Below are 63536 nucleotides of genomic sequence, written 5' to 3'. Positions count from 1 at the left end.
TCCTGGTGGGAGCCGAGCAAGGTCTGCAGGCTCCGCTGTGCTTGTGATTCTTTCCCCGACTGGTTTTAGTCACAGGTGCTTGCATTGCTAGGGTCACTGGATGGAGAAATATCTATTGAGGGTGCCCTTTGACGCACGTGTGTGTGATGCCTCTGATTGTATTTGTACTTCTGTGTATCATCAAGTCCAAAGTATCCCTGCTCCTACTTGAGAAGTGCACTCGGAGGGGGGTGGGTAGGGGACAGTGAGGATGCAAGGGAGGGGGGGCGGCTGTCCATACATTTCCTGTGCTGGTCCGGAATGCATTAGTTCATGCTCTCAATAGTTACTTGCCACTTCCCTGGGTCTGGGGGTGCCCCAGCATCCTGCGGGCTCAGCTTATACAAACAGGGCCAGAAGGGTGAGAGTAGAGGGTTTGGGTAAGAGCTAAAGAGAGAACTCCTGGGCGGGGGGGCACCTGGCTGGCTCAGTTGGAAGAGCGTGTTACTCTTGACCCCTGGTCTTGAGTTCAAGCCCCAGCTTAGGTGTAGAGCTTAGTTAAGACAAAACAAAACAAAACAAAAACCAACCACACTTGGAAGCAAGGGAGGAGAGAAAGATGCATTTTGGCTGAGATTCAAAATCATCACCCCGGGGTGGAGGGTGTAATGATTTAGCTTTGGTTATCCATTTACCACAGTCCGCCAGCAAGCAAGAGGGGAAAAGCAGAGGTAAGTGGGTCAAAGGACTGCAAGCAGCAAAGGGGGGAGGAGAGGGAAATCAGACAGGCCAGAAAATTGTAAAGGTCAGTGATGCAATCTTGCAACAGCCTGTCGAAGTTCGGCTGAGCCCTGTGGAGAGGGACAGGGAAAGGGACGGTTTCAAAGATCAAATGTTTGAGTCCTTGCCAATTTTAACAGTAATCTTTTTGGGGGGCGCTGAGGCAGTTTTCCCAGATAATTCAGTTAAAAAAGACAGCCATTACAACTACCCTTTGTCTTGGCTTTTAGCTGTTAAGGTAGTAAGATCCGTGCGTGCACGCCGATTGGGCAAGTTAACCAGCTTTTGCAAAATTCTGCCTTTTGGTCTGCACCCAAACAGTCAAGGTGATACAGGACCAAATCGGGGTGTCTCCTAGAGGATGGTGTCCCCCGCTCATTGTTCTTTTAATGCTGTCAGACAGGAAATTTCTGCAACAAGGGACCAAGCTGAGATTAATATCACTCTTGGCATTTTCTTTGAATCTTCCTTATGATCGTGGAGAAGTCTCTAATACCTGGCAGAAATGATATGTGAGCCTTCTCCAGGGGTGTGAGTGTGCCAAACACTGTGGCTTCTGGAAGGGTATGTGATGTGAACCTCACTATCAGGGCTTTCACCTCGTTCCTTCTCTGAAGGTGAGTCAGACCAGCTTGGGACCCAAAACTCTGAAATTGACCTCATCATAGGCATTTCCGGTATTTCTATAACTCAAAGACGCAAACCACATGTCTTCCAAGGTCACCAGATCGCAATTTATCTGGGGTTCCCCTTTTTGTGATTTGCTGGGGTAGAGCACATCACTCCCTTGGGTGAGTTCCCCTCTTTCCCTCTTCAGTAATCTGACTTTGACCCTCAGACCCTACCATCTTGCTGGTCAGGGTTGGGCAGACTGGGGAGCAGGGGGTATGCATTGGGGTTGCCAGTGCAACTGGTGTTTCTGGTTTAGGGGGTAGCTGAGGCTGAGTAGGAGATGGTGGGAACAGAAGGCTGAGGAATCTGGGGTCAACTTATATTTAGGAATTTCTGATAGCTCCTCTGTCTACGTGGGGAAAGAGAACCCAACTTCTAGGGTAGGGGTTTAGTAGGGCTTGGGAACTAGGCACATGCTTTAACTGTGCTGATGTCACTTTAGAGATGGGAAGCCTTGTGTTGCATCACACAGGCCAGACCAGCGGTAGGGCGATCAGCCATTTCAGTGTGTCTAGGGCTGGGGGGTTTCCCTGAGTGCAAGACTTACAGGGCTGAAAATGGGACAGCTTTGGGCAAACTGGGATAGTTGGTCCCCCTACCCTTGAATCTATCCCTAACATTTAATTGTGCCATTTCTAGGAAGGTAGGAAAGGCCAGTTTAAAATTTATTTATTTTGCTTTCCAAATCCTTTTCTCCCAAACTTTAAATTAAAACAGATACCCAGAGCCATCTGCAGAAAAAACAATCACAGAGGGGCAGCAGGTGGTATTAGAGGTGAGCGAAGAAGAGAGATAGGGCTGTCCCCACAACAGTGCCTTGGAGTTTGAAGGAACAGTGGATAGAGGCCTTTTAGATGATTGGTTGTTTATGAGCCTCAATTATTAGTATTGTTATTTTATTTACAGCTCCTTGCCGCCTACTAAAGTCAATGCCCACCCCTGGTATTATAGGAGGCTGGAGGGAGAGGATCATCCATCATAGGAGATAGGATAAAATCATTTGTAAATCTTACACTCCTTTTTATTTTATTTTTTTAATTTTTTGATTTTCTGAATCCTTTATTTTAAAATATTTTGCTCCATTTCTTTCTTTTTTTTTTGCATATTTTTTATCCTTTTTTTTTTTTTTTTTAAATCCAGTCCTTGAGTTACTTTCATTTCATGTACACTAGTTTTGGAGAGGTTCTTATCTCTCAAATATCAATGGATGATTTTTAAATCTACATGTCTAACCTTTGAGGGAGGGTTAGTAGATTAGAGTTCTAGAGCCTAGACATTTCTGTGGGGGTCTCCTGCTTTTATTACAGGCTTAACACGCTTTAAATAAGACTGCCCATATTCTCTGTACTCTTGCAAACTAAGTCACCTTCTCCATAGCCCTATTGCTAGGGAGTGGCATCTCCATTTTACTTCTTTTCTGGGCTTGAAATACTCTGGCATTTCCTTAGAGAGGCCTTTCCTGACTGTGCTATCTCACCATTCCCTACTCAGTGCCCTGCTTTATTTTTCTTCATAGCACTTAGCCAGCCCCTGACTTTATATTGATGTAACTGTTGCTTTGGTTTTGTGTTGTCTTCCATGATCACTGGAGGTGGATAAGCTTTGGGAGGGCTGGCACTGTGTTTTGTTTTTCACTGTGTCCCCATAGCCCTGTATGATCCTTGGCATATAGTAGATCCTTAATAGGTAACCATGGGATTAATAAATGTCTTCCCCATTGGACTGGTGGGGACTATGTTTATTAAGTTTGTGCAGTCAGACGTTTAGTGGATTCTCAAAAAAGCCATCAGGTTTTCCCCTTCCCTTCCCTTCCCTTCCCTTCCCCTCCCCTCCCCTCCCTTCCCTTCCCTTCCCTTCCCTTCCCTTCCCTTCCCTTCCCTTCCCTTCCCTACCCTTCCCCTCCCTTCCCTTCTTATTCTCTAGGTAGGCTCTGTGTCTATTATGGAGCTTGAACTCCTGACCCCAAGATCAAGAGTTGCACACCGTACCAACTGCACCAGCCAGGAGTCCCATTGTTTTTGTTTTTTGACAGTTTTCTTTTCTCTTTTGTTGTTTTCTCCTCCTCCTCCTTCTTTTTTTTTTTTTTTTTGCCTTTAGTCTTCTCCTCTGTAATCTATCTCAAACACTACCACCAAATAAATCTTCCTAAAATTAAATTTTTATTCTAAATTGCCTGTTTAAAGCCTGGATCATTTCTTATTGCCTACATGGACTCCTGGGTTCTGCACATTGGATTTTAGTTGATTGGTATTCTTGGAATCTGAGACTTCTATGATCTGCTCTTCCCTACTCATTTGACTTTGTATTCCATTCCAGCAAGAGCCCTGTGCTCCAGAGATGGGTTTCTCATGGCCAGAGAAATGGTCCATTCTCATTGTGGCTACCTCACCTTTGCTTATAATCGTCTTCCTCCCTGAAATGCTGTTCTCTTCCCACTCTGTCTTCCTTCCTTCAATTCATCTGCTCCAAGAAGCCAGCAGCACACCCTGCTCTCTCTTTTCTTTGAATTTCAGCTGCTTCTGTGGCTCGTCCTGCACAGATTGGCACTGCACCGTGTACTGTTCTATACAACTGTCTCGTTGTTCCCTGTGGGCTTGCCCTGTCTCTATGAAAGACCAGATCTTTGTACCTCTCATGGTGCTAATGTGTAAGAGGGCCTTAATCAATACTAGTTACATTGACCTGAAAGTCAGTATTGAGATAGAGATTGCAAAATGACGAGACTCTCTTGGGTGGTTATTTTAGGCACTGTGGCTCGTCCTTGGCTCAGAGCCTTGGGGTTAAAATTGCTCAAGACCTGGCAGCTTGGCTTGGTTCCTTCCACTCTGGCTTCCTCACCTTTCACTTGCACTCCCAACTTAGTGTCTGACATTGCAGCGATTGGCTTACTCTGGAGCACTCCTCCCGCCTGCTCCTGGGACCTCAGGGCCTTGACAAATGAATACCGATGAACAGCCTGCTCGGAGACATTTTACTTTAGTCCCTCATGGCTTCTGGCCAAGCAGAGCCACTATCTGCTGGACCATGCAAGATGTGCTGGGAGCAGCAGCACCCTACTGCCCACGTCCCACTTCTGAATCGCACTACTCTACTTTCTAAGTTTGAGTCAGCAGGGAGTCTTCCCCAAGCTCAAATACCAGCTAGACTTAAGGGTATAGGGCTCTGGAGTCAGACAGACTTGGGTTCATTCAAGACCTGGCTCTTTTTACCGGGCTCTGACCTTGGACAGGTGGACTTAACTTCTCTAGTCATATCTCCTTGTCTGTAAAATGAGGGTAATGATCACACCTTTTTTTTTTTTTTAAAGATTTTATTTATTTATTTATTCATGAGAGACATAGAGAGAGAGAGAGGCAAAGACACAGGCAGAAAGAGAAGCCAGGATCCCGGGATCACGACTTGAGCCTAAGGCAGATGCTCAACCACTGAGCTACCCAGGCGTCCCAATCACATCTATTAAGTGAGGTGTGGTGAAGCCTGAATGAGGCGGAGCCCTGGAAAGGGCTTAGCAGTCTGGCACAAATGAAAGCAATCAATACATGTTATTGATTCAATCATTATTCTGTTGTCTTTGCTGCTCACGTCAGCAATTCTTGTGGTTCTTTGTCCCCATGAAGGTCATTCACATTCTTTAGGTGACATCTAGGCAACAATAAGGTCCAAAAACATTTGTTGAAGCCGTGTATCTGATACTGTGTTAAGTATAGTTAAAGAAAGAAGAATACCACATTGTTTTTGTCCTCGTGAAGCTCAGAGTCAAGGAGAGGATTCAGAGATTAAGGACGTTATTACAATATACTAGAATAAGCACAATAATAGAACTATATACCGGGTAAACCAATAGAGTAGAATGAGCAATATATTGACTGGTTCAGTTCGGGGAAGAGAAGGTCAAGGAAGGCCCAAGAGTGGATGATGCCTGAGCAGCTGAGGGTATTAAAGGATGGATGATGATGTTCACTAGGTGACTCTGGGAGGGAGTGGGGCCTCAGGGTTGGGGGAGGCCTGCAGTGAGAGACAGCTGCATATAAAAAAGGATAGGATGCCTGAGAATACACTGCATGGTCAAAGAGAAGTTAGATGAGATTGGGGTCAGGGCATAAAGGATGGGTTTTGGGAAATAGCAGGAACTGAGGAGGAAGCAGTAGGCAGGAGCCATAATGAACAATTATGTAGATGATCACCTATGTATGTGATATCTAGGAACTATTGGCCACTTCCCTCTTCTAGAAAGACATTCTTGGCTTCTATGTCATCATATTCTAATTTTCCTTCTATTCTATTCTGGATACTCTTTAGGTTTTTTTTTCCCCCTCACTTTTGCCCCCCCCCCCTTTTTTTTAGGTAGACTCCATACCCAGCGTGGAGCCCAAAGTGGGGCTTGAACTCATGACCCTGAGATCAAGACTTGAGCTGAGATCAAGAGTTTGACACTTAACTGACTGAGCCATTCAGGTGCCCCAATCCTTTTACCTTTTATATGATCTTTAAATATCAGCAGTTCTCAAGACTCAGTCCTGGAACCTCTTTTTAAACTCTACATGCTCTCTTTAGGTGATTTAGTTTACTTGCAAGGTTTCTGTTATGCCTCTGTGTAGATGACGTATACATCTGAGCCCTAGACTCTTGTACCTTCCTGCCCAAGCTACATCTTGACTTGGATATCTTGCAGCTATCAAACTTTCCATGTCTGAAGCCAAATTCAGTATTTCCACCCCCAAAACTTCTACCATCATCTTGCTTTGTCTAGATTTTACCACCTATCTGGTACCTCAGGTCCTAAGCCTGAGAGCCATCCCTTTCTCCTCTTTCTCTGTCACCTCTCATATATAATCACCAAGACTTGTCATTCTGCCTCTTAAATATATCTTGACTTTATTTGCTTTCTATCCCCCTTGCTATCTTCCAAGTCTAAGCCCTCATCATCTCACCTGGAGTATTTTTAAAAAATTTTTTATTTATTTATGATAGGCACACAGTGAGAGAGAGAGAGGCAGAGACACAGGCAGAGGGAGAAGCAGGCTCCATGCACCGGGAGCCTGACGTGGGATTCGACCCCGGATCTCCAGGATTGCACCCTGGGCCAAAGGCAGGCGCTAAACCACTGCGCCACCCAGGGATCCCTCACCTGGAGTATTTCTATGGTCTCACAACTGGTCTCTCTGCCTTGGGTCTTGACCTAGTCAATCCAATCAATCTAATCCAATCCAGTCTAATCCAGTCCAATCCAATCCAATCTAATGTAATCTTAAAAAAAAAAAAAAAAAGAAAAGCAAACCTTATTATGTCATTCTTCTCTTTAAAGCCCTTCAATGGATCCCCATGTTTGTTGCCCTTTGGATAATGCCCTGGATTCTTAGCATGGCGTATTAGTTCACCCATGAGCTTGTCCTTGTCTGGTTTTGCAATTTCATTGTATATCCCTCAACCCTTGCTCTCTAGGTGCCAGCCATGCAGTTCTGTTCTTTCACAATTTTAGATCCTTTCCCATGTTCTTCTCTCCACCTGGAACAATTTCATCCTTTCCCTTGATCTTATGAACTCATACTCATCCTTTAAGTGTCACTGTCCTCTCGCTGCCCCAGGGAGGCCTTGCTTGATGCTTAGGTGAGGGGAGCTCTCTGTGCTGCACGTTCCCATAGCCATCTTTCCCTTTCACAACTAAATTGTGTGTCTCTATTTACAGACTCTAAGCTCTGTGAGGACAGGGACTATCTCTGTCTTGGTCAGTGTTCTCAGAGCTAGCACAATGTGTAGTCTATGGAGTTATTGAATCATAGCTATCAATTTGCCTTATATTGAATTGGTTATCCTCTTGGTGGTGGGACAAACTGATGAATTTCAGGCAGCGGAACAGTTCGATAATGTTGGCCTTTTAAGTGGATTGCTATTGGCAGAGTGAAGAATGCATGAGTGGAGCAGGACTAGAGGTAGTTGAGTAGGATGTAGTTAGAATAATTCAGGTAGTGAGGGACTGGGCTAAGAGAAGCAATGCGGGTAGAGGTAGACAGATTTGAATGGTGCACCATAGGTAAAGCTGAAAGGCTTAATGGTACAGAAGAGAAAAGGAGTCAGAGATGACCCCAGGTTTGGAGAGGAAAGAGGGAACACATTTGGGGAGGAAGAGAATGAGTTCCATTTTGGATATTTTGAGTGCGGGCTATTTATGAGACATGTAGGCAAAGGTGGTCAAAGGTGGTCATTAAGCAGTTGTATATGAATCATGACTCTGGAGCTCTGGAGAGAGATTGAGTTGTGAGTTGAGGATTTGAGAGGTTTCAGTGAGTTGGAGGTGGCTGAGATCTTGGGAATGGGGGTGATAACCCATGAAGAAATAGAGAGAAGAGAGAAAGGATGGATATATGGGGGCTGAGGAAACACTGATGCTTGCCTGAGGCTGGTGGTAAGGCAGAGCAATAGGTCTTATTTCCTAAATCATCTTGCAGAGTAGTTCACTTCTCAGAATATTAATCATAAAATCTGATTTTCTTCCTTCACATCCAGAATCTAGGCCAGGAGCCCTCTTGGAATAAAGGACTCTTTTCTAATGTACTACGTAGAATTTTAAGAGGGCTTCTGATGTACAAGCCCTACAAAACCCCCAGGATTAGTGAATATGATGGGATAGTCACTCCCATGATTAGGTTATATTATATGGACAGCTGATTTAAAATAAAATTAAAAATTCAGTTCAACAGTCACTTGAGCCACATTTCAAGCAGTCAATAGCCACAAGTGGCTAGTGGCTTCCATATTGGACAGTGCATATATAGAACATTGCCATTGTTGCAGAAAGTTCTATAGGAGAACACTGGGTCTCAGTCCATGGAACTGTAGGAAATCATCTGGGAAATGGTTCTCAGTTCTGGCTATAGATACTGCCTGAATTCTTTGTTCTCCCTCATTACTAAAACTGTTTATTAACAGTTGTCTACAATCACTGTATCCATTTCTTCATCAACCATTCACTCTTTTGACCCATGTGCATCTGGCTTGCATTACCACTACCCCACCAAAATCTAACAGGATGTTTATTGAATGAACCAGATTTTTATCATTCAAAAGATAAAAACTATTTCTTCCTTCTAGAAACTCCTCTTTGCATCAGGGACACTGCACTCTCCTGTTCTTTAATGTACTCCTTAGTTTCTTCTTTCCAGATTTCCTTCATTACATCTTTCTCTTCTGTTGGTCAGTGATCCTCAACCTTGAACACACATTAGAATCACTGGGGTGCTTTTAAAGTTTCTGAAGACCAGGTTAGATCAATTAAATCAGAAATCTCTCCAAGTAGGACTCAAAGACCAGTAAGGTTTTAAACTCTAAAGGTGATTCTATGGTGCAGCCACAGTTTGAATTACTGCTCTTAATGTTGGGAGTATTCTAGGATCCTACTCTGACCCATCTTCTCCAGCTAACATTATTTCCCTAGGTCAGTGGTTCTTAGCTCTGGATCCACTTTATTTTTATTTTTATTTTTTTTTTAAGATTTTATTTATTTACTCATGAGACACACACACACACACACAGAGAGAGAGAGAGAGAGAGAGGCAGGCAGGCAGAGAGGCAGAGACACAGGCAGAGGGAGAAGCAGGCTCCATGCAGGGAGCCCGATGTGGGACTCGATCCCGGGTCTCCAGGATCAGGCCCTGGGGTGAAGGCAGTGCTAAACCGCTGAGCCACCCGGGCTGCCCTGGATACACTTTAAAATCATCCTGAGATCTTTTAAAAGCTCTCATTTGCCTGGGAGTTGCCCAAGATGGATGGACTCTAATTCCTGGGAGTGATTCTAGTATCTCGTGTGGGGCTGGAGTAAGACTTTAGAGGTCCAAAGCCGTGAAAAGATTGAGTTTTCTACTCTGCACATATAAATAAAAGTAACAACAATGTTAAATCTTAAAATATCTATAGGAAGATGTCTGGTCTTCTAATTTTGCCTAAGGTGTTTATTTCCATATCTTAAAAGAATTAGATATAAAAATTTTCCAAAAAAAATTTGGTACCTCTACTTTGCTGGTACCTTAAATACACGTTTAGCTGGCTTAGGAAGTCTAGCCCTAAATCTCATGCTATAGTCACCTCCTTAAAGAGACTTCTCTTGTCCATTCTTTTTTTTCTTCCCTCTTTGAAGATTTTATTTATTTATTTGATAGGGAGAGAAAGAGAGAGAGAGAGAGAGAGCACAAGCAGGGAGAAGGGCAGAGGGAGAGGGAGAAACTCAGTTACTCAGTTCCAGGACCCTGGGATCGTGACTTGAGCTAAAAGCAGATGTTTAACTGAGTGAGCCACCCAGGCACCCCTTATCCATCCTTTCTATTTTTTAAAGAATTTATTATTATTATTTATTTGTTCATGAGAGACATGGAGAGAGAGGCAGAGACATAGGCAGAGGGAGAAGCAGGCTCACTGCGAGGAGCCCACTGCGGAATTTGATTCCAGGACCCTGGGATCATAACCCAAGCCGAAGGCAGACGCTCAACCACTGAGCCACCCAGGTGCCCCCCATCCAAACTTTCGCATCTATAATATCATCCCATTAAAAATATTTCATAAAAAGTGTTGAAATTTGTAATTGTCAGATTTAGCTTTGGATTTACCTGTTTATTGTTTACCTCATCCATGAAGGCAAGGTCCCATCTGTGTTTTTTGCTGCTGTCTTCTATGATCTCATCTAGCACAATGTCTGGTACAAAAGAAGTGTTCAATAAACATTTCCAGAATGAATGAATGAGTGCAGGTTGATGTATGGCAAGTAGCAGTGAGAGGATGAATCCCAAGGCAGATAGGCCCCCTTGGGTTGTTACCCTATAGAAGGCTGTCTTCATGGGGTAGGATGGGAGAAGTGAGTTCATGGAGGAAGTGAGTTCATGGTTACAAGGAGGAAGGCTCTTGGCTCCAGCAACCTGGTCAAGGCTTAGAACAGCAGGTATGTGCCATGATGTTGGATGGATGCCAGCTAGTAAATAATTTTAAGTTGTAATTTCTCAGTGTCATCTCCAAATTTTCAGTAAAATGTCTTAAACTCAACAGCTGTGTGTTTTGTTCTTTGGGAAATGGAGAAAGGATTGTGTGTTTCTATTTGGAGCATGGTGCTCGAAAGAAAGCTAAGAGTGTCTGAGGAAAAACAGCAACTACAATGAAATTAGTATCATCTGCTAGCATCTCCTTTGAGTTGTCAGCATCATGGTTATTTGGATAGTAGAGGAAAGGGTGGTTTGGATAGCTAAAAAGTTGAGGTCACTTTGGTTACATAATTAATAAGTTATTTGGTAATTATGTATTCAGTGTCTGTGTCCCATGAGACAATGGTCTCCCTCTGGACAGTGATGCCGTCTGACTTGTTTACTACTGGTCACTGGATGCCTGGCTCCGTGGGTGCTCAGTAAATTCTTGTTTGTGAATGAATAGTTCTGGGTGTTTATGTTTCTGGGTCAAAAGTCAGAAGGGTCTGCTGACACGTGAAGAAAAGGCCAGGCTCTGAGGACCAGGACCAGTAGAAGCTGGGGGTGGCGGGGGCTTCTGTACAGCCCGATTTGTTGGGAGGATTCAGATCCAAGCTCAGGCCCCCAGGACAGCTGGAGGGATAACAGGACAGTCTTGATCCCTCGGCAGTGGACTTAGAGAAACAACTATTCTGAGATCCTGTTAGGTTGTGGAGAGGGGTTTCTTCATGTCTTAGGCTTGGTGCTTGTTGGCCCAGGGCTGGAATGGGCCTAAAGTGACCGGCGGGACACGTTATCTTAGGCAGCACAAGGATAGGCAGGAACTCAGGCACTGACAGACCTTTGGCTGCATGTGTTCCCTGATTCTCTGTGAGTGACCAAGAACCCTTAGAAATGCTTAGGAAGGGGCAGCTGGGTGGCTCAGCGGTTTAGTGCTTCAGCCTAGGGTGTGATCCTGGAGACCCGGGATCGAGTCCTGCCTCGGCCTCCCTGCATGAAGCCTGCTTCTCCCTCTGCCTGTGTCTCTGCCTCTCTCTCTCTCTCTCTCTGTGTGTGTGTGTCTCTCATGAATAAATAAATAAAATCCTTTAAAAAAATGTTTAGGAGGGGTTGCCTGGGTGGCTCAGTGGTTGAGCATCTGCCTTTGGTGCAAGGCGTGATCCCGGGGTCCTGGGATTGAGTCCCGCATCAGGCTCCTTACAGCGAGCCTGCTTCTCCCTCTGCCTGTGTCTCTGCCTCTCTCTGTGTGTCTCAAGAATAAATTAATTAATTAAAAAAATGTTTAGGAGGCCTTGTGAACTAAGACCCTCTTTCCATTTGTGCCCTCCTTTCCCCTGGAGCCACTTTATTCCTTTCATCACTCTGCAAGTTCTAAAAGCTGGGCCTTGTACACCTTGAGTGCCTAGGTCCATGGCCTGACCACAGAAGTATTTCAGTGCCCCAAAACAGAAATACTGACATTTTAATCCCTGGCCTCTCTGTCCCTATGTACCAGCCACGGTGGATGGAAAAGGAAGCCTAACCTTGAGAGTCTGTTGATCAGTGGATCAACTCACCATGAATTTTCCCAGGTTCCAGTTCTCAGGAGAAAAAAAAAATATTGATTTTTCTGGGTGATTTTCTCTTTCTGTTGTCTTGAAAGGGAGTTATGCAGTCATATTCATGGCATATTTTTCAACCCTTTTTGATAGGGTTTTCCCTTGCCCCATGGATCCGTACTAATAAGCCAATATTTATTTATTGAGCACCTGCTATGTGCAAACAGAGGGCTATGTATTCATTAGGGGATAAAAAGAGTGACCAAGGGTGGTTTCTGCTCTCAAGGAGTTTACAATCCAAGCCTGGGGACAAATCACAAAATAACTAAAAGTTGAATAGCCATAAATATGTAAATATGACATAGAAGCGATTTGCAAACAGAACAGAACTCATTGTTTCTTGAATTGTCTCAGGTCTGCTGCTGCAATTTGGGTGAACTGCAATTTCAGTGAATAGCAGAGAAGTCACCGATCCAGGAACCTGATCTGAGTCTTGGATTTAGAATTCATCTAAGTACACAAGAGGTGTAGACAGCAGTGTAGACAGGCAGAGCTGGATGAATTGAGCCTAAGTGTGGTCAAGGGAATGGAATGGCTGGATCGGAGCACTGTATGAAGGGGGGCTGTGTGAGATAGGGTCAGATGTGCAGCTTTTTCAACAGGACCCTGAGAGCCTAGCCTGGCTGTGGATTTAGGGTTTTAATCTGGAGATGATGGAAAGCATACAGGTCAAAGTGCATGCCAAATCCAACTCAGCAAATGAAGCACGAGGCCAATGCTAACAGGATGAAATGTACCTTGGGAAAAAGTGCAATGGCATGTGTGTGCATCTGTGTGTGTATGTGTGTGTGTGAACACGCACCTCTTAAGACGAGCATGAATTCAAGATGGGGACAGCCTGTTTTAACAGTATTTGACTTGAAACAGATAGAGGTGTTAATATATCTATAAGCTCAGTATGGGTCGTTGGTGTGATTTGGCTGGGAAAGCCTCCTGCACTTCAGGCTTCAGCAGCAGGAGGGGAGTCTCCAGAACAGAAGTTGTCCTGGCATCCTACTTGCTTTCCCCAAATCCTCGAAGAGGACTACTTTGATAAGATGGCCAATATTCATATAGGGGCTTCCTGAGTTCTTTCCTGTGGGAGGGTCCTTTCCTCATGTGCAATTTCCATTCAGGTTTTTCTAGGACCCAGAGCCAACTTCACTCCCGCAGAGCACTGCACAGAGTTTATTCATGCAGAGTTTACTGAGCCGCCTGAGGGGACACGGTCAAACCTCATCTGCGAGAAGTAGTATTGATGCACCACCAGGTGAGCAAGCGTTTGTCTGGGATGAAACGGTGTTCTGAGACGTGGAACTTTCAAAGCTAAAACAAGGAGAATCCTGGAAATCTACAGTGGTTGGTCACCCTACAATATACCAGAACCTTCTCTGTGAAGATTCATCCCCACACCCAATTGGTTTTTGTCTTAGAAACTGGAGCAACCTGCCTGTCTCATAGATATTTACCCGCTAGGTACAACTTGCAGAGATCTCATGGTCTGTGTTCCTAAGGTTTTCCAAGGGGGCAAGCTTGTGATGCTTCAGGTTTTGCAAATGTAAAATATTCACAAGGCCCTTTTTTCTATTACTTTCCTTGTCATCGTCTACAAACTGTCCCATGTGACTTTCCCTTTTCATGAGAAACAGATTCCCTTAATCTTGGGAGGACCAGATATTATAATGGAAAGAGAATGGATTTTTGGAAGCTTAAAGATCTGCTGGTGGATTCTGGTTTCACCATCTACCAGTTGTAGTAGATGCTGTGTATTCACCAAGTTCTACTGCCTTTTCCTCTTCTGGGCACTTTGGGAGATCAGTTAGGCCCCCTCTGAAGAGCTCTGGCCAATAGGGGGTAAGCCGAATGACTTGTCACTTTAGAGCTGAAGCGTGGAACATGACAGGGTGTCTCCGTGCTCCTCTATCCTTGCCCTCATGACCATTAAGGCCACGTGTCCTTGTTGGTGTGACTACAGGATGGCAGAAATCACCTCTCCCCTCACCCTTGTCTCTCATCTTAGTTTGCAAGAGCGACAAATGAATGTTTGTTTGTTTAGCTGCTGAGATTTTGCGGTTAGTTAATGACTGCAGCATAACCTGACTCAAACACTAGTTCTGTGTCTTCCTCACCTTGGGGTACCCTAATAAAATACCATGGATTGGGTGGCTTAAGCAATAGGCACTTATTTCTCGTGGTTCTAGGAGGCTCGGAGGCCAAGTTCAAGGTGCTGGTGAGAGCTGGCTTCCTGGCTTCAGACAGGTGGCTCCTTGTTCTCTGTGGAGGCAGAGCCCTGGTGTCTCTTCCTCTTCTTCTTCTTCTTCTTCTTTTTTTTTTTTTTTAAGATTTTATTTATTTATTCATGAGATACAGAGAGAGAGAGAGAGAGAGAGAGAGAGGCAGAGACACAGGCAGAGGGAGAAGCAGGCTCCATGCAGGGAGCCCGACACAGGACTCGATCCCAGGTCTCCAGAATCATGCCCTGGGCCGAAGGTGGCTCTGAACGGCTGAGCCACCTGGGCGGCCCTCTTCCTCTTCTTATAAAGGCGCTAATCCCGTTATGGTGACTCTACCCACATGAGCTCATCTAAACCTAATAACTTCTCAAAGGCCCTCCATCTCCTCATACCATCACACTGGGGTTAGGGTTTCAGCCTATGAGTCTGGGGGGCACATATTCAGTCCGTAACACCTTGTAAGCTTGTCTAGCTAGCTAATAATGCTGAGGCTATAAAAAAGGGATATAATATCTCTTTCAAAGGACTATCTTATAGGGCTGCATAATGAGATACTGTAGATGTGGTGTTTAGAATGGTTCGTCATACTTAGCAAGAGCAGAACAATATTTTGTTCCCTTCTGTTCTATCAGGGAAATAGATGTTTCTTTCTGGAGTAATACTTAACCAAGGGAGTAAGTACAACCTCTCATGTCCAGGGAAACATGCACAGAGTCTCCAGATGATGCAGGTCGGCCCGTCTCTGTACTGTTGTTTGGCTCTTGGTCTTTCACCTGGAGTGGTCTTTGATCAAGGGACCCTGCCCAGAAAATGCCACCGTGATGTAAGACATTGGACACCAGGACTCCACCTCCCCCCACCATGTTCACCTCTAAGCATCATATTTTAGGAGAATTGTTGACAGGTGTGGGTACTTCTAGAGGAAGGTGAGCAGGTTAAGAAAAGCCTGGAAGTCATGGGGATGGATGAACAACCTACTACAAGTAAGGTTAACAGATTTAGCAAATAAAAATAGGAGAAGCCCAGTAACATTGGAATTTCAGATAAACAAGGGATCCTATTTTAGTATAAGTTGCCTCACGTGATCTTTGGGGTCTCCTTATACTAACAAGGTATCTCTTGTTTATCTGAGATTCAAATTTAACTGGGTCCTCTGTATTTTATCTGACAGTGCTAGCTACTGCCAGACAGGGCTTTACCATTCTAAATAAGATCCCTGAAAGGGCCAGGAGAACTATGAACTAAATATTCAAATGTTCCAGTTGGCTTTTGTTGACTAATATGGGGAAGTGAGCACCTTGTGGTTTGAGAGGGAAGGGGATAGGGATATGGATGTAGCTGGCTTCATGCCTGGAATCAACCCCAGGCTACCAGGATTACTGAGGACAGTGCACACATATCAGATAGAGATGCAACATCACAGTTAGGAACACAAATGTGTGTTTATACTTGGATACCCGGAGCTGCTGGGTATGCAGATTTCTGAGTGAGCAAGGGGGAAGTTTAGAATTAGGTGTGTTATTCTGGGAGAACTGCACGGGAGAGGCAAATTTGGGTGAGGGTGGGAATTTTGGTTATCCTCCCTTCCTCCTTCCCCTCAAAATATAGATAAATGAGAACTGATTTGCCCTAACTGATCTTTCTTTTGATTTGCCCTAAGACATACGAGCAGGAGGATAAGGTGCTGCTGGTTACTTAGTGCTTTCTCTGCCCTCCCTCTCTGTTAGTCTGTCCTTCCTTACGCATTTATTAGTAAACACATTCATTGAGGAACTATGCAAAGGGATTTCTTGACATAAGACATCTAATAGCTCCAAAGAGCAGTATTTCTTAAGAAGGGGAAACCGCATCTTACAAAATCGATGATGATCTAGATAACTTTTAGTGAACTCCCTGGCAGTCTGTGGGTATAGTGGAAGGGGTTCAGGGCACAGAAGGGAGCAGAGAGAGGATGGATTAATAACTTGTAGAGGAACAAAAATTACCATCCTTCCCCTGACACTTTTAGCTTTAGGTTTACTGATTATCTAGCAAAATATGCTCGTTATGGAAGACAAGGGCACGCAGAGAAATAGAGACAGGAAATGTTCGTGTGGTGGGTATTTTCTCCCTGTCTTCTCTCTGAGTATTAGTTTTCTCTACAGTTAAGTGGCTTTTATGCACATTTTTTTCCTAATCCCCCCCCCCAATTTAACAGTATCCCATAAACACCTCCCTCTTCATCAGTATTAAATGTCTTATCAATATTTCAGATCAGAAGAGGGTCAGTTTTGACTCATGTTTTCAGGGGGAAGGAATGAGATTGGGTAAAGACTCATCACCTTGTCTGCTAAGATATTGACTGGATGTTAATCTGTGTTAGCCAAGGCCCCAGGAAAAGAAGGTGCCTTTTATCTAGAGCCCTCAGACTTGCTGGACAGACTTGCTGGACAAGTCGCTCTGAGTTAAGAACAAAACTTCTGTCCAGATTTACTTAGACTCCTATTTATTTTTTATTTATTTATTTTTTTTAGACTCCTATTTTTATCAGGTGTTGGACTCTGGTTTTACTAGATCTTGATGGCCATAAAACAATAGGTTTATTTTGCTTACACCTGTTCCTCTGCCCTCTGTCCTCTATTTTAAACACTCCCCACACTCTATCCCGTGTCCTTCCCTGTCCAGGAATGCTGGAAGCATTGCCCTGCTCTTGGGAACTTAGCTTTGTTGGCCTCCAGAGTGTCCCCTCACCCCTTCTCTTCCAGGTCATGGCTTCTGAGGAGTTTGCAGCCCCTAAGGAATAGAGTGGATTGCACAAAGTCTTCTCAGGTTGGGACCTGGGGCCTCCATGGATGGCTCACTACCTGGTAAGTGAGCTATGAAATATCTGGATGGGAGTGATATTTGTGTTTTGATAAGAACAACTGCAGATTTTGCTGATCAGAGGCCTTGACACTTGCATGTGATGCATACGTGAGTATAGATACACTTTACAGAGGACACAACTAGCCAGGCCAGACATTTGCATTGTTTCTTGGAATCTTTACAAGGATCCGTGAATTAGATGGCTAATATTCCCACTGGAGGCAAGTAGCTGTGGTTGTCCAAAGGCATGCATCTGGTGGGTGCAGGACCAAGACTTTTGCCGTTACCTCTCGCTCGGAGGTCCGAACGAGATGTCTGTCCGAGATGGACAGCAGAGCATTCTGGAGGGGACTTCGGAGGAGATTTAAAAACATTGGATGTCCCAGCCGCTCTGTAAGCCAATTAAATCTTTGAGTGGGGCCTGGCTTAAGTATATGATTTTGTAAGTTCTGCAAGTTATTCTAAGGGACAGCCGTGGTTAAGAACCAATAAAATCCAACACCTTTATTTATAAATGATGAAAATGAGACTCATCGAGGGGCTTGCCCTAGTTTCCACTTTTATTGAGTAGCAGAGCTGGAGCTGGGTCTAGGATTTCCTAGATATTCATGTCCATACGTGGACCCGAAGTGACCACAAGTACTGCAGGGAGATGCTGATTAAAAACCCTTAGGTGAGGTTGATTCCAGGCATGCAGCCAGAAACATCTGTATTCCCTTCCCCCTCAAACCACAAGGTGCTCACTTCCCCATACTCAGTCAACAAATGTGAATTTGAACATTTGGATATTTAGTTTGTTGTTCTACTGGCCCTTTCAGGGATCTTTTTTTTAAAAATATTTTATGTATTTATTCATGAGAGACACACAGAGAGAGATTGAGGCAGAGACACAGGCAGAGGGAGAAGCAGGCTCCATGCAGGGAGCCCAATGTGGGACTTGATCCCGGGACCCCGGGATCACGACCTGAGCCAAAGGCAGATGCTTAACCTCTGAACCTCCCAGGCGTCCCAAGGATCTTATTTAGAATGGTAAAGTCCTGTTTGGCAGCCCTCTGCTAGCTCGGGAGGCAGATCTGATGCAAATACCCATGTCCCTCCCAGCCATTCCTCAGTGTCTCCCCAGATGCTTCTGACCTGCCATGTGGCTGCATGTTGCCCCCTTGAGGCATACATCCCTCCTCCTCTCAGGCTGTGCCATGGCCGCATGGCCAGCTTGACATGGTGTCTCTGTGGCCAAAGGTCACAGAGGTTGGACTTAGGTCTTGAGACTCTAATGCCCCGAGGGCAGAGGTAGAGGTGGTTGGGGTGGAGGAGGGTGCATGATCCTGAGCTGGCGTGTCTGCTGGAGGAAGGTCAGGAATCTGGGGGGGACAGTAAAGGTGGTAAAAATGTCCACACATTCTTCCCTCTTCTCTGGGAAGCCAGCCTACAAGGGACCAGCCATGGGCCAGTGTCCTGCTCCAGCAAGCTGCCGGCTACACTGGGCTGCACCCCTCAGGAGGGCAGGGGTGGGGCATTTGGGGGTGTGCCCTGGGAGGTAGAACAGAAGGAGCTGAGGCTTCGGAGGTGACCCGGGAGCCTGACCCCAGGGTAGGAGACTCCCCCTTCCCGTGGTAAGGCGGAAGTTGTGTCATCCTGTTGGAGACACTTTGTTTAATCTTGTTAGGTCACCGTGATGTTTGTCCGGCTACCTTCTGTTTCCATTCCTTATAGGGTGCTTCCGTCCTGAGAGCCACATCCTGTCAGATGCCAAGGAAACCCTGCCTGCATGTACCTGAGGCTCTGAGGTGGGGCCTTTGGAGGCCACCCCCCCCCATGTCTGCCCACACAACAGAGGCTGTCCATCTGAAAAACAAACAAGAAGGCACCCAGTGGTGCCTCTTCTGGATGTTCCTACAGAATCAATGTCTTCCCAGGAGTCCTCAGCTAACACCAGTCAGTCCTCCAAGAGCTGGAGCAAGAGAGCTCCAAGAGGCATTTTCAGGTATCGGGCCTTGATTAGGTTTGGGAGGCATGGAGTTAGTTCACCGTCTGGTGGATTCTAGTCAAAGATGATCCAAGGGAAAGAAAGGGACTTGAGGCAATGTTAGAATCTAAGTGAAGTGAGGAGTCCTGGAGCAAACTGGTCTGGGCTCAACCAACCACTTCCTAGTTGGAAGCAAGTCATATATTTATATGCCTCCTGTTCTTCATCTGCAAAGTGAGGATAACTGTCTGCCCCCCACAGAGAGGCAGTGAGTGTTAAGTGAGTTAGTACATATAAAGGGTTTAGGACGGGGCCTGGCACTCCCTGAGCACTTGGTAAAATGGTAGCTGTAGTTCAGTTAGGCTGACTGCCTGATTTCTCCCAGACCCCAGGCCCACGCTACCGGGTACCATGGTCTAGTGGGCAGACATTCAGGTTGAGGAGGGGAGGGTGCGGGGAGGAGAGGGACATGGAATGCAGTCACCCCGTGCACACAGCCCAGCCTCCTGTCCTGCTGGCCTCTGCCTGAGGCTGGGCTCCTGTCTGTGCCCAGGGTCAGAGCAGATTCCCTCTCTCTGGTTTTGGGAGAGGAGCATGGAAGAGTGACCGACGTCTGGGCGGCTGAGCTGTTGTGCAGGTGTGGAGGGCCACGCCAGCTTGAGTCAGGTGGCGGCAAAGCCGCAGGGACGTTCCTGGAGCCTAGCTCGTCCCACAGACGAGGACTCAGACGTGACTCACCATGTTCAGGTGGTGCCTGGGCCTTAGTCACCTGGTGCCCCTTCCTCCGACCCCTGCGATTCAGCACAGCCTGGGCCAGGCTCTCTTATCCTCCGGAAACGTTTCTCCCCTTTCCTTGTTCTCTGTCCCTTGATCTCTCATTGATCAGATCTTGGCTGGTCTCCCCGACAGATGGATAAGGAGCCTGGAGCTGCTGAGGCCACCCCCGCACCCTGTCAGGCATTGCCAGGGATGACTGCGGAGGGCCCGGGATACTGCCTACATCAACACGGTGACATTTCTGTAATCTGAGGCCGGGTGGCCCCCTCTCTGCGGCTGACTGCAGCAGGAATCTCCACTCTCAGCCATCCGTTCTGGTGACCAGAAGCCCAGGCCGTCCCCTTTGAGAATAGAGATATACCCACAGTGCGTGGGGGCTCCTTAAATCAGTCGTTGACACCTCAGTGTGAACCTGCTCATTATACCAAGAGTGAGCACCTGCTGTGTGCCAAGCACTATTTCCAGGCACTCGGAAAATAGTAGTGAACGAAATGGGCAGAAATCTCCTCTTTCTTTTACATTACATTCCGCTGCGAGGAGTCAGAACAATAAACATGATAAATAGGTAAGTTCTGTAGTTGATTTAAAGGCGGTAAGTGTTGCAAACAATAACAACGACAATAAAATGACCCAGCCTACCATAAGGTAGGGTAAGTGGAATTGGGAGTGGCATTGGGCAGGGAAGTTTTTTTTTTTTTTTAAGATTTTATTTATTTATTCATGAGAGACACACGCAGAGAGAGAGAGAGAGAGAGAAGGAGGGAGAAGCAGGCTCCATGCAGGGAGCCTGATCCCGGGACTGTGGGATCACCCCCTGGGCCAAAGGCAGATCCAACCGCTGAGCCACCCAGGCATCCCGGTTGTCATTTTAAACAGGGTGGTTGGAATGATTGAGAAAGCGTTTGAATGAAGCCTGGAAAGAGGTCACCCAGATGCCCAGGGGACCGAGAGAGCCCCTGGGGCCAGAGGCCCAGGCCAGCAGCAGCCTGGAGATTTGGAGGCAGGGCGGCAAGGAGGCCCTGCACCTGCAGTGGAAGGAGTGAGGGGCAGAGACAGAGAAGTAATGGGGGTGTTGGGATCATGCAGGGCCTCACAGACTTTAGGGGTTTGGCTTTGGCCCTGACCCTAACGGGGAGCTAGCGCAGGCTTCTGCTGGGGGAGTGACACGGCCTGGGGCGTGGGGCGTGCTGCAGAAGGCTGGAGGCTATTGCAGAAGTTTGGGGAGAGAGGCTCAGGCCCAGAGGGTGGGAGCTGCCTTTGGAAGGGGAACTAGAGCATTTCCTGGTAGCGTGATGTGGGTGCAAGAGAAGCAGGAGTCAAGGATCCGGCGCCTAGCCGCTTCCCTGAGCGTGGGTCCTGATGAACCAGGGCTGGTGGTGCTGCTGCTGCTGCTGCTGCTGAGGCTGAGGGCTCCCGAGCAGTATGCTGGGAAGCGGGGCAAGCGAGGACACTCAGAGGGACACTGGGGCACTGTAGAGATGCCCCCAACTGCCCTTTAGCCCTGGCCAGGTCCTAACCCTGCCTCTGGCTCTGTTTTAGGCTTCTGGTCCCTGAATAAATGAGGTTCTGAAGTTCAAAGCCTGTGTCTGGGCCCTGGCCATCCTGGTGGGGGTTGGGGGGAGACGGGGGGGGGGGGTGGGGTGGGGGGGGTGGGAGGGGGTGGGTCTAGATCCCCACCCCGGGGTGTGCTCAGTGTCCCTGAGGAGTGAGGCTGCCTGCGCTGCCCTTGGGGTTTGCAGAACAGATGTCCTGGACTTGGCCCAGAGGGTGTGGGGGGCCCAAACAGAGCAATTACCATTTTCCTCTGCGAGGCCAAACCACTGCTGGGACTTGCCCCAGCCTGTGAAGTCTGAGACACCGAAGGCTTATTTACCTGGGCTCCTGGCCTCCTAAGAGAGGAGAAGGAGGGGGATTTGAAGAGCCCCAGTCACTCAGTGCTCCGCCCACCACACCCCAGCCCCCCTGCCTCGTCTGAGGATCTGGGATTGCGACACCTGCTCCTTCTTCTGGTTAACTATTAATGAGTTCTTTGTCACATCCTCTTTCCTGGTGGTGGGCAGAGGATGAGGCTGTTCCAGGAGGGTAGCAGCTTCCTGGAAACCTTGAGCTCAGGGAGCTGGAGAGGTGGAGACAAACGGACCAGGCAGGAGGGCTCAAAACCCTGGGGTGGGGGTGGGGGGTGTCACCAGTGATCTTTCTCTGGAAGACACAATGACAGTGGGGGGGGGGGTGACTCTCGGGGTTCTTGTTGCACAGGCTGGCCCATGAAGGGAAGCTGCTGGTACTGACTCTGGCTTGCCCAGTTAAGCCACATTTTGCTGGAATTCTTACCGGAGTCTAGAGGCTCCCAGTTACTGGAGTAACTGTTATGCGTGTAAACAACGTCATGCCCATTTGCTAATTGCAGTACTTCCCCTGCCCATCTAAACTTAGTTTAGGGTTAGAAATCTAAGGATTAGAAATGCCCAGCTTAATCCACAAAAATCCTATATTTTCCCCTGAAGGGTTCTCAAAGCAGTTTCTTGGACGTAACCCTCAAACTGTAGAGAACTTCCTGCTTAGGAGCCCCTGGTAGCCTGGGCCGGGTAGTAAGAGTGTCCTTTCCATAGAAACTTTGAGGCAGTGGTGTTCCAGAGCGATGCGAGTGCGGGAGGGCCTAGCTTGGACTGGGAGACCTTCCACATCTCTCTGAAAGCCCCCCGACCCTCACCTGGGGGCCAAGTGTCCTCTGAGACCGGCCCCCGGGGCTAGGCCTGTGACTGGCACGTCCAGTGGCCCTGAGGTAGGAGCACACCCAGAGCCCCACAAAGGAAGCTGTGTTCTCAGGCCTGGTGTGCGGGTGGGGGGCGGGCAGGGGAAGCTGGGCTAGTTATGCTTCAGGTCTGTTTTCGGGCCCTACAGGCTGGCATTCCTGCCCAGGGAGGGAGGGGCTGGGAGGCCAGCCCTTACTGAACCGGGGGCAGTGACTCACAGGTAGTTACCTGTCCTCGGGCTCCTTGCCAACCTGCAGATGGAACCGGAGGGGGGGCATTTAGAGTTCATTCCTGTTGATTCTTCTTAAGCTTCCCTTGCGTGAGTTGGGATCTGACCCTTTCCCAAAGAACCTACAACTCCAGCAGATTCCCTTGCCCCTCCCACCCCCCAAAACAGGGGTTTTCCATTTTCTTAGTTTTCCCTCAGGAGGATCCTGGTGCTTTCCAGGGTCTTGGATGTTTGGGTCTTTTCACCTTGCAGCTTAGCGACAGGTCTGGGCAACAATACCCTATATCCTCCACCTGGTCTTCTGTCCAGGGCCGTCCAGGACAGCGGAGGAAGCTGACTCCCGTAGGCCTTGGGGAAGGGCTAAGTGCAGTGCCTAGCACAGATGTGAGGGCCCTTCCCTGCTCCCCGGGAGTCCCTGACGTTTGCCCACCGCAGGGTGCTTTCTGTTTGCAGGGGTGCCCTGCATCCCCATCCCCACAAGCACCCACAGGCAGGTGGCGACTGATGAGCTTGCTGTGAGGCCTCTGAGACCAAGGCACTTGCCCAGTCCTGTCCTGGGGTTGAGGGTGGGGGGTGCGGTGCCTGCCAATGGGCGTGCCAGCCGCCGGATTCCTGAGAGCCGCCCTGCAGTGGGCGACGCCCAGCCAGGGAGTCTCCAGAGGTGAGGCCGTCCTTTAAAAACTGGGAGCCAGGCGAGGAGACCCCGCATTCAAGGGGTGCTCTCAGAGGTCGTCTGGAGAAAGAAGAGCAACAGCACGGGACAAGGTATGTTACCTGCCTTCACCTGGCCACCGGGCCCGGGGAAGGGCTGTGTGTGTCTCCCGGGGCGGCTGGGGCCTGGCTGCACACCTGAGCAGGTGAGCGCGCCTCCAGAGGCAGGTTAAATGTTGCTTTTCCCATCTGATAAGTGTGTCTCAGTGACTTATAAGAAAGCAGCCTCAGGTTGGGGCTGAGCACAAAGAGAAGTAGAAAAGTGTGGGCTGGCCCAGCTCGAGCTCTTCCAAGGGCCACTTGGTTGCCTCGTTGTGGGGGATTCTGGCCCAGGGGCGGGGGGGAGGGGCAGAGACAGCACTGGATGACAACCAGAAAGTGGCTTTCCCTCTCAGGCCATGATTAGCTGTGCAACCTCACATTAGCTGTTCCACCTCCTGTGGAACCTGTCTCTTCCCGGGGCCCCTGACTCTTCTGGGAGGGGATTGGAAGGCATGATTTTGAAGGATTAGGGTATGTAACTTAAGGGTATGTAAACTTGGAGGGTCCCCCTCTGCTCCTGCCTTGCCATCCCCCTCCTGCTTCCACCCCCGCCAGAGGAGTTTGTGGCTGTCATTGGAGGCAGAGTTGGGCACTGTGCGAACAGGGCTGGGGCATGCCTCCGCAGGGTAGGCCTGCCTACCTCCTGGAGGGACTCAGCCTCCAGAATCCCTGCTCTGGGGCTTCCCTCCTGCACGGCCCGGGGCCACAATGGGAGACATTTGGAGTTGCTTCCAGTTCAGGTGAAATCCTCACTCACTTTTTAAATTTTGCCGGGCTCACCTCGCTTGCCCATCATATCCCAGGTACCTGCTTAGCCCAGAGTTGTGGCCACGACAGCTTCACCCTCAAGGTGGCTGGGAGATATCAGAGACCATACCAGTGGCAGAGAGGCCTCGCCTCCAGGCCCTTGGCCGCTTTGACCCACTTATCTTTGTGCCTGTTGGCTGGGCCGAGCCCTGAAAAAGGCCCCTTCTGTTTCTAAGGGCAGCAACAATGCCTCGGGTGTCCCTAGAGCTCCTGTCCTCCAAAGGGTTCAGCCCCTTTCTGCTGCCCAACTGTCCTTACGACTTTCTGGGCCGGGAGGGGCTAACGCTCTTTCCCTTCCATCTCAGAGGGTGAAGATGAAGTCTGAGGTGGGGATGGACATTTCCCACGGTACACTGTGAGTCATAGGACAGCTGGGACACGGGTCCAAGGCTCTGGCATTTTCCAAGCTTTTGGCTGCAAAAGTGCCTGCTGCCTAGAAGTATCCTAGGTCAAGAGTGCAGGTAAAGGGGGCTAGTGTGTCCTAGAGTTTGTATTGTTTTATCCAGGCTGCTTTGCTCTGTCCCAGGTGAGGTCCTCTAAGGGGATTCCCCCACTGGCTGAAGATGAGGCCACTCCTCCTCCTGTGCCTTGGTGAGTGTCCCTTCCCATCCTCCAGGCCCTGTTATAGCGCAGGGAGGTGACTACCATGGGTAGGAAGTTAGTGTACCAAAGTGTGAGCATCATCTGTCACCCTGTAGTCCTTCAGTTTGGAACACTTGTCTACTGGGGCACCCATGGGGGGTTGCCTGGCTTCTTTGAGCCTTTGGGAAAGATTATTCTCTGCCCCTCTTGAGAGGCTCCCAAGTGTCTTCTTATTCCTACCGAGGGTGTCTCGTGGTTCCCAGGAGAGACCTGCACAGCTAATTCCCCAGCCTTTTACTCTCTGGCTGGTTCCAGAGCCATCATAGCTTGATTATACAGCGGATTGTAGCCGGGCAGTCCCAGACTGTGACTGGGTCCCCTTTGCAGATAAAGGACCAGAAAGAATGCAGGTATCTCCCAGTGTGGCACAAATGGTGAGCAGTTGGTCCTGCTCTGGCTGCTGACAGGGGCCAGGCTGCAAGTGAAGGAGTTGAAGAGTGTGTCCTGGTGGCCGAGCATGTGCCTGCGACTTGACTCTAAAAGCCACATATGGATGCCACATTTCAAGATCATCCAGGGTTTCTGGTTGCCAGCATTTCTCCTCCTTTCCTTGCTAAGTTATGGGTTACAGAACACGAAATCAGCTTTTTAACCTAACGGCATCGGGATTCCAATCCTTAGGCCCACCACCGAGTGGGAGCACCCGTGAGGGAAAGGGTCTAGTCTTGTTGACTTTTGCTCCCCTGGGGGAATACTGGGGTGGCCTGGCCTCCTCTCTGTAGGTAATTTCCAAGCACCCCTGTGATTTCAGTCTGGCCCAGCTTCCTATGTGCCCAGCAAGCCTGCTCCCGTGGGGCCTGCTATCCGCCTGTTGGGGACCTGCTCATTGGGAGGACCCGGTTTCTCCGAGCTTCATCCACCTGTGGATTGACCAAGCCTGAGACCTACTGCACCCAGTATGGCGAGGTAGGCCCCCACCAGTGCGGCCTCCAAGACCGGAGAAGACGAGGTGGGGTGGGGTTGGGTGAGGCTGCCATTTGCTCCCAGAATGCCTAGAGTGTATTTGGGATGGCCACAGCCCCATGAGCTGTGGACAGTGCAAGAAAAGCCTAAGGCCAGATCTCTGCCTCTGAAGACTTTTCTCCTTCACTGGGCAAGAGAAGACGTACTCAGAATTAGCTGACTGGCTCTCTTCTCCATTCTGCTTGATAAAGCTGGAGTCTGTCCTCAGTCTTCGGGCATGGGGAGGCCAGTTTTTCAAGTCTTGGGAATGGAATCAGATGAATATTGATCCTTTAGAATGGGGGGTCTAACGCATTGTCTGGGGTAGGCGAAGTCAAGGCTGATGGAGCACAGGTGGTGGGATGTGTGCACTGGGTTGTGTTCCTGCCACGGGATGAACTGAGTTAGTTGTGCCCAGGTCACTCGTTTGCCACCGTCTCTCTGGCCGGTGTTGGGATATGAGTGTGGACAGAGCTAACGGGAGAATATATGCTCATAGGCTGGAGTTTACCTTCTATGTTTTGCAAGTGCCGTGCATGAAGAGCCAACTTACCTACCCCTCAGCCCCAGTGGTCCCCTCAGACAAAGCGGGAACCACACAAACTGCTCTTAGAAGATCTAAATCAGCGAGATAGGCCAAGAAGTGATGAGGCCAGCAAGGGGGTTCAGCGACTCAGCTGATCAGTAAGAACACAAACTGAACAATCCAGAAACTCAGACACACTGACCTATGTCAATTAACATTCCCTGTTTAGGCACTTGAGTTTTTCAAAGAGCTGTTGTGCTTTTTCTTCTACATGCTTCTGGACCTTTGTTGGCTTTCTTTTCTTTTCTCTTCAGTGAGGTAGGTCATTCTCGGTGCCCCGTATTTACCAAAGTTGAAATCACCTAGTGTTTTCTTGTTTCCTGGTTGCATGTCTCATTTGGCCATTTTTTCTACCCTGAAACCAAAGGTTTGGACAAAGGAATGTATGAGGGAGTAGTTTTCACTGAGTCTCTAGTCTCTTCAGAAAAAGGAGAAAGAGAGAAATACAGAGAGAAGGCAAGTGAGAGAGATTGTCATAAAGGAGACTTGAGTTCTCTGTGATGTCCTCTTTCCAGACTGTCCTTGTCCTTGGGATGATGGAGGTGGCATCTGATACTGCCGCTAGGGCCCTTGCCCTTCAAGTCTCCAGTGTTCTTTTGGTGACCTTTAATGGCAGATGGTACTGGGTAGTGGTTTTGGAGGTGCTGAACAGAGTTGGCTGTAGTTTCTTCATCTCACCCAGTTGGATGTGGGAAAGCCAGTTTGACAGTATTGGGTAAGATGGCCAGCATAAGGCAAGTACTCCCTGTGGGCCCAGATTTCTCCATGAGCATCAGGGGACCTGGCACCATTAGGCTTTCTGGCCAATGGAATGGTTTTAGCTGCCCCCTTCCTACATGCCCTCAAAATCTTGTGCCACTGAGCCATGTCTAAAAATTTTAGGGAGACTTCTGCTGACTTCCTTCCTGGAGCTGCCCTGCCTTCTAGGAGGGAAAGCAGGAAGAAGCACAGAGCCCCTGCCGGAAAGCCTCTGTCCCCAAAGCCTTGGGGTTTTGGCTTCACCTTGGCCTGCCCTCTGCCTCTCTCAGATGCCCCAGGGTGCCAACTCCCTTCCCTGCTCTTTTGAGAACAAAAACGGTGCTTGCAAAAGAGAAGTCTAGACTTTTGCAACCCTGGGGATGGATAAATCTCAGCTATTTTGCAGCTGTGAAAGCTGAGATGCATTGGCTTTTTTTCCCCCTTTCTACAAGGGGGAATAAAGCCATGAACCTCTTTTCAAGAGTAGAGGTTACCGCATCTCGAAGACGGTGTGTAGCCCCAGGGCTACCACCACTAACTTGTGGTGTGATCTTGGGCAAGCTGTTAGCCCTAGGACTTAACTTCCTCTTCCATGAGTGAGCGTTAGATGAAAGGGTCTTTAGGTCTGCTCCTGGCCCCAAGTTTCTTTGGGAAGGAGCTGACTGCCGAGAGCCAGCTTCTGTCCCCCTACCTTCCACCTCTCCCTGTTCCATTTCCCCTTTTCTCTCCCTTACCTGCTAACCTCCTAGCGGCTATTGGTTGACAGCAGTGAAGACATACACTAAAGGCACGGAGTCACTTCCAGGGCTCTGCACAGATGTATCCCGAATCCTCACTGGGCACAGTGGTGGCACTGTGATGAAGATTTGAAATCAATATTTTAACTCTGCTGATTTCCAATTTCAGTTTTAAGTTTAATGTATTCTATTATCAAATGATATGTTTAGCACCTATACTTTATTAGGCACATGTTGTGTGTCCCAGACATCATGCTCAGAGTTTTATAAAAATTATCTCAATTAATTTTCACAGCGCTTCATGTGGTGGCGCTTGTGACCTCCGTGTGCTGTCGGGAGGGTTTGGGTGTGTGCTGGGGCCCCAAACTTCTGCTGGAAACACACAAGTGTTGAGTTTTCTGAGTAGTTTAGAGATGGGGGTGGGTGGGTACTGGGCAGCCCCAGCTGGAGATGAGGCATGATGCGGAGCTCTATTCCTGGTGTCTACCCCTCTCCCTTCTCCCCCTCACTCCTTTCCTACCAGCTCCTGCCCCCGTATATATATACTTTCCTTAAGTCGAAGCTTCTGGTTAGTGCCTCCGTTCTATTTCCGGGACATGGCGAGCCCTGAGCCAAGCATAACCTCACCCAGCACCTGCTGCCTGCTTCACTGATGTAGCGTGAATGCAAGTGCCTTAGAGATTTATGGCTCTTGGACATTCAGCACTGTGCATTCCCCTGCTCTCAACCCCGGGAGGACTCAGTGGGATGGAGTTACAGGAGTGTGGGGACTCCTTCCAGTTCCAAAATTGTCTCTCCCAGCTCCCGATCTCAGAGTGTGGCTCCTTTTTTGTGGGCCAGTCTTTGCGTGTTGGCATGCTACGTCCTCTGCCTCATTTGATCTCAGTGGCTAAATCCTATCAGCCTCAAGGGCTTGCTTCTGTGGTTTTGGGGTCCGTATTGCAACCCTTACAATGGATATCGGACTTGGCCAACTGAGTCTTTGGGTACCCCACCCTCAACTTTGCCCTTCCTAGGCCTGTCTGCCTTCACTGCCCTCTAACTATCCAAGCTTGGGCCCAGGCTGTTCTTTACCAAAATGGCCCCGTCTCCTTGGTGTCCTTCCTTTAGTCCCTAACTAACCCCCAGGTAGACTCACTGTTCCCTAAAGCTCAAGGCATTTCCGTGTTGCCCCCTTATCCTTATTCCCTTCTGTGCTTTCCCCAAACATCAGTTCCTCATTTGAAAAATGAGAGTACCAACAGCACCTAGTCCCAGGAGTCATTGTGAGGACTGTATAAGGGAATGAGCAAAGTGACCATGGGGCTAGTGTCTACAAGACACTGAAAGTTCCATCCCCTCTTCCCTTACACACTTGCCTCCTAGCATCTGTGTCTATGTGCAGAGGCTGCCCCATCTGTGAATCATACTCCTGAGCATTTCTTCCCTGATTAGGACACACACTCGCACACTTGTCGAAATCAACCCATCCTTGGACCAGCCCACTCTGCTTCCAAGGTGGCCATTGCCAGTCTGGTCTGCAGTGGACTGTTGGGGAATCCAGAGGGAATCATGGTTAGCAAAGTCGCCCTGCCTGGGGATGGGGACTGTCTGGTTCTGATCCTGGCTCTGACACTTAGATTAGGGATGTGACCTTGCCAGCTCATGGGTTCTCTCTAGACCACCATATCTCCATTTATGAAATGACGGAATTGGGTTAGTTGGCCTTTGTGTTTGCTCAGCTCTCGCATCTCTGGCTGCTTCACAGCGATGGCGGGGCTGTGTGTGACCCCGGGGGTTCATCATGGTCTCTCTCAGGCAGGTACTGGCAGGGGCTGAGCTGTACCCTTCGGTCATCTCTGGGTTGGTTCGGGCTTCCCAGGAACCAGTGCATTTTGCCCGGAAGCTTTCCAGCCCTGATTTCTGTTTCTGACAATGTCTCTTCCAATGTTGTGTCTGCTCCCCCTAAATGCTTTATTTATCTCCCACTCCCTCCCTTTCTGGGTGAAAACTTAATTACCCAGCTGCCTTAATAACAGTTTAACACAGTGCATTCCTCAGGTTAATTAGCTGTGTAAACCAAACAGCTGTCATTTTTATCTCTTGGAAACAAGCTGAGGAGCAGTAGCCAGTTGACATCCCCTCCACCCCAACACACACACACACACACACACACACACACACACACTTGCATGTAAGTGTACCCACATCCACATGCACACACCCCAGTGAGCACTGCCTTTCTTGGCTTGACAACTGTCTGTTTTCTGGATGTTTGCGTGGCTAATATGTAGGCAGAGGATGTATTCATATAGATCCTGAGCTCCTTATCCTCTGCCCACAGAGTACTTCGAGACTGCCTCTGACCAAAATGTCTGCCCTCCCATTTCCCAGAAGTTCTCAGCAGTTCTGAAACTTCCAAAGCTCCTACCATTGGGGATTCACTCTGTTGGGTGAAGCATTGTTGCATTCCCTATTTGAATACAAGCACTCTTGGGAAAGGTACCATATCAATCTATCATCAACCGTTATATCTTAGCAAGGGTTTGCTTAGCAGGAAATTAGCTGTGGCTTTTGTAAAGGGTTCCAAGAAAGTAAAAGCCAGGATGGTTAAGTTTTGAGGGATAGAAGGATGTGGATAGGGACACTGAGGGAAAGTGCTGCCATCAGAAGGAAGCAAAAAAGCTTGGGTTGATGGCATGTGAGATTCTTGGGTCCTGGTGGTTATGGGCTGGGGAGTATGGTTCATGGGGCTAGAAGGACAGAAGAGAGGGGAAGGATGGAGTGGGAAGGCCGGGACAAACCCGAGTGATCTCAGGCCTTGCTGGCCTCGTCTCTCACCCCATTGGGGTCCAGGTCCCTAGAAGTCTCTGGGCAACATTTAGCAGACCTGCTTTGCCTCTTTGTCGTCAGGGGCTGTAGGAACCATGGTCACTGGCAGAGACTGCAGAGGTCCAGGGAAGCAAAGCAGTTCTCTGCACTCCGGTCTGGGGGAATATCTGTTTCTAGAGAGGTCCAGGCTGGAGCTAAAGCTGTCCTTCCCCGGGAAGTAAGGAGGGAGTATCCTGACAACCAACCCTGGCCCTGACCAGTGGCTGCCAAGTGACCATTTGAATTAGAACTGAGCTAGAAGGTTTAGAAGGTTTAGAGGCAGACACCCTGAGACAGAAATCCCTGCTTTATCTCTTCCCGACTTTATGGGCTCGGACACATTTCTTAACTTCTCTAAGACTTGCTTTCCTATGTGTCAATGAGTATACCCACCATTTAGTGTAACATACTGACCTCAGAGATTTTGGAAGGGTGAAATGAGATAATGTATGTGTAGTGCTCAGGAGAGAGCCTGGTGCAGTGTAATTTCTGGGTGTGTGGTACACATCATCTCTAATCAGCTGCAGAAAGTCAGCCTACTGAGCTTCGTTTGGATGGTGATAGAGCGGTGTTGAGTTAAGGCTTTGGTGAAGGTGTTACTTCATGACAAGAGAGAAGATGAAGTTGAAAGTGCCTGACAGTACTGGGGGTGGGGACTGTCTGGTTCCCAGCACCACAGCAGAACCGGACTTTTGACCTTGACCTGCAACATACGCTGACCGAGAGCAGTGGAGGCTTGCGGATCCCAGTGGGGTCTGAAGGAGGCCTTGCTGACCGACGGCCTTAAAGGGCTCCTTCTTCTCACTTCGCTGAGAGGAGTATTTCTACAGTAGAGCATCTGGCTAGTGTCTTATTTTTTGTTTTTCTTCCCTTCCTTCCTTTGCATTCTTATTTGGAGTGTTTTAAACTTCTGGGCAGATAAGCTGGAGTAGGGGAGAATTCTAATAGCACGTTAGAGCAAGAAGGAATTTCATTATCTTTTTCCACGCCTGCATATTACCAACGAGGAAGCTCAAGTGGAGAGAATGGCTTTTCTTGCAGGCAGCTGGATTTTTTTTTTTTTTGTCCTGGCTTCTTTTCTTTGAGCGCTGGCTGGCAGCCATGACCCTGATGCTATCTCCTTAGATAGACACAGGCAGCCTCTGGCTCGCTCATGGGAGGGAGCTGGGCCATGACAACCAGAGACTGTTCTCCTATTTCCCCCTCGAATCAGTTCCATGTTCTACAAAGGCACAGAGCTTCGATTTGCGTTTACCTTCCCTTTTCCACCTATTTCCACTGTGCTTCAGGCTCCTGCTTCGCTCCTTTGCCCTCCCCCTAGCTCTCTGGGAGGGTTTGTCTTCCGGCCAGACTGCTGAGCTTCTAGAAAGCTCCAGGATAAGGGAAGAGGCCCAGCCTTTCCAGATGGAGAGCAAGTAGGAGCCAAACTGGCTGGAGGCCTGACAGGCTGAATTGATAATAATGCCTTGTCTCTGAGGTAGCGCAGCCAGGAGAACGTTGGCCAGTTGACCCCAGGGAGGGGGGCTGCTGCAGCTGAGAGCTTCCACCTCCGGGAGTGATGGAGGCACGTAGCACCCATGAGGGGAAGAGCCTCGTGTTGAGAATCGCACACACACATTTAGACACATATTCAGAGGGGCATGCAAGAATAAATAGAAAGAGAAACTGAGGCCCACAGGGAAAGAGGAAGTTAGCAGCTTGTCATCACGTGGGCTTCTGCCGTAAGCGGCTCTATTTCAGGTCTCCATCCAGCTAGCTGGTTGACAAGCAGAGCTACTTAAAATACCTGTCCCGAGCCTGTTGGCTTAGCTTGTCTCCAAGGATTGCAATAAATCCCTCCTTTAGCTATGTTTCTATGATAAGCAGCACGTAGGTTTTAAGCCCATGAGGGCATCTGATCTTCCTTCAGTGCCCTGCACACGTGGAAGGAAGGTGGGGTGGGCATGGGGCACCCCCTGGGCTCACTGGGTGGCCTGGGCCAGCAGGCAGGGTAAAAAGCCCATACTGAACACCCTGGACATTTTTTAGTTTGTTTTCTTTTATAGACATGTCTATTTTCCTGAATATTAAAGCAAATATATTTTTTAAAGATTTTATTTATTTATTCATGGGAGATCGAGAGAGAGGTAGAGACATAGAGGGGGAAGCAGGCTCCCTGCAGGGAGCCGGATGCGGGAGTCCATCCCAGGACCCCAGGATCACGACCTGAGCCGAAGGCAGACGCTCAACCACTGAGCCACCCATGTACCCCTAAAGCAAATATATATCCAAGGCACAAAAGGTTAAAATGATTAAAGCATAACAAATAAGGGAAGACGTTCCCTGTCATCCTATTACCCAGACATACTAGCTTAAGCTGCATGTGGTTGTCGTTTTTGTAGGTCAGGTTGACTGGATATCAGCAATTTTATACGGTTCCACCTAATTTATTGGATATTTCCTTCCAAACACTTTCTATTCCTTGAAATATATATATTTGAGATCATGACATAGATACGTTCATGCCCAACGTTTGTTCTCCTATAAAACCTTACAGTGTCCACACCCCACCCCCCAAGTAATTAAAAACCTTCTGTGAGCAGTCTTTTTAATAGTTACATAATATTTCATCCTTTGGGACCATCAAGGTCATTTCCAGTTCCAGGTTGAGCTGTTCTAGCTCCTGTGCTCCAGGCCCGAGGAAAGAAAGAGCCTTGTTTCTGGCGTTCTGTTGGCCAGGGAACAGGCCGGGATCAGGTCCCAGCAGCGCTGGGGAGAGAGCTCTGGTGACAGGCGGCCGGAAGGCAGCTGGCCCTTGTCTCTCTGCAGGACATGTGCTGAGTGCAGACAGAGGATGGGAGTGGAAAAGTTTGCCCCCGCGAGGCTGCGCAGAGTGGGGAGAGGGCACGCTCATTGCCAGGGACCAAAATAGGATCCTGGAGGAGAGTCAGATTCCAGCAAAAGGCTTCTCTTGCCCAGAAAGGATTATTTTAAGTGCTCAGGTATTTATTTCAGCCACTGACACATCTACAGTTTCTGTGTTAACTGAGCTGGGTCAGCCTGAGGAGCCAGCTTGCTTCCCAAAGTGCTTTTTCCACCTTAGGCTCCCCCATGGTCAGCTGCAGGGTCAGGCCAAGCCCTTTGAGTGAGACAGAGGCTGTCACCCTTTATCATGCTTCCTGTGATGTCAGTGCACCCACCTGGCCTCCTAGCAGAAGCAAGAGGGAGGGAGAGAGAAGGAGAGAGGGGGAGAGGAGGAGGGGGGAGGTGGAGGAGGTGAGGGACCCTCTCTCTGGGGTTGGTGCTGGTGTTGACATTGACATTGGCTCTCAGTCACTAGTAGAAAAGTCATGAGCCTTTCTGAGCCTCATCTTTCACATATATAAAATGGGACTAATAGTCTTTACCACATAGGGCTGTTGTGAGGCTTAAATAGGTTTTCGTATTCAAACTCCTAGTACAGTACCTGGCCCATGGTGGGCTCTCTGTCACATAATATTGCTGTTTTATTGCCTCCCTTCCCATTCCTCCTTTTGAACTGCCTGACTGCAGGAAGGGAATTAAAATGTTAGCACTGAGGGACGCCTGGGTGGCTCAGTGGTTGAGCGTCTGCCTTCGGCTCAGGTTGTGATCCCGGGGTCCTGGGATCGAGTTCCGCCTCAGGTTCCCTGCAGGAGTCTGCTTCTTCCTCTCCCTCTGCCTATGTCTCCGCATCTCTCTCTGTGTCTCTCATGAATAAGTATATAAAATCTTCAAAAAATGTTATTTTACTTGCACTTATTGAGCATTTACTCTTATTTATTATATTTATTTATTTATTTATTTATTTATTGGGTATTTACTCTTCATTCAATGAGTATTAAGGGTCTACTATGTGCGAGGCATTTTTCTAAGCACTGGGAGAAGAGGAAAACAAGCCCTCATGGAGTGTACATATGTGGCTCACAGTAAACAAATAATATAAGCAAATAAATAGACAATAAATGCATGGTATTTTAAGTGGAGACATGTACTATGAAGAAAAATGTGGCAGGGCAAGGAGTAGATGGGGCCGTGACCAGGAGGGAGGCAGGGAGTGCTCCCTACAGGGCTCATGTGCCAGCCCTTGTTTGAACATTAAGTATCAGAAAATTATTGCTTAATAAAGCACTTTTGAGGGATGCCTGGGTGGCTCAGTGGTTGAGCGTCCTGGGGTCCCAGGATCGAGTCCTACATCAGGCTTCCATAGGGAGCCTGTTTCTCCCTCTGCCTATGTCTCTGCCTCTGTCTCTGCACCTCTCATGAATAAGTAAATAAAATCTTAAAGAAAATAAAGCACTTTCAGAGCTGATGAGGAAACTTCCAAGCACCAGGAAGGGTGACAAGTCTCTTATTTTAGAGGTGAGAGCTGGAAGGTTGGGTGGGAAGAAGAGGCTCTGAGAGTCAGGACTCCTGGCTCCCCTCTGCTTCTGCACTGCCCCAAGCTTTGTCAGCTGTGGAGTGGGAAGATGGGTGTTGGGCGAGGAGTTTCTATGACCCCAGGCGGTGGCCCAATCCCTTCAGGACTGACCCGCAGATTAATCAGTTCTGCAGATGCTATCCGTTCTAAGACATCAGCTTATCACCTTCCCTGGACAGGGCAGAGGTTCAGGAGCTAGAAGGCCTGGGAGAAGCCAAAGCTTGGTTCTGGTGAGTGGAGGCCTCAGGGTAAAGCAGAGGCAGGGGGTGTTTGGACAGTTGCCCCCACCCTGAAGGAGCAGCAGACCAGTGAGGCTCTTGTCCAAATTGTGCCTCTACTCGTGGGTGAGTGTGGAGCCCTCCCAACAGTGTTCTTTACGCTGGGCACAAGGTCTGGTACCATGGTTACTCAGAGAAAACAGAATTTATTTGTGTTGCATGGGGGAGCTGGGGCAAGGTCATGCCGTCTTTGTGATGTGTGTGTGTGTGTGTGTGTATGTGTGTGCACATAAACTAAGAGAACAAAGGCCATGTCCTCTGGCCCTGTTCTTTTGCTTGGTGATCTCTGCCTGCTGTGGAGCCCATGGGGTTTGGTTCTGTCTCTTGTCTCACTCCAGGGCATGGTCAGGCCAGGGAAGGTGTGGTTTTGAGGGGAGCCCCTCAGTGAGGCTGTTTCCTTCTGGCTGCCCACTTTGGCCTCCATCTTCATATCTTCATGCAAGGCCACTTACTTTCAGCCCCAGGGCTGCAGCTTTCCCTGTCCTATGCATCCCTGCCTTGGGACCACCTAGTACAACGCTCCATTTGATTGGGGACCCTTGCATTCTCTCTGTGGGTAGGGAATGCCAAACCTGGGAAGGTTCTCAAGTTCCAGATGCCAGTGCCGGAACACCTTTAAGATTATCCAAGCGTTTCTGGAATGTTGGCTGCCCGAGGGCAAGGTCTTCGTTTTGTTCACTACTCTAACTTCAGAGCCCAGAGCAGGGTCTTGCACATAGTACACACTATTTGTTGAATGATTGAGTGAATGATTCTATTCCAACCTCCACCCAATCTACAGAGGAGAAAACAGCCTAGAAAATGAGGTACCACAGGTAGGATAGGAACCCCAAATTCTCTTGTCCTTTTTTGCCATGCCCCCTCTCCCTGATGCTCAGAAACTTGGTTTTCCCCCAGAGCTTCCAGGATTAGGTGAGATGACATATAAAACTCCCTAACCTATACCTAGCACATAAACGATACTAAATTAAAGTGAGTTCCTCATCTTTTCTTCTGTTTGCTCTTGATACTCTTTTCAAATTTCTATCTTTTTTAAAAAAAGATTTTATTTATTTATTTCTGATTGATTGATTGATAGTGAGAGCAAACTGGGGGAGAGGTCAAGGGAGAGGCAGAGGGAGAGAGAGAATCCCAAGCAGACTCCACCCTGAGCATGGAGCCTGAATGGGGCTCAATATCACAACCCTGAGGTCACGACCTGAGACAGCACCAAGAGTCCAATGCTTAACTGACTGAGCCACCCAGGCAACCCTCAAGTTTTTCTTTGAGACAGTGCTCTGTACCAACGTTTTTATGCTACTTCACGCCTCTTTCCTGACAATAATAACACCTATTCACTGTCTACTTAGCTGTGTGTTAGGGGGGACACAAAAGAATTACATTCAAAGATGACCAATAGCCTTGTTTTAAGAGGCCAATCCTTCCAAGAGTATTAATGAAACCAGTGGATCCCTGGGGGTAGGATTTCCACAGAGAGAATGTTCTAGGCTCTCAGGATGCAGGGGGGAAGTCCTCTGTGGACCCCACCCACAAGGCTCTCTCATCTCCCTGTCCCACAGTGGCAGATGAAATGCTGCAAGTGTGACTCTAGGTTGCCTCACAGTTACAACAGTCACCGAGTGGAGAATGTGGTTTCATCTTCGGGCCCTATGCGCTGGTGGCAGTCACAGAATGGTAAGCACTGCCCATCTCCAGGGGTCTAAAGTTGTGGGAGGTCCCAAAGGATGAGGGTGGTTGGAGGGTACCCAGGAACGCTTTTGAGTGTCCCAAGCAGTTCTTATGTGGTGGGACATGCGTGGTTGACAGACCTTCTGCCTCTATATTTGAAGTCTCTCAGACCCTGTAGGTAGAAGAATTGGCTGGAAGTTAAGGAAAGGGTAAAAAGAGTGAGGGATGCCTTTATTTCACCCCACTTGGTTACAATGAGGTCGTTGAAGGAATGAAGCTTGAAGAACAGACAAGTTGAAATCCTTCAGTGTGTTAGGGTCATCAAGAGGTGATGGAAAGGAAATTTGGCCAAGGACAGATAGGATCATGAGTAGGAAATACAAGGAGAAGCATGTTGGTACCATTCCTCTCCAAAAGGGAAATCAGAAGATTGAGGTTAGTGTTTCCCAGACCTAGTAGAGTCTAGAGCCTTCCTCAGGGCAGGAAGGTAAAATTTCTCTGGTCTAATGTTTCTACTTTTTGTCCTTCTAGATGTAAACCCCGTCTCTCTGCAGTTGGACCTGGATAGGAGGTTCCAGCTTCAAGACATCTTGATGGATTTTAAGGTATGCTTCCTGGGGATGGTAGTAGATAGGAGAGGGGACCCTGGGCCATGTGAGCTTGGGCTTATGGGGAGCATAGTGTCCTTGTCTAGCCAGGCTTGGGGTGAGGACACCACATGGTAGGTGGGCTTCACTTCTTCAAGCTGAGACGACACTTACTCTAAGACTATATTGTGGTGACAGCAGAGGCCCACTCCTGGGAGTATGGTGGCACCTCCAGGCCCCTGTCCTGGCCACGCAGTGGTTATATATCCGCTTTCTCTCTGAATCCCTCATCTTCAATCCATCTAATTAATTCAGCTCTGCCAAGTACCAATTCCACTGGGCCTGGTCAATTATTATACATTTGTGTCTTCTTGGTATGTTTCATAATTTTGCTGATGAGACTGAGTTTAACAGACAGCCAACAACTGGCCCATCCTTATGAAAGATAGGTTTTTGGAGTAGCCCTCTTGGTGGGCCATGTACTTATTCACTGCTATTGCTTCTCAGAGTACTTTTGGATTCTGCTTTTAGACTAGCCTCCTGAGATACTTCTTTGGGAGGGAATATTTTTGTTCATTTGTCACAGGTCGTTTATTTTTTTTCAGAGGAGATTTGATTTTATTCTTTCTACAGAAATAGTCAAATATTTAAAGAGCAAGCTTGGTTAATAAGATTAGATGATCATGAAGGGTGATGTCATTTTTAGGAGTTAAAATGAGCTGTGAATAAAAAGCAATAGGATCTAATTTCTTCCTTGACTCAGAAAGTTAGCTCTGAGATTTTCTGCTCAAGAAAAGGTCAAAAGTATTTTGAGAAATGGCAGTATCATTTGAATAAATGCCTAGTCTCTAAAGGTGACAACTTTGAAGGGCAACATGCATCTGGATGGATATTGTTAGTCACATTGCTTGTTCATTACTCACTCATTCATTTACTTGATCATTCTTGATACACACATATCGAACACTGGTTGTATGTTAGGTTTGGGGCCAGATGTTATGGATAGAAAGATGAATTGAGCTAAATCATGGTTCTCATACTGCTCTAGTATATGTTGGGAAGACAAAGGACTGACAGTGAGGAGGTATGACAGTGAGGTGCTCTGATGTTGGTAGGAAGTGGTGCTGGGAATACAAAGGAGTGTCCCAATTGGTCTGTCTTTGGGGGGTGAGTCAGAGAATGTGTCTGGGAAAAGGTGAACCTTTGTAAGGCCACTAATTTAAGCCAGACAAAGGGCAAAGTTCATTCTTGACAAAGAGAATCAACCATAAAATGCAAAGGCCTGGAGACAAGAGGCAAGAAGGTATAAAATTGGGGAGAAGGCAATGGAATGCACATATAGGGTCTTGAGGGGAAAATGTGTATACGATGGTGAGAAGGAAGGATATGGAAGGCTATAAGCTGGTGAGAAATGAGTTTACAGATATAACTGGGGAGGAGGGAAGTAGACTAAAGCTTCATCCATTCATCCACCAAATGACTAAGTGCCTCCTGTGTGCTAGATATTGAGGGTTCAACTTGAAAAAGACAGATGGGAGCCTGCCATTTACTAGAGTAGTTCTTAATTAGGGGATATTTGGCAATTTCTGGAGATGTTCTTTGTTGTCACAACTGTGGAGGTGCTAGTGACATCTAGTTTATAGAGGTCAGGGATGCTGCTAACCATTCTACGATGATCAGGACAGCCCACACAAGGAATAACTCAACTCCAAACAGTAACAGAGCCAAAGACTGGAAAACCCTGGTCTAGTGGGAGAGGAATCAAAAGGAGTAAGCCAACAAATAAATGATTGGGAATTGTAGTGACATTTATGAAGGAAACAAAAGGCTAGAATGAGGTAGAGTAGGCAGAGTGTGGGCAGAAGAATGTGTGCTACATAGGTACAAAAAAGTCTCATGAGGAGGTGACATTTAAGCTGAAAACAAAAAATGAGAAGGAACCCACCAGGGGGAAGAATATTCCAGCTGGAAGAAACAATCTGAACGAAGGTTCTGAGGAAGGAAGGAGCATGAGATGCAGCTGAGAGCTTGCAAAGATGAAGGTGTATGGGACATGAGATGAGGTGAGAGGACAGGCCCACATATCTCGGGACCTGGGCAGGAGTTTGGACTCATTCAAGAAGAGCAAGGAAGAGGCCTTGAACAGACATGTCTCCCAAGAAGACACACAGATGGCCAGTAGGCAAATGAAAAGATGCTCAACACCATTAATCATCAGAAAAATGCAAATCAAAACTACATTGATACATTGCCTCGTGCTTGTTAGAACGGCTGTGATCCAAAAGACACGACGTACGAGTCGGCGAGGATGTGGAGAAAGAGGAGCCTTTGTGCCCTGTTGGTGGGAATGTCAATTGGTGCAGCCACGAATGGAAGTAATATGGAAGTTCCTCCAAAAACTAAAAACAGAGCTACCCTACGATCTGACAGTTCTACCTGGGTCTATATATCAGAAGGAAATGAAATCATTGTCTCGAGGAGATACCTGTACCCTCATGTTCACAATAGTTCAAGACATGGAAACAAGCTAAGTGTCCATCAGAAGATGAACAGACAAAGAAAATGCAATCTATAGCCATAGATCTGTGCACAATGGGATATTCAGCTCTAAGAAAGAAGGAAGTCTTGGCTTTTGTGACAACATAGGTGGATTTTGAGGGCATTCTGCTACGTGAAAGAAGTCAAAGAAGGAAAAACACCACGTGTTCTCATATGCAGGATCTAAAAAAGCTGAACTCGTGCCATAGAGACTAGAATGGTGCTTGTCAGGGGCTGGGGGCAGGGGCCCAATGGGAAGATGTTGGTCAAAGGGCATGAACTTCCAGCTACAAGATGAGTAAGTTCTAGAAATCTAGTGGACAGCATGGTGACTACGTAACACTGTATTATATACCTGAAAGTGGTTAAGAGTGGAAATCTTAAGTGTTACCACCACACACAGAAAATGGTAATTATGTGAGGGGATGGGCGTGTACCTATTACAATAACCCTTCGGCAGTACTTACATGTGTCACATCCCCACACCGCACATCTTAAATGTGTATATATGTCAATACTATCTCAATAAAGCTGGGAAAAATAAAGAACAGTGGGAAGTGATTCTGGGGTTTCTCGCAGAAGAGTGACACAGTCTATGTGCTGGGTGGGGGTGGGTGTCACCAAGGTAAGAGTGAACAACAGAGAAATTCAAGTGGCACCTACTGGAGAGTTGAGGGGGATGAGGGTTTGGAGGCTGGGTTTATGAAGCCATGGTTTGAGGCGGTGGTCCAAGCTGGGAGCCATCAGCCTAGGGGCAGCATTGAGAACCCCGAGAGATGGGGGAAACCACCAAGGGAGGAAGAACAGACACAATGTCACGCGGAGAAGTTTGCATTTCATCGTTAGCTAATCCAGATCCATTGAGGGGGCTCGAGCAGGAGTGACAGTCAGGTAGTCATCTAGGAAGGCCTCTCCAGGGGAGTGGGGAGAGAGGTTTGGAGGGCCCGGACACTTGGCTGTGGGAAGTGTAGCGGGATAATTTTCTGGCCTGGCCACCTGGATGGTGGGCTGAGCTAGGAATCCATTCGTCGGGAATGTAGATCACCTTCTCTTGGTCTCCACGGTTCCCCTGGGGAAAATCTGATGGGGCCAGTGTCTATCAGGAGCATTGGACAGGGATGACCTGAGGCCTTGCTCCCTCTCGCGCCCTCACTGTGATTCTCAGGAACCACCTGTGCATCTTGAGCTTTTCTTGGTGGCCCCTTCCCATTAGTCACTCGGGCGGCCGCCCTATCTGTGTCTCTGCAGGGGCCCATGCCCGCTGGGATGCTGATTGAGCGCTCCTCGGACTTCGGCAACACCTGGCAGGTGTACCAGTACCTGGCTGCCGACTGCGCCTCCGCCTTCCCTCGGGTCCGCCAGGGCCAGCCTCAGAGCTGGCAGGATGTTCGGTGCCAGTCCCTGCCCCAGAGGCCTAACGGGCGCCCGGAAGGGGGGAAGGTAGGTAGAGGGGACTCTGAAAAACAGGCACGGGTTGTGTGTGTGAGTTTGTGTGTGTGTGTGTGTGTGTGTGTGTGTGTGTGTGAGGTCTCTGACATCACATTGCTCACACAGTTCCCCAACATCTGGAGACCAGATGGCCCCTCGGTGCGCCTTGCTAGCTTTCCTGCTCCCTGGCCACGCTCAGAATATTTGCCACTTGTCCCCTTTGCTACTCAGGGGAAATATTTCAAAAACACATTGGGGGCACCGCATAACCCAACCCTGCCCTCCCCCTTGGCCACCGCCCCCGGCCCGTTGGCACGTCCCCATAGTGGAAAAGGTACAACGCACTTTGCTTCGGTGCAAGGAGCATGAGATGGTTGGTTTAGATTTAAGTAAGCAAATTGCACAAATTTAATTTGAGCTCTGATTTCACCTTGATAGGGTTTAACACAAGAACGAGCTTTCTCAGTTTAATCCCTCCACCTGGTCCTTGGGGAAATTCAGGTACAAGCCACAGCTCCGGGTCACCTGACCTTAAACCCTGAGTGAGAAACAGAGAACCTGCCTCTGGAAACAGCTCAGGACTCGCTCCCCCACTCCTCCCACCTGGGGGGAGGCTTCTCACATTTCTTTCGTAACTACCCTTCCCCTCCCCGCCACGGCCACCCAAGGGAGGCCTTGTGCTCTGTCCTCCCCTCTCTGGCTCCTGCTCCCTCAGAGCAGCTCTGCTGGACCCAGTGCTCCCGGCCCTGCCCTCCCCATGGGCAGTGCCTCTTTCCTTTGCAGGAGCGAGTCCTCCTGGGTTACAGCCGAACCCACATCCGTGTTAACCACGTTCCCTACATGCCAGATTGAAACATGGGACTTCTTCCTGATTCGTGCAGGGCTGTCAGGAAAACTCTGGGATAGGCAGATGAAATCCCATAGAATGAGCTGTTTGGATTCAAAAGGAGAAACACAGTTGAGATGGGGGTTGTCTAGTGGGTGGTGGTGAGCACATCCATGAATCCTTGGGCCCTGGACCTTCTCATTCATCCAAGGTGCTTGGAAAATTACTATCCCCTAAACCCTTGTGTGTACGTTATATATCTCACCACTGGTTTTGACTCAGAAATCAGGAAATTCTTGGGCTATCTGTATTTTCAAGTGGAGAGGAGAGTTGTCTACGCTCACACACACACACACACACACACACATTTAGGGCCCAGTGATCATCTCGCTCTCCCAGGGTGGTGGCAGGCCTCACATGCACGGTCACATGCAACCTCAAGGTTCCAGGTAGGGCCTGTGAGCACTGTGACAGATGAAAAGGGAGACTTCCTCTGAGCTTGGGGTACCCCATGTACCTCTACCCCAGGCCTTCCCTTCTTCGCCCTCTCTCTGCAGGTTCAGCTTCACATTATGGATTTAGCATCTGGGATCCCAGCCACTCAAAGTCAAAAAATTCGAGGTCAGTGTGGCTCCTCCTCTGGCTTGGGTGGACCTGGGGTGGGGAGCAAAATTTGGAGCCCTGGGACTTGATGTGGTTGGTTGGTTGGAGCTTGAGTCTCAGAAATTCTCGGGTCTCTCATATTCCTGTCCGCCTGGTGGGATGTAATACCCTGCTTATTCCACGGGCAGCGTGGTCGACGAGTCTTTTCTGTCGTGGGAGGGCCGTGGGCTGAGGAGGATGGCCCCTGATATTACCACCCTTATGAAGGCAGGGACGATGGGGTGGCGAGATGGGGAGGCCCACACTCTGCGCTCACGTCCTTTCTTTCCCTTCCCTCCCCCTTCCCCCCTCTTTCCCTGTTGCTTGCCCCCTCTCAGAGCTGGGGGAAATCACAAACTTGAGAGTCAACTTTACCAGGCTGGCCCCCGTGCCCCAGAGGGGCTACCATCCGCCCAGTGCCTACTATGCCGTGTCCCAGCTGCGTCTCCAGGGCCGCTGCCTCTGCCACGGCCACGCCGACCGCTGCGCCCCACAACCTGGAGCCCCCGCCGGCCCCTCCACCACTGTGCAGGTGACAGCTCCGGGCTGGGGAGGGCGGAGGGCAGAGGGCAAGGCCGATGGCAGGCTCAGGCCATTCTTGGGGCTCCTATGAAACAGGGAGGGGGATCCCTGGGTGGCTCAGTAGTTGAAAGCCTGCCTTCAGCCCAGAGCGTGATCCTGGAGTCGGGGGATCGAGTCCCACGTCGGGCTCCCCACATGGAGCCTGCTTCTCCCTCTCCCCGTGTCTCTGCCTCTCTCTCTGTGTGTCTCTCATGAATAAGTAAATAAAATCTTAAAAAAAAAAAAAGAAAGAAACAGGGAGGGCCTTAAATGTAAGACTTGGGTATTTGACATTTTAGCAACGGTGGAAACGAGTCCCAAGTGACCGTGGCCTCAAAGGGCAGAAGTGTGTAGCACCTCCTCAAGCCTGCCTTATGGCTTGGAGTGGTTTGAGTTTTAGTTAAGTGTCCGCACATCTGTGGGTCTTGCCGGGGTGTTAAAAAGAAAGGAAGAAAAAGAAAAAGAAAAAGAAAAAGAAAAAGAAAAAGAAAAAGAAAAAGAAAAAGAAAAAGAAAAAGAAAAAGAAAAAGAACTGCCCAGACCTCCATCCTCAGATATTCCAATTCTATTATTGGTTTTTAAAGCTTCCAGGTGATTCTCAGCATTCCTGGGGGACGTGGAGAGGCCTGGCTTTGGGGACTCTAGAGTCCCACCTAGTGGCGAGATCGGGGGCAGGGAGAGGGAACAGAGTCTCCCCCAGAGTGGGTGAGTCAGAGGCACCCGGGAGGGGAGGGGGAAGCTCCAGCTTCACCAGCCACCCTGGCTGGGGTTTTTGCCTCCAAACCAAATGTGAGCACCACCAGTAGAGGAGAGAGGACTTTGGGCCCGGAGCTGGGGCTTCGGTCCTGTTAACATACAGGAGCTCATTTCCCCTGGCGATCATATAAGGCAATCCTATAAGATGGCCTGCGAGGGCAACACAGGTGAAATGAGCCCTGGGCAGCTTCGTCCTTCCCACCCCTGGGCCAGCCCCTACCCAGGGCTTCAGAGGAGGCCAGAGGGAGACCGGCTCCAGGAATGTGTCATCTATTAGGGCCTGGAGACGAATGAGCAGAGCACAGGCCCAACAGGACAGGACTGCTGACGGATGAGGAATACAATGTGCCGTGGGCTGCAGAGGAGGGACAGGGCACGCCCGGCCCCAGGGGCTCTAGAATCTGGGCACACCCCCGAAACACCACTTTAAAAAAGTATCCATGTCTGGGCCTTGTCCCTGCGATTTGGATCCAATTGGGCCTGGCAATGGCATTTAAAAAAAAAAAAAGCTACCCATGTGATTGTAGAGTTGCATCCAGGATTGAGATCCACGGAATTAGAGGAACCCGGGGCGGGGGGCTGGTGAAGAGGTGCCATTCTAGCTGGCAGGTTCTTACTGGTGAGGGGGAGAAAGAAGGGAATTCCAGGCAGAGAGAAGAACATCTTGTTAAAGGCCAAGAGGTGAGGAAAAGCAGGGCTCGTGCAGGACGCAGCTGGAGGTTCAGCTGGGCTGTGCCGTTGGGGCTGGGAACTGAAGATGGGGCGTACACAGTACAGGTCTTCAATGCCAGGCTGAGGGTGCCGGGCTCAATTTGGAAGACAATGAGCACATAATAACTGCTCTATTTTTATATCTTAATGAGTCTACTAACAACCGATCATAGCAGCCCCATTAGCCAAACAGCCACACTCAAAAGATTGTTGGAATATAAATCTCCAGAGGGACCACGAAGTTCTAGAATCGTAGTTTGCCAGTAGGGGTATCCGGGCCCCTTCCAGGTGCTGCTTTGGCATCACGGGGATGTCCAGGGCCAAGGAATGAGCTTTTATTTATTATTATTATTTTTTAAAGATTGATGTGAGAGAGAGAGAGTGCATATGAGCACGGGGTGGGGGGAAGGGGCGAGAGAGAGGGAGAGAGAGTCCCAAGCAGGCTCTGCACTGAGCGGGGAGCCCGACACAGGGCTTGATCCCACGACCCTGAGATCAGGACCTGAGCAGAAACGAAGCGTCAGATGCTCAACTGACTGTGCCATCTGGGCGCCCCAGGAATGAGCTTTTAAAAGCCCAGTTGGACGAGAAGGGCAGGTACGTGCACGCACACATAATACACCCACGATAGCACACAAGCAGGCAGCTGGGTGTCACTGGAGCTGAGTGAGGGCTGGAGGGGGTGGGGTCTGAGCTGGACCCTGAGTGGTGGGTGGAAGGTGGCCGGTCCATCGCTGGGACAGTCCTTTGATAATTAGTCCTGATATCTGGATATCTGGTGGCCCCTTTCCCAGGTCCATGACGTCTGCGTCTGCCAACACAACACTGCTGGCCCCAATTGTGAACGCTGTGCGCCCTTCTACAACAATCAGCCCTGGAGACCTGCAGATGACCAGGACCCCCATGAATGCCAACGTATGGCCCTGGACTCACCCCCTCCCCTGTAGTGGCTGGGTGGGGTGCTGGCCCCGGTGGGCCTCAATGATCTTACCTGGACACAGGGAGAATCTATTCTTTATTATTTAAATCCAACTTGACTGCACCCCTGTAGCGTAAGCTCTCCTTACTCTGCGGGGATGGAAAGAGTTTGAGTTGCAACCACCCTCTGCCTCCCCAGACCTCCTTCTTAGCCAGGCCTGAAGGGACCAAGGCTGGTGCGTGCTACTGATGCCACATGGCTTTCATGATCTCCCCAGATTCCCCAGTCCTCTTTCTTCTGTCCCTGTCACGTGCCTTGTCCTGTGTAGGATGGATCTCGTTCCCTACTTCAGAGGGCCCCCTGGAGTCAGGCCTTTCTCTGCACAAGTAGGAGAAACAAGGGTCCCCAGCCCAGAGACAGGCAGTGACCCATCAGGAGATCCGCTCAGGCAATGGGAGAGGGCTGGACCATTCGAAGGGCTCCCTCTTTGGCCCAACCCAGAAGTTATTCTTGGGTTAGTTCCCACATGGGGAGTTAGGAGGCCTGACTTCTTACACTACTTTCTTCCTGGCCCTATCACCTTAAAGGAGTCACACAAGCCCTCTCTGGGCCTCAGTTTCCCCATTTCCTAGACCTGAGCACCTTGCAGAGTTGCAAGAGATGCCCGTGCGTTAGCGTGGAACGTGCTTTGTGGATGGAAGAGGTGCTGGTCTACGGTCAGCCCTGGGACTCTCCTTTTTCAGGGTGTGACTGCAACGGGCACTCAGAGACCTGTCACTTCGACCCAGCGGTGTTCGCCGCTAGCCAGGGGGCACATGGAGGTGTGTGCGACAACTGCCGGGACCACACGGAGGGCAAGAACTGTGAGCGGTGTCAGCTGCACTATTTCCGCAACCGGCGTCCAGGGGCCCCCATTCAGGAGACCTGTATCCGTGAGTAGGGGCTCTGGGGACCCCGGGTATCACCAGAGCACGTGTCCCTGGGGACACATGAGCCCTCAGGAAGCACAAGGCCTTGGCTGTTTGTCAGGACTTGCAGGCAGTTGTTTTAATGTAGCTGTGCCCTTCTTTTTTGTCTTTTTTTTTTTTTTAATTTAAAGGATTTTATTTATTTATTCATGAGAGACACAGAGAGAGAGGCAGAGACACAGGCAGAGGGAGAAGCAGGCTCCCTGCGGGGAGTCTGACGTGGGACTTGACCCTGGGTCCCCGGGATCACGCGCTGGGCTGAAGGCAGGTGCTCAACCGCCGAGCCCCCCGGGTTGCCCTAGCTGTGCCCTTCTAAGCCGATCACTTAACCTCTCTGGACCATCAATCAATCCGTCCATCAACAGTTATGTAGCCCTTACTTTGGACACAGGAGACACGAAAGTAAATATCAGACGCAGTTCCTGCTGCCAAGACACACACACGCTGTTTGGCAGTGTAAACCCTAGTGAAAAAGGTGGACCAAGCACTTTGTCTACGTACGTGTTGCTGCCCTTGCCACGCGGTGGTGTGGTTTGCTCTGTATTTCCGACCTCCCCCAGTACTGAGAGCTCGTCCGTGGCAGGGAGATGCCTTAGGTCCTCAGGCCCTAGGACCATGACAGCCACAATTGCCAGGTGATGCTGCAGAGAGGGCTCCTGAAGGAACATATGCATGGAACACCCAGCGGTACCCAGCGTGTCCCACAGGGGCCCACGGGTGAGAGAGGAGAGAGAGCAGAGCGGACTGAAGCCATCCCAGCCCGGCTTTTTTAGATGGAGGAAGAAAATCTGCACTTTGTGTTTTTTTTTTAAATAAATTTATTTTTTATTGGTGTTCAATTTGCCAACATATAGAATAACACCCAGTGCTCATCCCGTCAAGTGCCCCCCTCAGTGCCCGTCACCCAGTCACCCCACCCCCCGCCCACCTCCCCTTCCCCCACCCCTAGTGTGTTTCCCAGAGTTAGGGGTCTCTCATGTTCTGTCTCCCTTTCTGATATTACCCACTCATTTTTTCTCCTTTCCCCTTTATTCCCTTTCACTATTTTTTATAGTCCCCAAATGAAAATCTGCACTTTGAAAGGCCTGCAAGAGGTCAGGGTGTGGGGCTGGGAGAGGGCCGCTTCACTTCCTGTTGCTGTTATTTGTTTATGGAAAGAGTGAGGAAGACAAGTTGGCCTCTGTTCCCCCGCAGTTACTTGCTGGGTGACCTTGAGTGTGCTCCCCCCTCAGGGTTGTCGTGACGACTACATAAGGCGACACACAAGCATGCCCAGCTCCGCGCTTGGCATATATATATATATATAGCAGTCGTTCTGGAAATAATGACCACAAAAACTTCCATCGTTCGTACCTAATCTTGTGCCAAGCACTGTTCTATCTGCTTTTCATTCACTCATTTTATTCCCCGTAGGGAATCTGTGAGAGTCGTATAATTATCCCCATTTCACAGATGAGGAAACTGAGGCACAGAGGGGTTAGGTAACTGGACTAAGGTTTCAAGGCTCTAAGCCAGTGAGTGGTGGGATAAAGATCTGAACCAGGCAGTCTGGCTTCTAGATGGGCTCTTAGCTTTCTGCTTTTCTTCTTTATTCTCACTGTGGTGGCTGCTTTTCTGTCTCAGCCTGCGAGTGTGATCCCGATGGGGCCGTGCCGGGGGTTCCCTGCGACCCGGTGACGGGGCAGTGCGTGTGCAAGGAGCACGTGCAGGGGGAGCGCTGCGACCTGTGCAAGCCAGGATTTACGGGACTCACCTATGCCAACCCGCAGGGCTGCCACCGTGAGTGTGTGGGGGGGACCCAGCCTGGGAATTCACGGGGAAGATTGGGGTGGGGGGCACCCAGTGCTGCACCCTGAGCCTCCAGCAGGTGGCAGCACAGGCCTGGGTTAGGAGGTGGCACTGAGTCAGGCGGAGGGAAGGAGGGAGAGAGGAAGGGGGGAGGGAGGGAGGGAGGGAGGTCCGGCTGCCCAGTGCCACGCAGGAAAACGCAGTGGCCTTGTGAGTCAGCCAGGTTATCTGGAAAGAACGACCCTGCCTGGTTCTTTTCCCAGGCGGGGCCCTGTCCCCGACGAATGTCGTCTAGGGGTGCCTTGTGGGTGTCTTGTGAGCTCAGGAACCCTCCCCCCTGCAGGCTGCGACTGCAACATCCTGGGGTCTCGCCGGGACCTGCCGTGTGATGAGGAGACTGGACAGTGCCTGTGCCTGCCCCACGTGGTGGGCCCCAAATGTGACCAGTGCGCCCCCTACCACTGGAAGCTGGCCAGCGGCCGGGGCTGTGAGCCGTGTGCCTGTGACCCTCACAATGCCCTCAGCCCCCAGTGCAACCAGGTAAAGAGGGGGTGGCCCCGAGGGCCCCACAGCAGGAGAGGAGGCCTTGCTCACCAGCCTGTGTCTCCCCTCCATGCTGCCCAAAGTCAGACTGGGCTGCGTCTGTCCCCATTCTCCTTGGGGAAGCCACCCGATGTCCCTCCCCGTGTGGCTCGGGGCCTTCTGCGGGGCCACGCGGGACTCTGGCTTCCGAGTTTGGGTCTGGGTGGGAGCCCTCGCTCTGGGGGCCACGGCGAGCTGCAAGCGGTCCATGCGTCCCGGACGCTGTGCTCACCAGGGCTCTGGGGCACGGTCCCCAAGGCCAGGGCCAGGCTGGGGCTGCGAGGGAGGCTCCCTCACAGTGCTCTCCCCCACAGTTCACAGGGCAGTGCCCCTGTCGAGAAGGGTTTGGTGGCCTGACGTGCAACGCCGCAGCCCTTCGCCAGTGTCCCGACCGGACCTACGGAGACGCGGGCTCGGGATGCCGTGGTGGGTGCTTCTTGAGCCGGAGGGGACGCTGAGGCATGGAGGGGGGCTGCTGAGCACCTGCGTAGGCTCCGGGCAGAGGGCGTGTGGGAGAGTCTGTGCTATGGGAGGACGTCCCGTCCTAGGACAGGTGCTGTGGTCCTGGCAGCATCGTGGGGGCGCACGTTCCCCTCAAGGGCTCCAGCCAGCGGGCTTAGCCCCCAGCCCCAGGGGGACGTCAGGCCCCCCTGTCCCTGTGATCCGAGGGTGGCTCCGCTCCTGTTTCCCTGACCTGGCATCTCCCACAAGCCGTCTCCAGGGCAGTGGCTTGGAGCAGGGCAGTTTCTCCCTAGATGGAGGAAGGGAGTCCTGAGGGGAAAGGTGTGATCTCCCCGGGGCCGGCTTGACCCGTAGCCAAAGAGCGCATGACCCGGAGCGTGCAGACCGAGGTCTGGTCTCGGCGTGGCCTCTCTTACTGGGTGACTTGGGCGAGTGGCTTCCCCCGAGGGCTCGGTTTCCCGAGGGGACATTGCATTTAATATCACTGTTGCTCCGTCCACACACATGGGGACATGGGGGCGGTTAGCTGTGTCACAGGGTGGCCGCGAAGGTGGGGCACATGCCTGTGTGAGCGGCCGGGTGTCTAACCTAGCGGGTGCCTGGCACTGGCACTGGCACCTGGCACACGGTCGGTGCTCAGTAGAGGCTTGCCGTCCTTGCTGGCAGGGCCGAGATTTTACTGTGGCCTTGACCGTCCTTTATCCTAAGTCCTGTAGCCGGGCCCTGAGGTCAGACCTCCGCTTCAGGCTCTCCCCACCATGTGCCTTTATCTTCCCTTTTTTTTTTTTTTTTAAAGATTTTATTTATTTATTCATGTGAGGCACACACAGAGAGGCAGAGACACAGGCGAGGGAGAAGCAGTCCCCATGCAGGGAGCCCGACGCGGGACTCGATCCCAGAACTCCGGGATCATGACCTGAGCCAAAGGCAGGCGCTCAACCTGTGAGCCACTAGGGTGCCCCTGCCTGTACCCTCCCGATGCCCCCTGCTGACCATCACCTTTACCCGCCGTAGCCTGTGACTGTGACTTCCGGGGAACGGAGGGCCCAGGCTGTGACAAGGCCTCGGGCCGCTGCCTCTGCCGCCCCGGCTTGACCGGCCCCCGCTGCGACCAGTGCCAACGAGGTTACTGTGACCGCTACCCGGTGTGCGTGGCCTGCCACCCTTGCTTCCAGAACTACGATGCCGACCTCCGGGGCCGGGCCCTGCGACTCAGCAGCCTCCGCAATGCCACCGCCAACCTGTGGCCGGGGCTGGGTCTGGAGGATCCTGGTCTCACCTCCCGCATCGCGGACGCCAGGAGCAAGATGGAGCAGATCCAAGCCATCCTCTCCAGTGCCCCGGCCACCGAGCAGGAGCTGTCCCAGGTGGCCAATGCCATTTTCTCCATCAGGTAAACTCTCCTCTCCCTGCCGAGCACTCAGAAGAATTACATCACGCGGGGTCGCGGAAGTGGCCCACACGGGTCCCTCCTTCCCTTGGCACAGCCCTTTACAGCTTCCAGAGCATTTTCACACGCGCTCCCCCTTTGAACAGTCACAACGGTCCCGTGAGGTCACTGGGGTGGGTGTCATTGCTTCCGTCTTGGAGATGGGGGAAAGGGCACAGATAGGTGACGTGACCGTCATGCGGCCGCAGAGGAGCAGAGCTGGGACTCGGCACAGGCAGGAGCCCCGGTGTTCTTTCAAGTGCCCGGCGCTGCCCGTGGGAGAGTCAGCTCTGGATTAGTCACCCTGGTGCAGGGCATCCGAGAGGCAGGGGCTCTAAAAATAACTCGTATTTGCCTTTGGAATGGGAGCGGTCCCACCCACACCTCCTTCCTACCGGTGGAGGCGCCTTTCTCGTAAGGTTTGGTTCTGGAAGTTTCTATAATTAGTTTGCACTCCCCGAGCACTAGCTGACTTTCGGTGCCTAGAGCCAGCCGTCCAGGTGTGTGATTGACCGAAGTCTCAAGACTGAGTAGCGAGCCCGTAGGTGTTCGGTGGGCTGGAAGTGCAGGACGGAAGGGGGTTCCACGGAAGGACGTGCCATGCCGCAGCAAAGCCTGTCGGTAAAGAATGCAAAACTTGTGGGAGTTGGTGGTTGGGGATCAGCGCAGGGGATGGGGAGAGAGGAGCCTCGGTGGGCCCGGGCTGGTGGGTCCTGACCCCCTTTGGGTGGAGATGACCCAGCTCTGGGTGCTCCCGGGGGGGTGGTGGGCTGCAGAGGAGAGACTTGGGAGCCTGGCAGGCGGGGGTACAGCTGGTGTAGGGGGTGGCTGAAGCCAGCCTGCAGCCAGCCAGGGAGAAAGGGGCCCCGGGTGATGCTCCCCGTGGAAGCCAGCTCTGGGGAGGTGGCGCCGGCCCAGGAGTGTCGAGTCACACAAGTGGAGGAAGGAGAGGTTTCGGTGATCTGCCTGCCGAGGGATGGAGGCAGGTTGTGGCGCCTGTCTCGGCCTTCGTCGCGCAGAATGCCCCAGAGCCGGTGGCGTCCCTCGTTGCCTTGCTGAAGACCTCTGCGTTTCCTGGCTCAGGGGTTCCCCGCCGGGCTGGCAGGTTCCGGGGAGGCAGCCCCCTCCCGTATTTTACCGAAAGCTCCCCTTGGGTTTCAGGCGGACTCTCCAGGGCCTGCAGCCTGACCTGCCCGTCGAGGAGGAGACCTTGTCCCTCCAGGGAGACCTGAAGAATCTGGACAGGAGCTTCCAGCACCTCCTCATGACGTATCAGAGCAAGAAGGAGCACTTTGAAAGGCTAAGCGGTGCCAATCCTTCAGGTGAGGAGGGCTGCTCCGACAGCTGCCCGCCGGCCGTGTGCCACCGCGCCACCCGGGCCCCACTCCACTCCCTCTGCGTCTCCAGGCCACCGGGGCCCCGCACGACTCGGCTCCCCCTTGTCCTCCCACAGGGGCCTTCCAGGTGCTGACGGCGGCCTACCAGCGGTCCTCCCGGGCTGCTCAGCAGGTGTCCGACGGCTCCCGCCGGCTCTTCCAGCTCAGGGACAGCCGGAGAGAGGCAGAGAGGCTGGAGGGTCAGCTGGGAGGAGGAGCTGGAGTCGGGGGTCCCCAGCTCGTGGCCCTGAGGCTGGAGATGGCTTCCTTGCCTGATCTGACGCCAACTATCAACAAGGTGACTCATGGCCTGGAGCCCGGCTGCCCCCGCTGGTCACACCCCAGCTGCCCCTTCCTGATCTTTGGCCCCTCGCGGTGTGGGTGTGCTCCGGGGTTGCCAAGGAGACAAGCTTCTGGTGCCCGGTTGCCGTGGAGATGTCTGGCTGTTTGTTTCCTGGGTGTGGGATGGGAGAGGTTGTGGGGGAGCCTTGGGTACCCTCTTTGACGCCTCCTTCTCTCCCCAGCTCTGTGGGGGCTCCCGGCAGACGGCCTGTACCCCAGGAGTGTGCCCTGGAGAGCTGTGTCCCCGAGACAACGGCACGGCCTGTGGCTCTCACTGCAGAGGTGCCCTCCCCAGGGCCGATGGGGCCTTCCGGATGGCCGGGCAGGTGGCCGAGCAGCTGCAGCGTTTCAACGCCCAGCTCCAGCAGACCAGGGAGATGGTAGGTGCCGCCGAGGTGGGTGGGCACACGTAGGGAAAGGCTGAGGGGACAGAGTCAGTTTTGTTTTGTTTTTTTTTAAGATTTATTTATTTATTTATTCATGATAGACATAGAGAGAGAGAGAGCAAGGCAGAGGCAGAGACACAGGAGGAGGGAGAAGCAGGCTCCATGCCGGGAGCCCGACGTGGGACTCGATCCAGGGTCTCTAGGATCACACCCTGGGTCGAAGGCGGCGCTAAACCGCTGAGCCACCAGGGCTGCCCCAGAGTTAGTTTTTATTTTACAGTCAGGAGACAAAAGCCAAAAGGAGATGTTAGGTAACTTGTCTGCGGCCCCGCATCAAGAGAGAGGTAGAGTTTGGGGCCGACGTTTTGGGCTTTTCCCCCTGACTCCCAGGTCATTTCTTGCAGAGCCAAACCAGGTTAGCTACCAGTGTTTCCCAGGTCGATCTGGGGTAGCGGGTGCCCACAGAATCCTTGCGGGCTGCTGCAGGGCTCTCCTGGGGCCTCGAGCCCTGCTGACCTAGCGTGTGCGTTGGCAGATCAGGGCCACTGAGAAAGCCGCCTTGAAGGTCCAGTCAGACGCCCAGCGCCTGGAGACCCAGGTGAGCACCAGCCGCTCGCAGATGGAGGAGGATGTCAGGCGCATGCGGTTCCTCATCCAGCAGGTCCGGGACTTCCTGTCAGGTGAGCCTGCCCCCCACCCCCGATATTTGGACTCCTGCCTGGTGCCAGCCCCTCCGATGCCTGTCCCCAGTGCAGAGCATCAGCTGGCTGCCTCCTCCATTCAGCTCAGGCCACCGGGGCCAGGTGCCCACAGCTCAACTGGATGGCGAGCACAGCCCTTCAGCTACGCTCCCTCCTCCCCCCCTGCTCCTCCATGGCTCACTCTCACCAGAACATCCTCAGATATCTTTGAAAAATGTGCAAGTGGGATCACAGCCCACGGGTGCTGGCCTTCCCTCATTCTCCGGTTTATCGCGGCCTCTGCTCCCCTCCTGGGTGTGGCCCCGTGTCTTTCCCTGCTTTGCTCCCCGCCCGTCTTTGACCAGGTTGGCTCTTACCTGCCTCAGAGACCTGGATGTGCTCTTTCTCTGCCTGGAATGCTCTTTCCAAGGTTGCCAATTCTATCCCCCCCTCGTGGTCTCAGTTTCAATACCATCTCCCCAGAGGGGCCTCTCCCGACCCCCCTATCTGGTCCGCCTCACTCCCCTGCGCCCCCCAACATCTGACCTTCATCATCTGACCTTCATCACACTGCTCCAAGCCTGTGGTTGCCAAGTTCATTTGTCTACACGTGTCTCATTAGTCTCGTAACCAGACTCTAGGGTCCGGGAGGGCAGGGAATGTCTGTCTGTCTGTTCACCGTGTCACTGGCACCCAACATAAGACAGGACCACAGAAAAGCACCCAGTCTTTGTTGAAGGGATAAATGAACCAGATCCCCTCTCTTGCTGCCCTGGAGTAGAGAGACCCCTGGATAGGAGGACCCAGGAAACCTGTGACTTCTGAGCGGATTGCTTTTCTCTCTTTTCCTCATCTTTTGCTTCTGCAAACCAGGATGGTAGTATTTCACGTTTCTTCTGGGGAACCTAGTAACTGATGTAAAGCATGTTTTAAAAAATTAACGTTGCCTCAGGAATATGAGTTGATATTATTAGATTTCTGGTCCCTGCCCGGGAATTTACTTGGCTGGGAGCCCAGTTAATAGGAGCTGAGGGCTTGGTGTTACGACAGGGCTCTTCTGGCTACTGTTGTGCCTTTGCTCCAAAAGGGCCCAAACCCCCTCCTGAGTGTGGAGGGCAGGTTGGAGAGTGGCAGGGAGGATCTGCTGGCAGCCATGGCTTGCCTGAGGCCAGGCTGGAGTTGGCCTCCCAGGGAACCCCAGAATGGGGGTAAGTGGAGGCAAGGACATGGTGCTCAAGAGACATGGACAAAGGGGCAGGCCCACGTTTGGGGTTTGGACTCACAGATGAGGAAGTCTTCCCCCCAAGCAGAGCCTAGTGAGGCTGAATGGCATCAGCCTTGACCAGGGGATGGGAGGCAAGGCTCTGGGGTACAGCCTGGGCTCACATGAACAGGTGGGGAGTCGCTGGGCCATGGGGACCCTTTTGTCCTGTTGATTATATGCGTGTCTCAGGTCAAGTCTTTCGGCAGGACCAGGGGCAGGGAGAAGGAGCAGGGCCTGAGAGAGGCAGGACCCTTGCAAAGGGCCCCGGTTGTTGTTGCAGTCTCCATGGCAGTGGGGTTTGGTGTCCAAAGTGCTGTGCAGGGGGTGCAGGTGCTTGCTGCTGTTGTGGGCAGGCTCCGCGTGGGGGGATGCGTGGAAGGGCTGTGGAGGACGGAGGATGCGTGGCCTTTTCCGAGGTCTTCAAATGGAATTAACAGAAATCACAGCTCAGGCTTATCGAGTTCTCACTGAGTGCCCGGCGCTGTCGTGAGTGCTTCACAGGTATTAGATGATTTAATCCTGATTGCCCACCACTTTGCAGAGGAGGGCTCCAGGCACAGGGAGGTTAAGTAACCTGCCCAAGGGCGTCCAGCTTGGAGGGAAATGTGGGTAGGATTCTTCTCATTCTTCATCCACACTCTAGATGGTTGTACTATTAGATGGACACACAGACACGCACAGACACACATGGAGTTTTTCCTAATGTTTTTCCTCTCTGAATTGTGCCGCTGTGCCCCACCTCTTCTGCTCTGGCTAAGTCCTCTGCCTCCTCTGAGAATCCTCTAGTTGGCCCACTCTTCAGGAGCCCCCCATAGCCCAACACCCCCCTCCCCGCCCCATCAGACTGGGTTAGGGCGCTCCTCCAGTGGCCATCTGAGTTCCCTGTGCTCACCCGAGTCCCTCAGGCGGGCCTTCCTTGGTTATGTGCCTGTCTGTCCCACTGGGTTGTATTTTTAAGAATTCATTTATTTATTCATGAAATGCAGAGAGAGGCAGAAGCAGAAGCAGAAGCAGGCTCCCCTCAGAGCAGAGAGCCTGACATAGGACTCGATCCCAGGACTCTGGGATCACGACCTGAGCCGAAGGCAGATGCTCAACCAAATGAGCCACCCAGATGCCCCTCTGTCCCACTAGGTTTTGAGCTCCGTGAGGACAGGGACTGAGTCTGATTTGATTTGCAGTCTCGGTTCCCCACCTGCTGGCCTCAAGCACCAGGACAAAGCATCTGGGTGGGCAGGCGCCCCCTCCCCGCCCCCTCCCCACCCCCACCCCTACCCCATCAATCCCTGGAATCTGTAAAGGTGGGAGGGAGGAGACCCCACCTCTGTACCTCTGACCTTTACTCCCTGGCCCAGAGCCGGGTGGTGAAATCCTTGCTGATGGATTGTTGCATCTCATCCCTTCAGGTTGCGGGTCCTTATTTCCATTTCACAGATTTGGAAAGTGAGCTTAGAGAAGCCATTTGCTTTGCCCCCGTTTGCTGGAATGATAGGGGAGAGGCCTGGGTCTGGAGGCCCTTGAATCCTTCATTCACTCTGCAGACACCGGGTGCCTCGGTGGGCCAGGCGCTGGGGCAGGGGCCGGGGCTACGGACGACACCCAGTCCCTGCCGTCGCGGGGCTTCTGGCGGGGGGGGGGGGGGGGCGTAAAGGAAAGCAAGGATCCATGAGTCGAGGGCTCAGCACTTGGAGGGGGGTGATAAACGCCCCTGTTCACATTCAGGGAGAAAGATAAAGCAGAGAAGGAGACCCCGGGGTGTTGGCACAGAGGGAGGGTTGTGATTCTGGATCCCGTGGCCAGCGCCTGCCTCTCTGAGAAGGTGACATTTGAGTAAAGACCTGATCGGTCTTTGCAGCAACGAGCGCTCTGGCCCGGGGAGGTGCACGCGGGGGGGGGGGGGGGGGGGGGTGCACACGGGGAGTGCACGCGGGTAGGTGCACGCGGAAGGGGTCTTCGTGCCAGGGAAGCAGGCCTGGTTCCCGCCGCTCTCCGCAGTTTAGGGCTGATTCTGTTTGCGCTCCAGGCATTGTTCAGTCCCAGCTGTCTGGCACCACCTCCTTCTCACCAGCCTGCAGTTTCCTGTAGCGGCAGCCACTTCGTCGCCACAGCTGTGCCCACAGTCATCCCCCACCCACCGCGTGCCCGGAAGTTCCGAGAATGGGCCCCCGAGTGTCCCTGCGCGGGTGCGGGCCCGGAGAGAGCCCTGCTCTTCAGGGAGGTGGCTAGGCTCCCCGGGTCTGACGGGCGGCCGCTGTCTTCCAGACCCTGACACTGATGCGGCCACCATCCAGGAGGTCAGCGAGGCCGTGCTGGCCCTGTGGCTGCCCACGGACTCTGCCACCGTCCTGCGGAAGATGAACGAGATCCAGGCCATTGCCGCCAGGCTTCCCAACGTGGACCTGGTGCTGTCGCAGACCAAGCAGGACGTTGCTCGGGCCCGTAGCCTCCAGGCGGCGGCCGAGCAGGCCAGGTATGACCCGGGGACCTGAGCGTCTCCCTCCCAGGGCTGGGCTGGTGTTTTGCTCCCCGGGTCCTTTGGGTGCTGGAAGAGGGAAGAGAATCAGTACGTGTCAGGGGGGTGCAGAGGGCTGGGAGGCGGGAGGTGCTTATTGTGCTGGGGGCTGCTGAGACGAGAAACAGCGGCCAGGGTAAACTTTGCTCGGCGTGACCCCGTCTTCCGTATGACAGGCTGTGCCCAAAGGGCATCTCAGGTATAATACACTCATCACATCTGCTTGGCGGGGGCCCGGGAGAGAAAGGCTACCCCCTTTTTAGTCCTGGCTGGGCAGGGTATTCTCTTGAACTGGTGAGTGCGTGAAGCTGCACATCGATCCGCTCACCGTCCACCCCTTCTCTTATCTGCCCTCCACTCCCCGGGCCGCAGGAGCCGAGCCCACGCAGCGGAGGGCCAGGTGGAGGACGTGGTGGGGAACTTGCGCCAGGGCACGGTGGCGCTGCAGGAAGCGCAGGACACCATGCAAGGCACCAGCCGCTCCCTTCGGCTCATCCAGGAAAGGGTTGCTGAGGTGAGGTGGTGTGGCTTCCTTTGGCCATATTTGGGAATGAACAGATTCAGGCCCAAGATATAGAAAATGCCAGTAGGTGACCTGGAAGGGGACCTAAAGAGGGAGGCCTGTGAGCTCTGGACCTGGCTTTGAGCCCTTGGTTTTCTGGTCCCGTGGCTGGGTGCAGAAGGCCAGGGGTGGGCTCTGGGCTGCAGCCGGGGTAGGGGAGGGGGTAGGGGATCAGCTGAGCAGGAGAGGGAGGGGGCCTGGATGCCAGGGGACAGATAGATGGGGGATCAGCAGGGGGATAGTGGTGAGTACTGGTGTCCCGTTTGGAGGTGGCCTGATGCACTGAACAGGGGAAGGACGAGGCCCCTGCCTGTGAGACCCACCACAACCCAGGTGTCTTTCCCCACAAAGGTTCAGCAGGTCCTGGGGCCGGCGGAAAGACTGGTGGCCAGCATGACGGAGCAGCTGGGTGACTTCCGAGCGCGGCTGGCCGAGCTCCGCCGCAGGGCCAGGCAGCAGCGGGAGCAGGCAGTGAGGGCCCAGCAGCTCTCAGAGGGCGCTGAGCAGCAGGCGCTGAGCGCCCAGGAGGTGAGAGCGGGCGGAGGTTGTGCTGGGCGACACCAGCCAGGGTGAGGGTCCTGAGCAGGAGGGCACTCGGTACACTCTATAAGACCCTGGGCCCAAAAGCAATTGGAGCATGTTATTCTAGAATCACTGGAAAAGGCTTCAGGACTCACCTTGACCCTGACTGGCATCTGGACTCTACCTCGGGCCGCCTCCGGGGAACTAGTTCCGGGGTGTTGCAGATGATCTAGTCCAGTCCCTCCCTGTGTACCTGATGGAAAACAGGTTTTCCTGATGGAGGGATAATTTTGCTCAGGCCCAAAGCTCCCCTACAGAGCAAGTTCCTTGACATCGAATCCAGAGCTTGTCCCCAGTCGTGGCTACACACCCCAGACAGGCAGTCTTGATTTAGCCTCACCTGGGTCCCATCATTGTCAGAATTATGTCAGAGAGGTGGTCCGAGAGCCATCCTCTGGGTCTCCCATGTACCATGGTCCCAGGATAGTGGCCCGGCTGCCAAGTCCACTGCTAAGTGTCAACTAAGCGTGTGGCCCTGTGTGGGAAGTTAGGTGAGAAAGGAAAGGAGTCACAGATGGAGGGAGGGAAATACTGAAGAAGTGTAAGGTACAGTTTGGGGCCTAGAGGTTTTCACAGGCCGAAGTAACACACCGAGGAGTATCAGCGGGCTCCTCATCCCTGTGTAGGGATTGGGAGGATATCGAGTGCTTTAGCCAAAGGTCTTTAGGACTTTGGATGATGAGGATGGTGGTGCTGAGATTGTCTGACCTTTTTCAGGGATTTGAGAGGATGAAGCAAAAATATGCTGAGTTGAAGGATCAGTTGGGTCGGAGTCCCATGCTGGGGGATCAGGGCAGCCGGATCCTGAGCGTCAAGACGGAGGCAGAGGAGCTGTTTGGGGAGACCATGGAGATGATGGACAGGATGAAAGGTGAGGGGACGGTCCTGGGCCTTGGATTCCTGGGCATCCCAGGAGGCCGGTCCTAACCCAGGGCTTCTGAGGCCCACCCTTGTCAGAGCTACGAATGCTAAGGGGATGAGACAGGTAAGGCTTTCCCAAGCACCTAGGAAGTATGAGGCACTTCCTCACAGGGCTGTAGGGAATGTGACATGTGCATAAGAGCTTGCAATCCAGATGGGGCCATTTTTCTGGTCACCTGCAAGAGAAATGAAATTGTTCAATAGCACAAGGGGATCTGTGACAGGAGCCCGCATAGTGAGTGCTCTGTGGACAAACATTTCCCTCAGACATGTTCAGTGAAGGAAATGTTCAGAAAGACACGATTTGACATAGGCCTGGAAGGATGTGTAGGCCTGGGGGAGGCTGTGAGGGAAAGCAGGAACACTGAGATGGGGTGGGTAGGAGGCAACAAGACACGTTCTGAAGGTGGAGGCAGGAGCACTGACCAGGACAGCAGCAGTGATGAGGATCAGAACGGGTGGGAGAGAAGTGGCCTGGGGTCGGTGTGGCTGGGTCCATGGAGCTGACCTCCATGCCAGCACGAGAGGGGTAGACTCAGTGCTGGAGGCAGTAGGGAACCATCCAAACGTTTTTTTTTTTTTTTTATATGGCAGCAGCACAAAGTAGTTTTTTCAAAAGGGCTCTGAGGTTCTTCAGATGGGAGAACAGGGATTTCCAGGGACTGGGCTCAGTCTCTAAGATGTGATGATGGGTCAGTGCCCTGGTGTGCCCAGGGAATGTCCCAAACAGAATGTCTCTGAATTTCAGAGAGAACAGGCAAAAATCTGTTTGGCGAGGCAGGTAGACACCATGGAGAAGGCTGGGCTGGTGAGTTGACAGTGGGTAGATCGGAGGCTGTGGCCAGCCATCCCTGAGGGGTGAGCTGCTGACCTGGATGGGGGAGCCCAGGGGCCTGGGTCAGTGCCCACCCTGCCCTTGGCCATCAGTGTTTTACATGAAGACGAAGAATTTATCAAACCTGTGGGTGGCAACAGGTCGTTCATACTCTAGGCCGCAGAACCAGAATTCTAGGGCCATCTCAGAAGTCTACAAGGATGGGCTGAAACTAACAGGGGAGAACGAAGGAGAAGTATTATCTTCCACTCTGGCCTTTTTGGGCCTAAACTTGCAAGTACAGTTCAGGTGAGGGCTGGCTTCTCAGGGGCTCACGTACCCGAAAACACTTTATAACTGGTAAAATGATAAAACATTTTGTAACTGGTAAGTGATCAGCAAATGTGAACTCTTAGTCACCTGAAAAAAACCCAAGGGTTTTGAGTGATCGTGAGCTCCGTGTACGTCAGCAGCATCTTGCTGCTGTCGAAAGAGCGAGTAAATACAAAGCATCCAACGTAAGGGGAGTAATGGTTCAGGGATATTAAAAATCTTTAGTCACGGATATGTGACACATTTACCAACCAGAAGAGGCTCAAGTTGAACAATGGAACAGGTATTTATTTACCTGTCTGCAGGAATTTACCTTTCATTGCAGGATTTGGGGGAAGATCATGCATAGGGTGGGTGGGTGGGTGGCTCTGGGGGCGAGGGTCAGGGAACACAATAGCAGCTGCTAAAATTTCAATATGTGATCAATCTGTAGGTCCGTGTGGGAGCCCACTGGCTGGATGTCAGCCCAATAACATCCCTGTTACACTCTGCTGGTGGGATCTCACCTGGCGGATGGTGTTCAGTGGTGGCTACTAGATTGATGGAGAAGCCTCCACATAGCAGAGGGAGGGCGACCAGGGTTGGGAGGTAGAGAAGGCTCAATAATCATGTCAGATGAAGAAGGGGTGGAGGAACTAGGGAGATTTCTTCTGAGAAGATGTGGCCTCAGACACTTAAAGGACTTCCTTGTGGGAGGCAGAGCACATATATTCCCATAACCCTAGGAGATGACCCTGAGTCAACTTGGGTGGAAGCAGAAATGTTCAGATTCTGGCTTCGTGAGGAGACTTTTAACAGCTAGAGCTGCCTCAGGTTGGAGCCTTGTGAGGCAGTGACCCCCTCCCTATTCCTAGGAGAGTTGAGGCTGAGGCTGGGTGCTGGCTCTCATGAGCGTGGTAGAAAGGCCTCTTGTGTAGGGCGACAGGTCTCGTGGTGTTATGCAGAACGGACCAGAGCGAGTGGACTAGATTTATCTGGAGTGGCATTTGGGGGAGGGAAAGTGCGGAGGAATTCTGGTCTCCCAGCCGGCTCTTTGGCCATGGTGCCCACTTGAGGGTCATTGGTGGGACGGCAGCTGAGTCCTATAGGTTGTTAATTTTGATGACAGTGGCCTCCCTCATCAGTCGGAGACAACTGAGAGAGTCCCAACTAGAGCAGAGGAGGAGGGTAGGGGCTTCCTGGCTCTGGTTTCGCTAGGAATGCGGGGGGTGGGGGAGAGCCATGAGGCCGGAGAGGCATGCCCCAGTGTCCAGGCTCCACACAGGTGATTCCTCCTGCAGGTGCTGCCTCCAGGTGGGTGGGAAGAGAAGGAAGGGGTGGGTGTCTTTGGGTATCTCACCAGCTCCTCCTCCTCCCCTTGCTGTTCCATCTGCCCTCAGACATGGAGTCGGAGCTGCTTCGGGGGAGCCAGGCCATCCAGCTTCGCTCGGCTGACCTGACGGGGCTGGAGAAGCACGTGGAGCAGATCCGAGACTACATCAATGAGCGAGTGCTCTACTATGCCACCTGTAAGTGATGGGCCGGCCTCCAGCCCCTGGCCCTGCTCATCTACGCTCTTTACTTTTGGAGGACAGACGGGGTTGGAATACAGCTCCAGGAGACTTTTATACAGCCTAAAGCACAGCCCGGACCCCCCTGGTGTGCAGCTGTTAAGATTATTCTGGGCTGCAGCTGAGTCCGCGCTGATGGGAAACTACATGTGAGGGACAGAGGTGGAGGCGGGCCGTGTCGTGGCGATGAGGAGCTCCCGAGGGGAGGTGCGCCTGGCTGGGCTGTGTCCTTGCCCTTCATCTCCCTCGAGGCCGAATCCTGGATGAACACGCAAACTTAACCAAAAAAATGATGTGCAAACAAAAAGCCCAATAAAAATCTTTGGAAAGGAGTCTGGATGTTGAAAGGGAGACAACGGTCTGTCTCCGCATTAAGTAAACATTTGTGGCTTATTCCTGTCTCCCACGTGGGGTTCCCGGGGGCTCCCCTGCTCAAGCCCAAGGCTTCGTGGCACATGAGGCATAGGCTGCCCCACTTTGCTGGCTCGTCACCCAAACTTGGTGCAACTCGACCCCTTTGCCCCAGGATCCAACGGATCCCATCCTTGAGAGACCAGACAAGCGATTTTGGTCTTTGAGTGGCGATCCGGGTTCCCATTCACCGACGAGGAAATAGAAATCCAGAGAAGGGAAGTATTGTGTCCACATCCACACGGCTCCAGAGGCGGAATCTGTGTCTCTTGGGATCTCTAAGAGAGGTTGCTAATGGTTGTGCATTTGTGCGTGTGGCATCTGTGGAGACGGCGTGAATGTGCCAGTGCTAACCACGGGCCCTGCCGTGGGCCGGGCATCCTATCTACATTTTCCTGATCACTATTTACCATGCTAGTTGTTTACTGAGCCTGG

The 63536-nt window shown here is 51.3% G+C and overlaps 1 protein-coding gene across 2 annotated transcripts; it reads left to right on the top strand.

Moving 5' to 3' along the window:
• Nucleotides 1-12363: 12363 nt before the first annotated feature.
• On the top strand, nt 12364-63022 carry LAMB3 (laminin subunit beta 3). 2 transcript variants are annotated; one of them, XM_049112067.1, is made up of 26 exons: nt 12364-13220; nt 16929-17030; nt 18742-19012; nt 19904-20336; nt 24840-24904; nt 25707-25861; nt 37063-37177; nt 37703-37776; nt 41545-41736; nt 43108-43171; nt 43531-43724; nt 46015-46135; nt 46883-47071; nt 48731-48886; nt 49239-49435; nt 49792-49903; nt 50954-51332; nt 52530-52690; nt 52822-53042; nt 53269-53466; nt 54008-54152; nt 57679-57886; nt 58301-58442; nt 58842-59018; nt 59790-59943; nt 62520-63022. In XM_049112067.1, the coding sequence occupies exons 5-26, from the start codon at nt 24877-24879 to the stop codon at nt 62654-62656; spliced, it is 3519 nt and encodes a 1172-aa protein (XP_048968024.1). In that variant the 5' UTR covers nt 12364-13220; nt 16929-17030; nt 18742-19012; nt 19904-20336; nt 24840-24876; the 3' UTR covers nt 62657-63022. The 2 variants fall into 2 exon arrangements, with proteins under 2 accessions (XP_048968024.1, XP_048968023.1); XM_049112066.1 differs by lacking the exons at nt 12364-13220; nt 16929-17030; nt 18742-19012; nt 19904-20336 and adding an exon at nt 22729-23518.
• The last annotated feature ends 514 nt before the right edge of the window (nt 63023-63536 follow it).

This window comes from Canis lupus, chromosome 7 (genome assembly GCF_003254725.2).
Source record: "Canis lupus dingo isolate Sandy chromosome 7, ASM325472v2, whole genome shotgun sequence".
Lineage (NCBI taxonomy): Eukaryota > Metazoa > Chordata > Mammalia > Carnivora > Canidae > Canis > Canis lupus.
This window is presented reverse-complemented; position numbering and strand designations above follow the sequence as displayed.

Bases quoted from the DNA above. Each gene is read 5' to 3' on its own strand.
- LAMB3 (XM_049112067.1), top strand. From the start codon at position 24,877: ATGAGGCCACTCCTCCTCCTGTGCCTTG. The intron at 51,333-52,529 runs GTAAACTCTCCT...CTTGGGTTTCAG, and splicing joins AATGCCATTTTCTCCATCAG to GCGGACTCTCCAGGGCCTGC. The intron at 52,691-52,821 runs GTGAGGAGGGCT...GTCCTCCCACAG, and splicing joins AAGCGGTGCCAATCCTTCAG to GGGCCTTCCAGGTGCTGACG.